This window comes from Chelonia mydas, chromosome 1 (genome assembly GCF_015237465.2).
Source record: "Chelonia mydas isolate rCheMyd1 chromosome 1, rCheMyd1.pri.v2, whole genome shotgun sequence".
Lineage (NCBI taxonomy): Eukaryota > Metazoa > Chordata > Testudines > Cheloniidae > Chelonia > Chelonia mydas.
Window position 1 is genome coordinate 280,209,879 of NC_057849.1, and position 72,089 is coordinate 280,281,967.

Consider the following 72,089-nt stretch of genomic DNA (forward strand, 5'->3'; position numbering starts at 1 on the left):
CCCAGTATGGCCATTCTTATGTTCTTATATATGGGCTTAGTGATCCATGAATGGGAACCCACTGCCTGGAGTCAGGCAGCTTAGGCACCTAAAATATTTTTTGTGGGAATACATTAGGTGCCGGTCTTGCTCCACACAAAATCGCTGGAGGAGGAGGTGGTACTGATGAGTGTGTTGCTTTTAGCCTAGTGGTTAGCCATATTGACTGGAATGTGGGAGACCTGAGTTCAATTTCCCCCTCTTTCTGATAAGGGAGAGGGGAAGGCTTTGAACAGAGTTCACTCACCTCTGAGAAGAGTTCTCTAACCACTGAGCTATGGAATATTCTAATCTGGGGCTCCCTCACTCTCTCCTGTTGAAGCTGGGGATCAATAATGAAAGATTTCAGAATAGCAGCCGTGTTAGTCTGTATTCGCAAAAAGAAAAGGAGTACTTGTGGCACCTTAGACTAACAAATTTATTTGAGCATAAGTTTTCGTGAGCTACAGCTCACTTCATCAGATGCATGCAGTGGAAAATACAGTGGGGAGATTTATATATACAGAGAAAAAACCAGTCAGAGAACACTTCAATCTCTTTGGTCACTCGATTACAGACCTGAAAGTGGCAATTCTTCAACAAAAAAACTTCAAAAACAGACTCCCAATGAGAGACTGCTGAATTGGAATTAATTTGCAAATTGGATACAATTAACTTAGGCTTGAATAAAGACTGGGAGTGGATGTGTCATTACACAAAGTAAAACTATTTCCCCATGTTTATTTCCCCCCCTACTGTTCCTCACATGTTCTTGTCAACTGCTGGAAATGGCCCACCTTGATTATCACTACAAAAGATTTTTTTCCCCCCTGCTCTCCTGCTGGTAATAGCTCACCTTACCTGATCACTCTTGTTACAATGTGTATGGTAATGCCCATTGTTTCATGTTCTCTGTGTATATAAATCTCCCCACTGTATTTTCCACTGAATGCATCCGATGAAGTGAGCTGTAGCTCATGAAAGCTTATGCTCAAATAAATTTGTTAGTCTCTAAGGTGCCACAAGTACTCCTTTTCTTTTTAATAATGAAAGAGTGATTGACCAGAATCTGAGAGAGGAAGCATAAGACTGAAGCTGTAGTCCAGTGGTTAGGGCACCCAGCTGAGAGGTAGGAGACACAGGGTCCAATCTCCCTGCTGTAATCACTGACATTATTAATCACAGTGCAACAGCTTCAACAGGAAAGACTGAGGGAGCACCACATCAGAATATTCCATAGCTCAGTGGTTAAAGAACTCTGCTGCGAGGTGGGAGATCCCTGTTGAAACTATCCCCTTCCCCCCCGCCCCCCCCCCCGGCCTCAGATGGAGGGAATTTACTTTCCCAGGAAAGTGCTCTAACCACTGGAATAAAGGCCAGCAGCACCACCTCCTCCAGCCAGATTTTGAATGGGACCTGATCAGTTAAACAGTCTCTGAGCCCACCTTCTGGATTGGGTCCCACACACAATTTGTGTGCATGAACACCTGTCTCTCCTCCCCTCCCCCCACCCGGTTCAGACATCACTCTACGACTTAGGCAGGAGACAGATGTTCAGATGCCTAGAATGAAGCAGCTGAGCATATGACCAGAAGCAGAAACAAAGGTGTCTAGGAAACCTTTACCCTGAAAACTTAGATGCTGAGAGAGTTTAAGCACCTCCTGGGTTTGGTGGCAGTTTCAAGGATCCCAGTGGAACTGAAACTGGGCCATAGGTGGCTAAATCTGAGATTTAGGCACCTAAGAACCTTTGTGGATCTTGGATTTGGTACTCAGATGCATGACAGGGGCATTACCCACTGTGTCATGGAGCCTTATTTTAGTTCCTGATTCTATTATTAATTGCTGGCCATTTGTTCTATTAGTGTCAAACTGTGCAATTTTTTTTTAAAAAAGCCCATCCCTAATTTCAAACTATAATTTCTTGCCTTTGAATTCATTACTCTGATGTGACTACACAAGCTAATGATATGCTTATTGTGAGCTCTCAGGGGTTTTCACTCTGCGTTCCAGCTTAATTAAACTTTATTATTGAAATCCATTCCAAACCCAGAACACACAAAGAAGGTAACCAATTTGGTCAATAACATCCAACCTGAATAAAGTGACTAGAACTGCATGCTTTGTTTTCAATGGCATGGATACAATAACTGTAGAAAAGTAGCAGGACCACAATGGTCAAAAAGCTACAATGTGAGAGTCTTTTCCCCTTGAACTGAATAGGAAATGCAAAAGTTTGCTCCCTTCCCCCACAGGCCCTGATATTTTGTCATCAAATGACACTGAGCAGTGTGAAAAATATCTTCATCTCATTTAAAGTACATGCTGCCAGTACTTTAGAGCTCATGACCTTATTTACTCTGTCTAAAATATTATACATGGCACTAGGGCAGTTTTCAAAAGCACTCAACCTTTGCTAATCTCCTCCTAGTAGGGTGTAAGGCATGACCAGTCATGTGTATTTTTGGGATTATGCTTCCTTGAAGGCCTTTTCTCCATTTGTCTTAAACCTCATGTATTGCAGTCCCATGAACTAGATTAGTCATACTCCAGTAACCCATGTTATAACTATTGTATTCTTAGTGATCTATTTTAAAAAAAAATGCTGAAGGCAATACTACTTCCATCAGACTTCTGGGATACAATTAATGTGGGTCTGGTGCTAAGTCAATGTTAACACTCCTAAAGGCCTTATCTGCTTCAGCAGAGTGATACAAGTATGTGAACAGCACCTGCAAGGATGAGATTTTGTATTACCTCTTTTACTTAATCATAGAATCATAGAATATCAGGGTTGGAAGGGACCTCAGGAGGTCATCTAGTCCAACCCCCTGCTCAAAGCAGGACCAATCCCCAACTAAATCATCCCAGCCAGGGCTTTGTCAAGCCTGACCTTAAAATATCTAAGGAAGGAGATTCCACCACCTCCCTAGGTAACCCATTCCAGTGTTTCACCACCCTCCTAGTGAAATTTTTTTTCCTAATATCCAACCTAAACCTCCCCCACTGCAACTTGAGACCATTACTCCTTGTTCTGTCATCCGCTACCATTGAGAACAGTCTAGATCTAATGTTTTCAGTGATCATTGTTCTACTATGTCAGTCCAAGAAGTTATTCATGAAACTACAATGAATACTGAAAACCAGAAAAAAATCAGTTTAGAGGAATGCCCCACAAGGGGAGAAGCATTATCAAGCATGAAATATGAGCTCACCACAAGAGGGGTTATCTCCTCCCCAGCAAAATAAGGTCTACAGACATCTTTGGCTCTGTGGTAAGACTGTTATAGTGCTTCAGGAGTTCACACTTGCTACTGGGTAAATGAAATCTAATTACAGAAAATACAACCAGTTTGTGGTTTTCACCCTGAGTCTTGACAGTCTGCCCTAAGGTTGGCACTCATGGTTGTGAACCACTCCAGACAGCATGTCAGGGCTACTCCTAACTCTGCCACTAACTATCTGTGTGGGCAAGTCATTTAAACCTCTGTCTGTGAGTTACCCCATGTATGAATGGGAATATAAATGCTGTCCGAACTTCATAAAGCAGCTTAAGATCTATGGAAAATAGAACTGATGTGCTATTTTTAATAACATATGATAATGCCCAGAAGCCCCATCAGTATTAAGCCCTGTTGTGTTAGGTGCAGTACAAACACAGAAGTAAAAATGGTTTCTGCTCATAAGAGCTTATGACTAAGGAAGCTACAGATCAGCTTCTCAGTTTATATATATTTACATAGTGATTTTGAATGGTCTTTAATGGAACTATGCTAATTTACACCAGTTGAGGATCTGCCCCCCACAATTAATTACACTATTAACATTAAAAGCACATAAAAATGGAGCTCTCGGCTTCAACGTTAGGAATACTTTTCTCCCTAGATAGTACAACGCAGGGCTGATATCTTACTTGACTGTTGCATAGAACAGATGCCAGGTTTAGCAAGGATATTCTTTACTGCACCCAGTCCCCAGCTGAGCACAAGCAGGGCATCAGGGATGTTGTGGGGAGAGGAAGGGGCATCCAGAGTGAGGTGGAGTGCACAGTGCTCCACCAGAACCCTGGTCACCATAGCTGCTGGCTGCAGGTGATATAACTTGGAGAAGCCCTGCAGCTGTTTTACGTTACTCTGACACCTCTTTCAGTCACCAGCTCACTGAGGATCAGGGACCTAAAAGGCAACATATGTAATAGCTGTTGTCAACTTGCTATTATAATGTAAGAAAAGATACTGGAGACGTTTTAAAGAACAGTAAACACTTATCTTGTTGCTGAGACCTGTACAGATAGGTGTTGCTGGCTTGCCTGTCTGCCTGAAAGGGCAGGAGCAATTTCAAAATGCCCCTGCTAGTAAGGCTCACTACACATTCCCTCCCTACCCCCTAACCATACAAAACTACTGATAACTTTGGTTCTGACTCCAAAGTTCCTACTATCTTTACTACATAGATCCATTTTCCCAAGCCGTGCTGAATGTAAATTGAGGATTGAATCCTACATGTAGATAACCAAGACCACCAAACCCATTAGTTTGGATGTGATGAGGTACACACTCAGTTCTATATTCAGCTCATGTGAAATTGCAATGCATTCGTTCTCATGTCCTTATTAAACTGGCCAGTGTATAATGTTGCTGATGGCAATTATACACAATACACAGGGGCCATACCGAAGCCAATAATGTGCATTTAGAAACCCCGTTCCATACATACATTTCCCACTGGCTAGCAGTACACATGCAATCCTGAATTAATTACAAGAAAGATTCTACTAAGGCAATAGGCCCCTAGTCTCTAACGTAGTATCCACAATGATAATTCTGTCACTGAGCTAAAGTAGCAGGTCATTTTGAAATTATTCTGTGTACATGAAAATCAGTGGTTACAGAAGTCACTGTTTTTCATAGTGTAATGCTGATGTAGAAGAAGTGTCTTAAGGTTGAGTCTTATGGTGGGGACAAAAACCAAAAGGAAAAAAAGTATTTTTCTGTTGCTTAACTGGCAAACAATTAGATTAGTATTACACACTGCTTAGAAATGCCCCAGAACTAGAGCAAGACAAAACCGTTTGTGTGGTCTAAACATTTTCCCAGAGAAAAATGGTTTCCCCCCAAATTGAAGATGTTGGTGGAAAATTTTCTTTCAGTTGGGATTTTCCAGTTTACCGCTGAAAAATGGAAATAGATACAATTGGGAAAAAGAAGGTGTCGGTGCAGAAAGTGGTGCTATCTCATTAATGAAGCTATTATCTATTATTTGTTTTAGCAGTTAGCTTCTCTTGGCTTGGTGAGATTAGGTGACTCAGATCATGTTCATTTATTGGAGATGTCTGTAATTGCTGTTTTTTAAATACATAAAATTGTAGAGAATTTAAAATTACAGTTTGTTAAATGAAAAGGAAGACTTGTAACACCTTAGAGACTAACACATTTATTTGAGCATAAGCTTTCATGAAAGGTTTGTTCACGAAAGCTTATGCTCAAATAAATTTGTTAGTCTCTAAGGTGCCACAAGTACTCCTTTTTCTTTTTGCGGATACAGACTAACACGGCTGCTACTCTGAAACCTGTCAGTTTGTTAAATGTTTCATACTCAAACATTTCATCTCTTATAGTTGTGGTACGAAAGCTAATGTCAGAATTTTTAGACAAACTTCAATCCAATTAAATTTCCAAGGGGCTCCCTGGGAATTAGAAACTATAGGAATGTTAATCCAGTTCACCTGCAAAGTAAGGCTCTAAGAATCTAACATCAGGAGAATTATGTCCTTGGGTTGTCCATCAGATAACTGACAGTTAACATAATCAAAATGGATTGAAGCAGATCACTGCTTATTCTCAAAGTTAAAATGTGGAATTGGAAGAATGCCCAAACTCTGGTTCTTGGCCTAACCTATGGAGTCCTTTCTGTATACAAAACTCTTACCTTAAGTCATAACATCTGCCATCTAGAAAATTGAAGAACTAGAAACTTGGGGGGGGGGGGGGGGGAGAGAAAGGTGTTGATATAAAACATGATGTTCCAGTGACTCCAACTGGAGTTTGCTGACTTTGTTGTTTAATTTCCCCCCAAATGGAAACTATTCTTGCTAAAGCCAAGAGTAAAAGGTCAACAGTTCCTGTTCATCTAGTGTGAAACAAGAACTGCAATGTTATAGAATCACTGTAGCATAAGCACTGCAGCCTTGTCAAATGATAGAAGCATGTTACTAGTATGCCTAAATACATTTTTTGCTGAAGTAATCAGATGCCATTAGAATGGCAAAGAACAATCAGACATTTTGATTTACTCTGGCAAGGATTTGAGTGTTTGTATAACTGAATTAGATTTATATTTACATTTTTATTAGAGAAGCCAACATTGGAAGCCTGACATTTTGCTTAACCCACAAGCACTCTTTAGAGTTATTTCCTCCTTAGAGCTATTGAATGCAACCCATCTAACATCAGAGAGTAGCTTGGCAGCACTTCTCACTCAATGTGGGTGAAAATCCTAAATAGCGTAGCATGTACATAAAGGTATTGGAAACCTTCTTTAAAAGTTAGAAAGGTTTGTTCCCCACATTCTCCATCTCTCTTTCCTGGATGGCCCCACAGGAAAGCTTTTGGTGAGGGTTGGATAGCAAACACTCAACATGCCATTTTCAGACTGAAAATATTAAGAAATAACAAAGGAAGGAAAGCAATGGCAATAGCAATACCATATATAGTTTTGACATCTGAGACCAGATTCAAAAAAGGAAAGAATAATTATCTTAGCTATTATAGCCTTGTTAGTCTAACTTCTGGCCTTCTACAATAACCCTATGACAGAAAAAAAAAATACCCGCTAAACACTGAAGACCCCATCCTGAAGGAGTGCTGAGCACATCTCAGCCAAAGACTAGAGCAGGTATGTGTATAAACGTGGCAGTCTCCAGCTTCCAGGGCTGATTTACACAAATCCAGCTCCCTGGTACAGTTTAGAACAGCTGGACACTAATTTACCCCAGCTGCCCACACCCAAAGGGCTGTCCCAGAAGCCGTGTTCCCTTTAATTCCAGGCACAACCCTGTGTAGAGTCCAGGAGGTGGCAACATAAGCAGCCACTTTGATGGTTCTGTGGCACCAAAGGACCCTTAAAGGGTGGATGAAACTGACTTTAGCCCTGCTTTGCACTGCCAGCAGAAAGAAAAGCAGCTGAAGCAGGTCTGAAGATCTGGCCCCTTGAGGACAACAGAGCCATACACAGCAGAGATTTATAAAAACAAATCGTGTAAACATATTTACTAGTTTTTTTAAAAACAAATAGTGGATGAAGGAAATGCAACATGTAAGCCTTCTGTCAGGTGCTGATGGCAAAAACAAGGGCTGGGTTCAAAATATCACAGAGCAGGGTTCTCTCTCCTTGGATTCCTTGCTGCAAAAAATCCTCTCACACATCAGTGGCAAGTTCAAAACCGAGTGCTTCATTTACAGTGCCATACACGTCCTTGTCCCCCACAGCATCAGGCTTTTACCTTTGCACTAAGCACAGGGCAAGAAATTGCACCTCCCTCAGATCCCAGTTTCTCTAGCCCTTCCTTTTAACCTTTCCTTTTTTAACTGCCCTCAGCTGATGAGCTGAATCACCTTGCTAATTGCTTAATCATGCAGTCCTTAGCCAATTATCTCCGCAGTTTCTCCCAAGCAGGGGACGCTGGCCAAGTACATAGAGTGGTGAGTCAGACTTGGCTACTCACACTCTGTCACAGGGTCCCTCCTCTTCCACAATAACTAAAACATTGGCTCATCCCTTCGCCCAGAGTCATACTCAATTTCAACCCATGGGTAAAAGACAAGAAATTTTCCATGGTCCCCCTTAGCAGGCAGTTCTTCCCCCAATCACAAGCAGTCTTGAGTATATTTGTGTAAATATTAAATATTTGTTCCCCTTGTAGGTACTTATAGACTGTGATCAAGTCACCCCTTAACCTTCTCTTTGTTAAGCTAAAGAGATGGAGCTCCTGGAGTCTATCACTATTAAGTGAGATTACAAATTCTTTAATCATTCTCCTGGCTCTTCTTTGAGCCCTCTCCAATTTAACAACATCGTTCTTGAATTGAATTGTCTGAACATCATTCAGAACTGGGAACACCAGTGCCAAATACAGAGTTAAAGTAACCTTTCTACTCTTGCTTGAGATTTCCCTGTTCATGCATCCAAGGATTGCATTACACCCAGTTTACCAAGCGATCCAGATTGCTCTGTACTAGTGATCTGTCCTCTTCCGTATTTATCACTCCCCCAATTTTTGTATCACCTGCAAACTTTATCCAGTTTTTAATCCATTTAATTTATGACATGTTAATTTTATATTCTATTTTTTTAAAACAAAAAGTCTTGCAGCATCAAGTAAAACCAGTTACAGAAGTCTAGAGTATATTATATCACTGCTATTACCTTTATCAACCAGACGTGTAAAAAAAGAGGATCTGTATAATTTGACAGGATCTATTTTCCATAAACCCATGATGATTTGCATTACTTATATTACCCTCCTTACTTATATTACTCTCCTTTAATTCTTTATTAATCAAGTCCTGCATGTGCTCTGCTATCTTGCCATCTGGGGTCAGGGAGAGCTGTACTGGCAGCTGTAGGGAGCCGTAGCAGACCCTTCACCTGTCCCTGGCCCGTGACCCTGCCCCCTGGGTCCATCACCCAGGGCAGATGTAGGATCCGCACCATGGTTCCTCACAGCTGCCTGCCCAGCTTTTAATGTCAGAGCCCTGCACAGATACAAAATTTGTATTCACAGCTGAGCGGCTAGCTGCAAAAATGGTCCCTGGATATAAAGCTGATAGCCGCAGATTTGCGAGCTCTACTTACAAGTGGATATAGCAGGGCAGATCCTCAGCTGTTGTGAATTGGTGTAACTCTACTGAAGCTGATTAACTTCAGCAGGAGATCTTGCATGTGCAGCACTTTTGAAAAGCAGGGCAGTGACTAAGTATGTATTTGGGAACCTAGCTTTATTATCCTATTTTTGAAAATACTGGCCCACCTATGCAGTGGAAGGTGCACTCTTGCATTCATTAGGATATAAACTGGAATGTCAAATACACACGATACCTCTAACCTCTGAATCTGTAAAATTAGGATAAACATAGGTGGGGAAACTAAGGCAGAGAGGTTGACTCTTTCTATGGCCTTGAGAAATTCATTCAATGTCAGAGCTGAGATTAGAAATCAGGGGTGAAATGTTGACCTCAATGAAGTTATTGAGAGTTTTGCCATTGACTTCAATAAGGCCAGGATTTCACCCCAGGAGTTCCTGCATCTAGTTCCTGGGCTTGGGACTACAATTATTATAACCTTGATTCAGTAAAGCATTTAAGTGCAATGCTTTACTGAATCAGTGCCCCTCTTATTACAGAATCTTATAATCTTGTTAGTCTGCATTTTGCTAATCAGTACATTTCATAATTTGTACCAAAAAGGGACCTTTTTCCCAGAAAAGCTTTACTTGCTGGTTGCTATCAAATAGCAATGAGGTCTCATATTAAGAATCTGTTAAATTCTACAATAAATACAATAAATTCTACAACAATTCTGTAATAAATTGTACTGTACATTTACTAGAACATTTTATAATTCCAATACAAATAACAAAAACTTAAGCACAATCATCAAAACAAATGATAAAAATACATTTTTGTGATGCATGATCCTTGCTTGTTTGTTCTGGCTATTTGTTAATGTATTGATTTGCAAAATCCACTAATTTGCAATGGCAGCTACTGTGTTATTTTTGAGGGCTCCAGGAAAGGGGAGGATGTGGAAGTTGGATAGAGGGGAAGTTGAAATAAAACAAAATTAAAGTCTGATTTTTCAAGTGGAAAGAATCTTGAGAAATAACTCACCTCCAAGCCATGATTAAATAATAAATGCAAAGAATGGTAGAAGCACTTAGAATAATATATTATTGATGAAGAATAATGAATTGAGTCATTTACTATTCACACATTTCAAGTGTAGTAATATATAGAGAGAGTTTTCATTAAAATTGTCTTTACGTGATTTAAACTTGAAAAAATATAATTATTTTGATATATTCCATGTTAATTTCCTTGTAGATGAAAGTAATATTAATGCTGTTCCCTGCAGCAGAGAGAATATAATCATGCCTGTACATCTCCGATTAACTAATAATCCTGCAGTATCTACTGGCTATTTATAGGGAGATATTCAGTTGGTGATAGAAAATCCACCTAGAAGAGGGTTGCAGATGTGTAAGGAGTCTCAAACTCAGTCAGTCACAGAATACATGGAGTCCTATTTGTGCTGGTTAATGAAATAGTCTTCAATACTGACCATTAAGAGCTTTTATAAAACACTCCTGGAACCCTTCATACTATACATGCTATGAATATGTAGAGAACCCGAACCTTTGCCCAAATATCAAACTAAATCTGTTTTTGGGGTTTGAAAAAGTTCAGTTAATTCTTTTCTTTCCCCTCCTTTATTTTCTGTACTCCCTGATTTTGTCCAGAACCAGGACTGGAAACTCTCATTTCAAAGTGCACTAGGGGCTTAGAGTGTGTGGCAGCAGGGTCCATACCAACATTTTGTGTGCTGGCTAGTGACGGGTAGACTTACATCCCAGCCTGTCAAAAACGAAGTGTTCATTTTTAGGCAAGCCCAAAGTAATGAAATATGGTAGGAAAAGCTTTTCTTGTGGCATTTCCAATCTGGGTGAAGGCAGCAAGTCATGGAAATTTCACAGCACCGTCTGTTCTTGTGAGATGCCCACTCTGAGATCTAGACCAAAGCTGTACAAAGAAGCTTTTGGACAAGTCCACAATGTACCTGAACTGAACTCTGGATTTTAGCATGTCACTGGTTATTATTCCAACCCATCTGTTCTAGAAAGAGTTGAAATTAGTGATGGATGGATTAAAGGTTCAGTTCCAACCTTATCTGAACTTCTTGGGTTCACAAAAATGAGCTCTAAATTTCACAAGTATAGCCCTTTGTGTGAGATGCTACATTTACTTCATCAGTCAGGCCAGAAACATCATGAGATCAACCTTTCTTATGGTACTTTGGCAAACTTGCTTCAGCTGCCGTGTGGACCTAGGAAGTTCAGACATGCATAAAATGAAGAATAATGGGAGATGTTAGAATAAAAAATATTTGAAATGTCATAAAAGTATCATATTTTTGTTCAGGTCAAGTTTGAGGCAAGGGTTTGGGTTTGTTTTTATTTTATCTGTACCTGTTTACTAAGCCCTAATTTTAAGTTGTTTCAGTTCAGACAACGGACAAAAGTTTATGATTGTTCGAATGTTTTTGACTGACATGGCTCACCCATCTCAGACTGTGTAATCACAATGATTTCTTCTGGCCTTCACATCTATGTATCCTAATATATTTATGATTGCTTTAAAAGTGTCAAAAAGTTTGAGTCTGAGTTTTAAGCCAAGGTTCATGATGTGTTGAAATTCTGTCTGTCTTCTGTCTGTCTCTCTCTCTCTCTGCAGTACTGAAGCCTAAACAGTTACTATGCATCCTGGTTTGTTATGTAGTATAAATGGGGCCCCATATAGTCTGTGCTTCCATGAATGTTGAATTTGCCAGATTCCTTGCATAGCTGCAACCTGATTTTAAAGGGTTCCCCCCGCCCCGCCCTTAGATAGGCACATATCCAATATAAATGGTGTCTGGCAAGAGATAACTAGGCTAGATTTTCATATATTTAGGATGGAATCTCAAACCAGGCTTCTTGTGTGGCTCCATTTTTAACTTATTTACTACAAAAGCTTTTTGTAAACTCTTGTGTTTCTCCTCAGGCCCTGAGCCTGCACATCTTATTCTTACTGTGAGATCATACTTCCCCTTTCCCTCCGATCCCAAATTTCTACACAGAAAAATGCCCCTGCTCAAAATCATATTAAGTAAGCTCCATTGTTGTGCTTATGTTAGTGCTGTGCCCTCTAGTGGTAAACGATAAATCAGCTCCACAGACAAAAGGGGACAAAGATTGGAAAACCTGGAGAGAAAAACAGACACTAAATTGAAGGGAATGACTGAAAAAGACAGCATAGATTTAACTTGTACTCGTATTGCTAGTATGCTGCTTTTACCCACTGTGCTATTTTTGATTATTCTGTGCTAGTACATGCAGCTGGAAGCCCTGATGTCGATCTCATTCTGACATGACTCCTTTGGCTTCAGTGGAGTGACTCCAGATTTACAAGGGGACTAGGATTAGGTGCAGAAATGAGAGTGCAGTAAAAAAGAGCTGCACTGCGTAATGGAAGCAGTAGTGTGGTAACAGAACAATGTGCACTGTTCCTTTGGCTTCCACAGCAGTACAGAAAAGTTCCAAATGCAGAGAGACACAGGCCCAATTGTGTCTACTTGTTTACAACACATGCACAAACACAGTCACTTTAGTGACGTGATTTCATTGTGTGTCACAGCCACCAAACTGACCGCAACTCAAGGTGAGAGGTTAAATTCTGAGATGTTTCTATGGGTTTAATTTGATCGAGTTGTGCCCACAACACTCCTTTTAACAAAAGCTGTGAGAGAGACCTGTAATTCACCTTCAATTGCACTGTCTTCATTTCTTTGTTTTCTGCTTGCAGATACAGCCCTGTTAAAAGTTATTGTCTTTATTTTATTCGGTGAGAAGAGGAAAACCAGCCCAGTCTGAACTACCTGGAGCTTACGCCTTAACACAGGAGAAGGAGGGGCCAGTGGTGAGAAATTCTGAGTGCTCTAGGTTCCTCTATATTTAGAAGAAAGAAAGAAGTGGCAAATGGCAGTAAACTGAAAATCAGGACCAGACAGAAAATGAGAGCCATGGATTCAGCATCACTAACATAAGTCTTAAACCTATCTCGCTTACCTCCTCCCCGATGTGATTAATACTTTTCCCTTTCCTTGTAAGCGCTGGGGGCCTCCTAAAAGGTGGCATAGAGCACTCACCATGGCAGAAAAGAGTGGGAGGTTATGGGATCTTTTCTGAAGTGTAGTGAAATTGAATTTGCTTTTGTTTTTGAGGAGACTGATAAATCAGCAGCAGAGTGTAAGATTTGTGAGCCTTGCTACAATGCAATGAAGAGCTTTGCACACCAGTTACCTGGAAATGAATTATAAATACCAGAGGCAAGGAGGTCTTCCAAGTCAAGAAGATTCAGCTGCCCCCTAAGAGATGGCAACAATGGCGTTAGTATATGGTTGTTGGCAGCACTTTGGATTACTCTAGACTTGGTTAGATGTAGAGGTGTACTAGGAATGAAATACCTGCTGCCCTTAGGTCAGGTTCAACACACCTGACATATCTGTAGACATAGCAAAATGGCCAAGGCTGCCACTGTGAGGAATTGGGGCTATATTTGTATAACTTATGATTAGGACCCAACCAAATTCACAGCCATGAAAAACGCATCACAGACCATGAAATCTGGGCTCCTTCCTTGAAATCCTGGTCTCTTGTGTGCTTTTACCCTATACTACACAGATTTCATGGGGGAGACCAGCGTTTCTCAAATTGGGGGTCCTGACACAAAAGGGAGTTGCAAGGGGGTTGGAAGGATTTTTTAAGGGGTGGGACACAGTATTGCCACATTAATTCCTGTGCTGCCTTCAGAGCTGAGCGGCAACTGTTGGCTGGGTGCCCAGCTCTGAAGGCAGTGCCCCACCAGCAGCAGTGCAGAAGTCAGGGTGGCAGTACCATACCATGCCATGCTTGCTTCTGCACTGCTGCTGCTGGTGGCTCTGCCTTCAGAGCTGGGATCCCAGCGGGTAGCCACAGCTCTCCAGATGCCCAGCTCTGAAGGCAGTGCAGCCGCCAGCAGCAGCGCAGAAGTAAGGGCAGCAGTACCACAACACCCCCTACGATAATCTTGCAACCCCCCCCCAACTCCTTTTTTGGGTCAGGACCCCTACAAATACAACACTGTGAAATTTCAGATTTAAATAGCTGAAATAATGAAATTTCTTATTTTTAAAATCTTATGACCATGAAATTGACCGTAAATTTAGTAGGGCCCTAAATTCTGATTGATCTTGTGAAGCTGTATTATGAAAAACTTCTGTGTAATGAGCACCTATATATAAGACAGGAAAAGGAAGTGAGGGGCAGGAGAGAGCAAAGTCACAGAAGTTGGGAAGAGGCTCCATGAAGGGGAGAGAGTGGCTAGCATGCAACAGCCTGAATGAGGAGGGGACACCTTGCCTGCCTATCTTCATGGACCTAGATAAAAAGAAAAGGAGTACTTGTGGCACCTTAGAGACTAACCAATTTATCTGAGCATAAACTTTCGTGAGCTACAGCTCAAATAAATTGGTTAGTCTCTAAGGTGCCACAAGTACTCCTTTTCTTTTTGCGAATTCAGACTAACACGGCTGTTACTCTGGACCTAGATAGTTCCCCAAGGATTCACAAGGGAAGGGTGAGATTGTCATTTCAGATTTTTATTGTTTTGTATGATCTGTATTTTGAAGAAGAACAGAGAGAATCCTTCTACACTGACATTTATATAAAATATTGTCATCCATTCCAAATACAGCTAAGATAATCCTTTTAGGAAACTTTAACACAAGAGTTGGCCAATGTTCTAATGTATGATGTAGCACCATTGGGAAGGAAGGAGTGGGCAAGACCAATTCCAGTGGCACCCTTCTACTCAGCAAATGTACAGAGCATGACCTTGTGATCACAAACACAATCTCCAGACAAAGCAACAAGTACAAAAAAACTTGGCAACACTCCCACTCAAAATAGTGGCACCTCCTAGACTGTCATTGTAAGAACACAGGATCTAAGATGTCCAGATCACCTATGTCATGAGAGGAGCTGATGTTTGCTCGACTGAACACGGCCCGGCAAGGTCAGTCATGTCCATCAGGATTTCACCAAAACATAGAAAGCAATCCAAATCATACAGACAACAATACAACATCCAAAGATTTAAATCCTCAGTGCGCCAAGAGAACTTCCAAACACTCCTCAGTGAAAAACTGGCCACATGCACACCTGGAAATAACAACACAGGTGTCGAAGACTGGGAAGCCCTAAAACAGACCATCCATGAGGTTTGCAAGGAATCCATCGGCCTTGCTACCTGCCGCCATCAGGACTGGTTTGATGACAACAACAACACTGAGATTACATCCCTTTCGGACCAGAAGAGAAAAGCTTTCTGCGACTGGCAAAACCAACCACCATCCCATCAGAAGCAGAGCTCTTTCCATCAGCTTAAAGCTGAAGTTCAAAGGAGGATCTGAGAAATCAAAAACAAATGATGGGAGGACAAAGCAAAAGAAATCCAAACATGCACTGACAGACATGATATGCGGAGCTTTTTTTGTGAGACAAAGACCCTGTACGGACCAAGCTCATGTGGCCTCACACCTGAGCCCTGAAGATGGTAGTACCCTTCATAAAGATAACGAATCCATCAAAGAGCACTGGAAGGAACACTACCAAAAGCTTCTAAATCGAGAACTGACTGTGACTGACGACACCATCGACTCCATCCCTCAGCACCCAATCTGGGAAACTCTTGACAACCCACCAACACCTGAGGAGGTCTGCAAAGCAATTAAACAAATGAAGAACAATAAAGCACCAGGTCCTGATGGCATACCTGCTGAAGTACTGAAAGTGGGGCGAGAAACACTCAATAACAAGCTTCATTTGCTGCTCCTCAAAATCTGGCACACCAAAGAAATCCCTTCTGACTTACGTAATGGTAACTTTTTCACTATTTTCACAAAGGGAGACAGAGCTGACTGTGTCAACTATCAAGGCATGGCCCTCCTGTCCATCACTGGGAAGATACTTGCTAGAATCTTACTGAATTGCCTGCTCCCTCTTGCAAAGGAAATACTTCCAGTGTGGTTTCAGACCATCGCAAGGCACCACCAACATGATTTTCACAGCCAGGCAGATCCAGGAAATATGTCAAGAACAATATCAGGAGCTGTGCATGGCCTTTATCTATCTGACCGAAGCCTTCGACTCTGTCAGCCATGAGGCTCAGTAGAAAATCATGTCAGAGTTTGGCTGCCTAAGTAAATTTATCACCATTGTAAGACTTATCCACAACCAGATGACTGCCTCCATCCTGGGCAGTGGCTCTACCTCTGAGCCCTTTGTCATCCGAACTGGGGTAAAGCAAGGCTGTGTAGTGGCACCCACCCTTTTCTCCATTTTCTTAGCAGCTATGAAAACATTAACCCAAGACTGTCTACCATAGGGCATTGGCATCCACTACTGGACTGACGGCAACCTCTTCAACCTTTCTTGTCTCTGTGCCAAAACTAAAATAATATCAGCAACAATAACCAAACTTCAGTATGCAGATGGTTGTGCTATAGTTGCACACTCAAAGGAGGATCTACAAACAGCTTCTCTGAAGCTTACAAAAGCCTAGGGCTAACTCTGAACATTGGGAAAAAAAAATTCTCCACCAGCCAGTCTCCAGTCAATCATCAGACCCAACAAGGAAGATCTACACTGTCGAAGAAAAACTGGAAAATATAGAATACTTTGCCTATGTTGGCAGCCATCTCCCACAGAGGGCAGACATAGATGTCAAGATTCAGCACAGAATCTGCTGCACCAGCCTTGCCTTTGGCAGACTCTTGCCAGGTGTTCAACAATCACAACATCAGAACACATACTAGTCTTAGTTTATAAAGCAGTGGTAATCCCAACTCTCCCCTCCAGCTGTGAAAAAATGAAAAACCTGGAGCACCAGCACTATCTTTGGAAGATCCTCAACATAAAGTGGGAGGATCGTCCTGCTAATGTCAGTGTCCTCACAGAAACCAACATAGAATCATAGAAACATCTTCAGTGTTGAGGCCCTGATTATCCAGCACCAGCTGATGTGGAGCGGGCACTGTGTGCGCATGCCTGATGTACGCTTACCAAAACAACTGCTGTACTCCCAACTCACCAAAGAAAGGAAATGGGGAGGCCAAAAGAAATGCTTTAGACACCCTCAAGATAAACATCAAGAGATGTGGCATTGACACCACACACTGGGAGACAGCAGCCCAGGATAGGGATAGCTGGCAAAGACTAGTCAGAAAGGCACGACCACTTTTGAGGAAAATCGCCTTGCCCTGGTCACAGAAAAACACCAGAAAAGAAAGTTAATACAACTGTCATGCAGCAATCATGGCCCAACTCTGTCTTCCAACCCCACCTGCAATGTGTGCCACCAAGCCTGTGGCTCAAGGAGCAGATTCCTCAGTCACCAAAGGACCCATGAAAAATAAAACCGGTGAAAGATCATCCTCAACCTTGAGGGATCGCCAACCATGATGATTCTCTTGTGCTTTACACTATTAAACATAAAAGAGCATAAAGGTCTTGGACTGTACAAAGTGTGTGTACGTGCTGACTGCTTCCTCACTGCTGTGTGCCCTTGAGAGAGCTAACTTCTACATCAGAAGCTTCACACCCGTTGGGATGCACTCAAGTACCAGGGAGTTGAAAGGGTAAGCACTGAGCCCGGGGGGGGGGGGGGAAGGGGCTTAGCGGCTCGAAAGAAGATTTCAGCACTCAGAGGGAAATGCCAGATAGAAGGCCTGTGCCCTAAGATCATGCCTAGGGATCCCAAGATTGGGGAGTGGCTAGATTCCAATCAGGCTCCAGGAGCTTGAAATACCCCAGGAATTCAGCACAGGCTTGAATTCCCTTCATACTAGTCCTAGTGGGTTGCCAGGAAGAGGCGCTCTCTAGGAACTGAGCAGCCATGAATCTATATTAGTCCTTAAGGTACTACCATGGAAGGTATTGATCTCTTTGAATGATGTCACAGAATATGCTGCTGTTGCTACTTTGAATAATGACGACATGATGTTTCCCCCACAAAATACAGCTTTTCAGAACAGACTGCTTACTGCTGACAAAAACAAGAGGAAAGCATTCAAGTTTGGGAAACAGATCCAATTCCTAAAATATCAAACTGTTCATAATGAGTCTCCAGGTGCACCCTGTGTTTACAGATACCTGCCCAGAGCCAAATGTGTTCTATCTATCTTCACTTGCATTAAAAGCCATCAAGAAAGTACTATTCTATAGGCAAGCCAGTCAATAGACATTCAGAATTCACATCCCTATGAATTTACATGAAGCTGTTCTGAGGGATTCTGCAATGTAACCTTCCAGTACAAATGAGAAAGCACCTAACCAATGTTCTGTGCTGTACCCAAACACGAGAGGCACAGGAAGGCCATTAAGAATGGATTCCTCAGTTTCTGCTCTAAGCAGCTTTTTTCCTCTTCTTGCAAAAAAAAAGGCATTCTACAAATATTTCCTCCAAATTTTTAAGACTTTGACACAAATAAAAGGCCAGTTTCTCATTTCCAGTCTGGCTATTTTTTGTAGTATTGGGGTCTGTGCTCTTAAGGGCAGAACTTCCCAGACAGAGATTCTGGGTTGAGTGCTGTGGAGCTCCTGTTGTTGGGCACAGCCAATTAGAACCATAGTGGACGTAGAATAAAGTAGAGGTCTTTTAAGCATCTAAGCACTGAGTGAATACCAAATACCACACCTTGCACCACTGAATGTAAAGCAGCTGGAATATGACTGTAACCGGCCATCTGAGAATTCCACCGACGGGCAGAGCTCTCAGCAGTGAAAAGCAGGCAGAGATGGTTCCTGTACCAATGGCATGTGGGGGCATGTGTTGAAGGAAGCAAGAGTGTATCCTGGGCATTCTGGAACACAGTAGTTATCCATTGTGAGGAAGAAGGGCCTTAGGAATGCTAACTAATCTTCTCTCAAATATCTAACCTCCTAATAAAGACATCTCCTGGTGGGCTTGGTGTTACCCTTTCAACAGTTCTTGAAAAGTGACTTACGCAGTTTCATAACTCGGTCTCCAACCTAACCAACACTTGTTGACATATACCAGACCCACTGTCACGATGCCAATATCTGAGATGAATGCAATGCAGACAGCTACCTTCTTCTGCCATTTGAAATGCTCACATCTCACTGATGCTGGCAGACGTTAACTAAGGACGGACAAAATCATAGCTGGAGACCAGAGCAGTTCACTTATGTGTTAGTGTTGCTCAAAAGAGATATAAGTCTTACAAGAATGTATTTAGTGTTTAGACTTTATGACATTCTTATACGTTGCTTGCATGCATTAATCTTAAGTTTTGCCTTCAAACTTTGAAAAGGTTTGTTCTAAAGTTGTGAACTCAGATGGGAAGAGTGTTCTCCCCCGCTCCCGCCACGCCCATCCAGAGGGACTACCAAAATCAGATGGGCCATCAAGGAACATCACAGTACAAAGGATTGGAAATGCTGTGTGCAAGGAAGCTTGTTCTATGGACTTGGAGGCTGAATGAAGGGAATAAAACAGACACATGAAACTTTTCTATCTCTTTGCTATTTGAACTCTCACAGGATCAGAGACACTCAGCTGAAGCCGGAGATCCCCAGGGTTTACCTCTGGGTCCACTCTGAAAGTTATTTTGAATGGACAGATCACTACAACTGTCACTCTTAGCATTTAGATGGTAACTCATTTGTGTGTATGTGTTTGCTTGCTTTAACTTGTAAATAACTCTCATTTCTTTTTCATTGTTAACAAACCTTTAGATAAAAAGAAAAGGAGTACTTGTGGCACCTTAGAGATTAACCAATTTATTTGAGCATAAGCTTTCGTGAGCTACAACTCACTTCATCGGATGCATACTGTGGAAAGTATAGAAGAAGATCTTTTTATATACACAAAACATGAAAAAATGGGTGTTTACCACTACAAAAGGTTTTCTCTCCCCCCACCCCACTCTCCTGCTGGTAATAGCTTATCTATTGATCTAGTGATCACTTTAGATAATCTATTACCAGCAGGAGAGTGGGGTGGGGAGAGAGAAAACTTTTGTAGTGGTAAACACCCATTTTTTCATGCTTTGTGTGTATAAAAAGATCTTCTTCTATACTTTCCACAGTATGCATCCGATGAAGTGAGCTGTAGCTCATGAAAGCTTATGCTCAAATAAATTGGTTAGTCTCTAAGGTGCCACAAGTACTCCTTTTCTTTTTGCGAATACAGACTAACACGGCTGTTACTCTGAAACCTTTAGATAGTTTACTACAGAATTGTCTACAGGCGTAGTCTTTGGTGTAAGATACAGGGTACCAATTGATCTGGGGTAAGCGACTGTCTCTTGGGACTGGGAGCAACCTGAATATTTTGTGATTTTTGGTGAATTGACCATTTATCACTAAGTCCAGCTTGCCTGGGTGGCAAGATAGGCTGGAGAGTCTAAGGGGACTGTCTGTAGTTCCATGATAGGACTGTTATAGTGGTCCAGGAGTTTGCATTTGTTACTGACTTGGTGACATATAATTATAGAACATATACATCCTGCCCTGAGGTAGGCACTAACAGTCATGAACCACTCCAGACAGCATGACACTTACTTCCCCGGTGAGTTCACGCAAGGTTGAGGGGGATGGAGAGAATGAGCCCAGTGGGTTTCCACAGAGGATCATCTCTCTTCATCCCACCGTTCCCTCCCCCTGAGGGCCAGTCTTATTCCTGCTGCTTTCCATTCCGAGCTCCCCATCCAGGGTGATGTTTATGATTCAGTTCCCCACAAACAGATGCAAATTTCCCGTTGGAAGAAAATGCAGCCTGAATCTCTGCAGGGACCCTTTGCTTCTCTTGCTGTCTTTGCCCCCTACTGGATTCAGAGGAAGCAACTCTCAGCAGGGATCATCTAGGAAAAGGAAGGGGCAGAACATTTAAAATATAAATTTAAAAACAAAGTCAGGGGGCCTGATTTTTCAGATGTGCTGAGCACCAGCAGCTCTTATTTACTCCACATGGAGTTGTAAGTGCCCAGAATCACTGAAAACCATGCCCCTACATCTTACTATCCCATCTGTACAGTTGAGGAGAGTATGCAGATGTTTTTAGTTCATCCAGTGTTATTCAATAGGAATGACCCCATGCAGCAGAACAATCCCTTGCTGGACACATGAAATTTTAAGACTTCAGGGGTGTGGACCAAAATTGGTCAGTTATGCACAACGTGATTCTAACTTTATAGAAAGTAAGTCTGTGCACACACAAAGATCTTTTTTAGCTACGCTTTAATATTTGACCATGTTACTTTCAATATATAAGCTTAATTTAGGATATTACCTCTCAGAGGCCATCTGCTTACAATTTAATCTTACACATTAAGCGTAAAAGTAAATTACACACAGCTGGTAAAGTAATTCTTGGTTAATTATTAAGCAGATATTGGAAGACAGAAATGAAGAATTTCCTTTCAGTGATTTTATCTTTCTTTTAAAATCAGGCTACATACCAGTATGTAACTTTTAAAACATTCCCTTTCTTAAAAATGTGTTCATAAAGAATTTTAATCATGTATCAATTCCACAGAGAAAAAAACTCTCTTATCTGAAGCTGAGACCTGTCAAAGCTAGCTTGAGTTAAATCTGAACTCAAATGCAACTGCTCATCACAATGGAATCACACTGTGCGGAAGGAAGCTGGGTTTCAAATCACCACGGGTTTCTACTTCTAACAGATGTTTGTATCTTTCTTCATTAAAAGACATAAAATTGACTTACTGGAAAATAATTAAGTTCAATGAGTTTTGGATTCTAGGGACTTTGGTCTGTCTTTTTCGTTAGCAGTTCCATTTTGAAAGGGAGAGTACCACACTGTAAACAGACTTGAGATCTCTTGTTCCCGTTAAAGGTGAAAGAATTAACTTTGGGGTATTCTGACTCATCTAATATAGGAGTATGGATGGAATTCTGTAACAGTGTGTGTCATTTCTCTCAACATGCCAGGCCCAAGTAGTGGGACACAATGTGTGTCTAACACCCACAATAGAGCATATAAAAATAATTCATGCAGGAAAATTAAAACACAGCTGGATTCCTTCTTGTAGTGTAAATGACTCTTTCAGATTCATAATTCTTTATTTCTAATGCAAAGAATTTTCAGCATTAAAAATGAGGGGATAACAATGTTCTGAGGAATGTTGGGAATAAAATGTCCCTCAAAATGAGTTATAACTGACAGGTGCTGGGGCAGAACTTAATTATTCTGGGTTGTATAAAATGGAACAACTAAATTGTAATACTTTCCCCTAGAGCTGTGATTTTAAATCAAATACCTTTTGGTGATCAACTGTTTGGTTCATATAATTATACACCCAATTTAGTTTTATTTTCTTCCTGTGCCTCTTTCAAAATAAAATTTGAGAAAGCAAGCAAGAGAGAAAGAAGTAGTTTAGCAAATCAGTTATCCCTGAACTAAACTCTTTGCTTTCTGCCATCCCAGAGGTGGTCTGTGTGATTTTAGCGGATGGGAGAGTAAGCAAATTTATGAAGGCACTAAGAAAAATTAATGAATTTGTATTTTTACTAGAGAAAGGAAATACTAAAGTTTTTATGACTTTTACAATGTTTTCCTGAAATCAAAACATACCTTTGATTTATTGCAAAGCTGTTTCAGTGGAATAATATAGCAGTAAAGCAGTGGGTGCATGGTGAATTTAATCTCTCTCAAAATGCTGGATATCCTGCAAAACAGATTCCAGAATGTTCACTCTTTTGAACATGCTCTATTTCAGGAGCAATTCAAAACTTGGGGTGTCCACGCTTCAGCATGAACTTTTATGTCTGACCTCTCACAATCCATAAAATGTACATCAGCGTAACAGTGATATACACCACACCATCTTCAGTATCGAAAGCTCTCCCAAAGGCACTACTGTGCTGTGAGAAGATCAGACAAGTCACAATAAACCAGAACAAGAAGTTGCCTTAAATTCTGCGGTAATTCATAATGCCATTGCATTTACAAATAATATCCACCAGGTGGCAGAAGGAAACAAATTACAGTATAATTTAGCAAAACACTTTCTGATCATAATGAATGGGGAGAAAGACATTAAACTCAGTGACAGGTTTCAGAGTGGTAGCCGTGTTAGTCTGTATCAGCAACCCCCCCCCCCCCAAAAACAAGGAGTACTTGTGGCACCTTAGAGACTAACAAATTTATTTTGGCATAAGCTTTCGTGGGCTAAAGCCCACTTCATTGGATGCATGCAGTGGAAAATACAGTAGGAAGATATATATATACACAGAGAACATGACAAAATGGGTGAAAAACTTTTTATGAAAAGTTTTTATGAAAAAACTTAGTATGCTCTCAACGTTCATATATACAGTGGGCATCTCTGTGTCAGCAGCTAAAACACCATGTCAGTATGAAAAGATCAATAAAGTGGCCATCTACAAGTTAGATGAGCCCTCGGGAGCAATGTAGAATGTTGTTTACTGTTGGAAGATATTGAAGTGGGCTCCTATAAGTATCAGTGGTTATTAATTATATTTTTAATGTTTTACATGTGCTGTATGCAATTATCATGTGTTTGTGAATCTACATGCACACACCTTTTAAAGAAGGCATATATTTCAGATTTGAAATCAGGAAAGCAATTAGACCAGGGGTGGCAAACTACGGCCCATGGGCCGTATTCATCCTGCGAGCTGTTTTAAGCTGGCCCACAAGATCCTGCTGGGGTGCCGGGTCGGGAGCTGCACCAGCCGCTCAGCCACACTCCGGCGCTCCAGCCGGGCCCCTGAGTTGGGGGCTGCACCACATGGCTCGGCCCCGATCCAGCCGGGGCACTGGGTTGAGTGCCGAACCATGCGGCTCAGCCCCACTACAGCACTCCAGCCAGGGCGCTGGATTGGGGGCCGCACCATGTGGCTCAGCCCCACTCTGGCCAGGGTGCAGGGTTGGGGCCCCGGGGGACGCACCATGCAGCTCCCAGAAGCTGCGGCATGGCCCTGCTTCGGCTCCTATGTGCTCCAGTGGCCTCCTCCAGTGCTCTAATGGGACCTGCAGAGGCGGTGCCTGCAGTTGGGGCAGTATGCAGAGATGCCTGGCTGTGCCTCCACGTAGGAGCCGGAGAAGGGACATGCTACTGCTTCCGGGAGCTGCTTGAGGTAAGCGCCGCTCAGAGCCTGCACCCCTGAGCCTCTCCCCATGCCCCAATCCCCTGCCCCAGCCCTGATCCCCTCCCGCTCTCCAAACCCCTCAATCCCAGCCCAGGGCACCCTCTTGCACCCGAAACCTCTCATCCCCAGCCCCACCCCAGAGCCCGCACCCCCAACCGGAGCCCTCATCCCCCCCCCACTCGAACCCCAATTTTGTGAGCATTCATGGCCCGCCATACAATTTCTATTCCCCAATGTGGTCCTTGGGTCAAAATGTTTGCCCACCCCGGAATTAGACCAACGTTTCAAACATGGGTTTTTAAAGTTAAGTCCTTAAATACACAATTTCTACAGGAGCTGTGAGTGCTCAACACCTCTGAATATCAGGCCACTTTTATTTAGATGCCTAAGCAGGGATTGTAGGGAGGAAATCTGTTCTTTCTCTGTGACCGTTCTGAAGTGCTGTCCCAAAGTGATACGTCAATAGAAGACGTATTTAGAACAAATTGATAAATTAAACAGTAATAAGTCACCAGCACCAGATGGTATTCACCCAAGGGTTCTGAAGGAAACTCTGATATGAAATGGCAGACCTACTAACTGTGGCTTGTAACCTAACACTGAAATCAGACTTTGAACCAGATGACTGTAAGGTTGCTAATGTAACGCTAATTTTTAAACAGGGCTTCAGACGTGACCTGGCAATGACAAGCAGGTGAACCTGACTCAGTACCAGCAATGTGGTAGAAACTATAGTAAAGAACAGAATTATCAGATACATAGATGTGATTTCTTGGGGAAGAGTCAATGTGGCTTTTGTAAAGAGAAGTCATGCCTGACCAATCTATCAGAATTCTTTGACAGAGTCAGCAAGCATCTGGACAAGGGTGATACATTTGATACAGTGTACTTGGGTTTTCAGAAATCCTTTGACAAGGTCCCTCACCAGAGGCTCTTAAGGAAACTAAGTAGCCGTATGGAAGGTCCTCTCATGGATCAGTAACCGATTAAAAGATAGGAAACAAAGGGTAAATGGTCAGTTTTCGCAATGAAGAGCGGTAAACAGCTTGGTCCCCTAAGGCCCTGTATAGAGACCAGGTTGTTCAACATATGCATTAATGAACTGGAAAAAAGGAGTAAACCCTGAAGTAGCAAAGTTTACAGATGATACAAAGTTATTCAAGATAGTTAAGTCCAAAGCAGCCTGCAGAGACCTACAGAGGGGTCTCAGAAAACTGGGTGAGTGGGCAAGAAAATGGCAGATAAAATTCAATGTTGATAAGTTCAAAGTACAATAGAATCTCAGAGTTCTGAACACCAGAGTTCCGAACTGACCAGTCAACCACACACCTCATTTGGAACCGGAAGTACTCAATCAGGGAGCAGCAGACACCAAAAAAAAAAAAAAATACTATACTGTGTTAACCGTGAATTACTAAAAAAAAATAAAGGGAAAGTTTAAAAAAAAAAGATTTGACAAAGTAAGGAAATTGTTTCATTAAATTAAGATGGTTAAAAACATTTTTCTTTTGCATAGTAAAGTTTCAAAGCTGTATTAAGTCAATATTCAGTTGTAAACTTTTGAAAGAAAACACCATAATGTTTTGTTCAGAGTTATGAACAACCTCCATTCCCTGGGTGTTTGTAACTCTGAGATTCTACTGTAATGCACATTAGAAAAAAAATCCCAATGATGCTGGGTTCTAAATCAGCTGTTACCACCCAAGAAAGAGATCTTGGCAAAACCATGGATCGTTCTCTGAAAAATTCAGCTCAATCCACAAAAATGGTCAAAAAGGCTAATAGTATATTAGAAGTGTTAGGGAAGTGATAGAAAATAAGACAAAATATAATGATGTCACTATGTAAATCCATGGTGCAGCCACCTGGAATACTATGTCCCGTTCTTGTCACCCCATCTCCAAAATGGTATACTGGAACTGGAAAATGTTCAGGGAAGCACAACAAAAATGATCAAGGGTACGGAACAGCTGCCATATGAGGAGAGACTAAAAAGATTAGGGCTGTTTCAGGTTAGACAAGAGGTGCCTAAGGGAGGATATGATTGATGTCTATAAAATCGTGAATTGTGTGGAAAAAGTGAATAAAGAAGTGTTATGTAGCCTTCACCACAATACAAAAACCAGTGGGTTACCTGATGAAATTAATAGGCAGCAGGTTTAATACAAACAAGAGGAAATACTTTTTCACACAGTGCAGAATTAACCCTGGAACTCATTGCCATGAGATGTTGTGATGGCCAAAAGTATAACTGGGTTCAAAAAAGAATTAGAATTCATGGAGGATAGGTCCATCAATGACTATTAGCCAAGATGGTCAGGTATGCAACCCAATTTTTGGGGCAACTCTAACTCTCTGACTACCAGAAGTTGGGAGTGGATCATCCCATAATAGCTCTGTTCTGTACACTCTCAGAGACAGGATACTGGGCAAGGTGGGCCATTATCTGATCCAGTGTGGCAGGTCTTATGTTCTTGTTATTAAGGCATGAAACTAGGATCCAGGAAACCTGAATTAAATTCCTGGCTACAACCTCCTGTGTTACCTTGGGCAAGTCACTTAATTGCTATGGGCTAGATTCACAAAGGAACTTAAGAGTGGTGATGCAGATGTTGCCATACCTAACTTATAGACTCCTAGAAAATTGCTGGGATTGAATTAAATGAGTATGGTGCTTAGGTTCCCTATTCAATGAATGGAGGAAGATAAGTGCCTAAAAATGGGATTCACAAAAACCAGCAAGCTAGGTGGCTCACCACCTAAGATAGTCAATGGGTGATGCCCAGGCAAAGGGTATGTCCTAAGCCTCTGCTTGGGATTCTCAGTTGCAAACCCTCTCTTGTGGTTAGATGCCTACACCATTTTTGCAAGAAGCTGGCGAGGAGGAGGTGGGAGCAAGCACTTCTTCATCAGTGAGCTCTGAGCCCACTTACCAGGTTGGTCCCTGCCAGTGAGTTAGGAGGAGGAACATCTACTTTCCCTGGTTCACGCATATGTAAGGGGACTGTTGTCTGCTTACTAAAACTCAGTGGGTGTGTTTTGGTTGGCTAACTCCCAGCACCAAAAGAAAGAGAAGGGTCAATGGGAAATCAGGCCCCTGAGATTGACAGTCCCCAGGAACAATGGAGAGAGGCCAATGCTCCTGGTCAGCCTGATTGACAGCGCGGGCTGGCTAATCAGGAAGTCAGGAGGCCAGGGTCAGACAGAGTGGGGCTGAACTAAGGAGAAAGCAGGGACCCAAGCTGAGCTGGGGAGCAGAGCCATGCCAGCCAGAGGGGCCAGAAAAGTAGCCCAGGAAGCAGGTCAGAGCTGGAAGCAGGGTCACAGAAGCAGCCCTCAGAGCAGACCTGTGCTGGGAGGAGAGCTGCAGCAACCTGAGCCAGAGGGGCCAGAGAAGCAGCCCAGGGAGCTGGAGGCAGAGCAGCAGCAGCAGCCGTGCTGAGACAGAGTGGTGGAGCTGCAGCTCAGGCAGAATGGAGCAGGAGCTGGTGCTGGGGATGGAGCAGACTGGAGCCGGATGGTGAGCAGCTGGGGAGAGTGAGGGGGGACCCTGGGCACCGGGCCCAGCGCAGGGAGACGCCCCCAGCCAAGATGCCCTGTCGGCCAGATTTGGAGGGGGATCAATAACCCTGATGGGGTGGGGGTGACGCTGGGAAGAAGGGTCCAGCCTGAGAGTGTGTGGCCACCACCAGAGCAAATGTCTGACCTGGAGCACCCCTGCAGCACAGCCAAGGCCTGATAAGGAGGCCGGGGACTTGTGAGAAACAATCTGAATTTTCCTTATATGCCAGAGACGCTGGTTGTGATGTCCCCGGGCCACAGAGCGGGATGATGTGTTTTCCTTTAACCTTTCCAGTCCCTGGAAAAATCATAGAGCAGGTCCTCAAGGAATCAATTCTGAAGCATTTAGAGGAGAGGAAAGTGATCAGGAACAGTCAGCATGGATTCACCAAGGGCAAGTCATGCCTGACTAATCTAATTGCCTTCTATGACGAGATAACTCGTTCTGTGGATGAAGGGAAAGCAGTGGACATATTGTTCCTTGACTTTAGCAAAGCTTTTGACACTGTCTCCCATAGTATTCTTGCCAGCAAGTTAAAGAAGTATGGGCTGGATGAATGGACTATAAGGTGGATAGAAAGCTGGCTAGATTGTCAGGCTCAATGGGTAGTGATCAATGGCTCCATGTCTAGTTGGCAGCCCATATCAAGTGGAGTGCCCCAAGGGTCGGTCCTGGGGCCAGTTTTGTTCAATATCTTCATAAATGATCTGGAGGATGGTGTGGGTTGCACCGTCAGCAAGTTTGCAGATGACACTAAACTGGGAGGAGAGGTAGATACGCTGGAGGGTAGGGATAGGATACAGAGGGACCTAGACAAATTGGAGGATTGGGCCAAAAGAAATCTGATGAGCTTCAACAAGGACAAGTGCAGAGTCCTGCACTGAGGACGGAAGAATCCAATGCACCACTACAGACTAGGGACCGAATGGCTAGGCAGCAATTCTGCAGAAAAGGACCTGGGGGTTACAGTGGACGAGAAGCTGGATATGAGTCAACAGTGTGCCCTTGTTGCCAAGAAGGCCAATGGCATTTTGGGATGTATAAGTAGGGGCATTGCCAGCAGATCGAGGAACGTGATCATTCCCCTCTATTCAACACTGGTGAGGCCTCATCTGGAGTACTGTGTCCAGTTTTGGGCCCCACACTACAAGAAGGATGTGGAAAAATTGGAAAGAGTCCAGCGGAGGGCAACAAAAATGATCAGGGGACTGGAACACATGAGTTATGAGGAGAGGCTGAGGGAACTGGGTATGTTTAGTCTACGGAAGAGAAGAATGAGGGGGGATTTGATAGCTGCTTTCAACTACCTGAAAGGGGGTTCCAAAGAGGATGGATCTAGACTGTTCTCAGTGGTAGCAGATGACAGAACGAGGAGTAATGATCTCAAGTTGCAGTGGGGGAGGTTTAGGTTGGATATTAGAAAAATCTTTTTCACAAGGAGGGTGGTGAAACACTGGAATGCGTTACCTAGGGAGGTGGTGGAATCTCCTTTCTTAGAAGTTTTTAAGGTCAGGCTTGACAAAGCTCTGGCTGGGATGATTTAGTTGGGGATTGGTCCTGCTTTGAGCAGGGGGTTGGACTAGATGACCTCCTGAGGTCCCTTCCAACCCTGATATTCTATGATTCTATGATTCCCATTTTTTGCTTATTTTTTTTAAATTGATTACTGTTTAATAAATTGTATTTGCTTTGAACTGTATGTAATGATCAGTGGGTCAGGGAAGCATCCAATGCAGAGAGAGCACCCTGGAGTGGGGAAACCCTAGCCCTTGCCCTAAGTGACCACAACAAGGTTGCAGGTTGAGCTCCCCAGGAATCCTGCACCCAGCCTTGTTGGGGTTACGAGGACTCTGCCACACAGTAGAGTGGAAGGGGAGCCCTCAAGTCAGGCAGGCCTCTGGGAAAGGAAGTGGGAGCGAGGACTCAGATCCTTTCGCTAGCCCACTTCACCGTGGTAGTGTATGAGCCAGGAAAGTTCCCCACAATAGTGGGATCATTCCCCCGCTTACACACAGCACTGGGAATTAAGCTTCCAGATGCCTAGATCAAGAAAGCAGTGCACATGCTCAGAGACAGAAACATAGGTGCCCAGGAAACTTTTACTGCAAAAATGTAAGTGCTGAGCAAATGTGGCCAACTAGAGGGTTCGGTGGCAGCTGAGCAGGGGCTGAGCAGGGGCTTTTTGCATCCCAGTGGGGCCGGATTCTGGGACTTAGGTGCCTTAAGTGGCAGTTAGGTGCCTCAGTCCTTTCATGAATCCAGCCCTCTGTGCCTTAGGCCTGGTCTACACTAGGGGGGGATTGATTTAAGTTACGCAACTTCAGCTATGTGAATAACGTAGCTGAAGTCAACATACTTAGATCTACTTACCGTGGTGTGTTCACTGCGGTAGAAGTCCATTTTGCATTCCTCTAGTGGAACAAAGTGGATTTAAAACTTTCTGGATGGCATTAAACCAGAGTATCAGTCTCTACACCATTCTCTCCTGTCTTCTCTCCTCTAGGGGCTGTATTGAGGATGGAGCAGGCCACGGCTGGAGTCTGTTGATCCTTAGGCTACCATAATATAGAGATGCCCTTAGGTTGCTCTTAATTATACGGGGAGTTGGACTGGTTCCCAGCTGTCCCTGGTATATGTGGGAGGTGGCATGGAAAGTCAATTAATGCCCCTTTCTTCCCTGAACCAGGTCCAAAGACTGCATTTGTGCAAATGGAGAGGCTTCCTAAATGTTTCTAACAGATTAAATTAATCAATAGAGAATAGTTTTAAATAAGACTACAAATCTGAGAAGCTGAATGAAATGATTTAGTGTTCATTTATTTCTATGTTCATACAGTTTTTGGCCTTTAGTGGGTGTCATGAAGACTGGAAGCATTTGGGGCTCAAGTAGAGATAGGAGAAATTTTAGTGGCCAAACCTCTCTCTCTCTCTCTCTCTCTTTTTTTTTTTTTTGGTACAACACACAGATTTGGTGACATCCAAACTTTTCATGAGTTTGTGTTGGTTTCACTGAATTGCTCATGTCAACCATTCCCTCCACCCCAATTTTTTGTTTTGAAAAAGTCAAAATGAAACATTTCAGTTTTGGGTTTAAAATGACTTTTTGATATTTCCTTCGACTTTATTGTCAAAACTAATAATAATAATAATAATAATTAATAATAAATGCTTGATATCAAAACACAAGTTTTAATTTTGGGTTGAACAACGTTTGTTCAATCCAAAAGAAAGTTTTTGTTTTTGTTTTTTGTTTTTGTTTTGTTTTTACTTTTCAATCTGCCAGTCATTTTTGGTTTGACTCAAAATTATTTTTCCCAATTTTTCAGAATTGCCAACAAACCAAAAAATCGGTTATTCACCCATGTCTAGGCTCAAGCCCTTTGTCGAGAACTCTATTCTAGTTGCATGAAAAGTCTTCAGGCAACTGACTACAGTCTGCAGGATGCACCATAAGATTAGCGCTTTGTGCATGATTTTAGTATGGCAGATGATATCATAGGAAATAACTGAGGAGATAAATATTTCAGGGGATTATTGCCTTTCACGATTGCATCTGATTGAAGAAATAAAGTGCCTTGAAGACCTCCTTACATATCACCGAAGTATTAAAAATGTAAAGTTTCCCCATAGCTTTTTTACATTTTGAAAATATTTCAGCTTAAAAATAAATGTTGTTCTGATCAGCAAGTAGTCTCAGCTCCAGCTCATAAACCTTATGGAGAAGTAAGCTTGTACTAAAATATTTTCAACCATTTTATAGAGTCAGGCCTTAGTCAGAGCTCTGTAATCCTGGAAACATTATCACTTATAATTAGACCTCTCACCCTTTGCATGAAATATTGAAACAAAGATTCTTCTTAAGTGTCTTTGAGTGGTTCTCCGTGTAGAGATGAAAGATTCCATAGCATTTTTCATTTTCTTCCCTTATACACCCAGACTGAGATTTTGAAAGGAGTCTAGGGTAGCAGTTCTCAGACTTTTCCATACTGAGACCACTTTTGCTATAATGTATTTCCATCCACCCAAATTCTCCTCTTTTCGATCCAGGCTCTATTTAGGGCCCTTCCGCCCATTGACCAATATGAGAAGAGCAAGTGGTCAATACCCCCTGATCCCTGTTTGTGATCCCCAGGTTAAATCTTCTAGACGGCTTTGAAAATCTCATCCTTACACCTTCTGTTAGTTTATTCCACACTCCCATCATTTATTCATCCATTTTCTAATGTACTCATGACTATCACCATGGTATATGGAAATTAATCTCACCCTCTGTTCCCTCAGCATGAAAATTATATTCATTTACACCACTACTTACAACACCTCAGAATTTGATCTGTGACATACAGGAAAACAGCCATGTTAGAAAAGGATTAATTATTTAAATCACCAAGTTAAACAAGACTTAATAAGGGCTATCTTTGTCACCCTTCACCATTTCTCAAAGCCCGGGTGTAGGTATATTTTACTAAGTGGGCCAAACTATCACAAATTAGTTTCCTGCTAAACATTGATCTTCTTAGAGAGATCCCATTTTTTTTTAAGGTTAGACTAGCATTTTCCTAGGTTTTTTGGTACCTATCTCTCCCCAGCTAGAGGAGCTGTTGCAGCAGCTGCTGGGGAACCTGTGTCTGAATTTATGAATACCAGGGGCAATTGCTTAAAAATAAAATTCACTTCCAGTGCCCAATAGCACAGGTGTGATGGGAACAGACACTTTTCAAATTACCGTTTGAGGTTTTCGTTAGGAAGTTGAGTGAAAGAAATAAACTAGAATGATACAAAAGCAGCATGAACTAAAAACTGGTTAAATTGTACGTCTAAAAATGTAAGTGTAAATGGAGAATCATCATTGCATGGGTGTGCCTCTAGCTGGGATCTAGCTCGCTCAAATAACAATAGCAGGGAAGCCACAGCAGCACAGGATAGCCGCTTGAGTACACACCCAGGGTCCCGGGCAGGTTTGTATCCCATGTTGCTGTGGATTCAGCCTTCCCACTCTCTTCCGCTATTTCCTTATACTCTTTGTGACCCAGTGTGCCTAGGGCAGCCCTCACTGGAAATGCCAAGCTTAGGGCAGGCTGCAAAAGGGAGAGCAGATGCTCCCAAGACTGGTGGTTAACACTGACGTAGATTCACCAGCCAGTCACCAACTGAGCTCCTGATCCCCACACTGGTTATCAAGAAGCAAAAAAAGAAATCAACAGCCCCCTTATTGCAGTGGTTCAGCATCAAAGGTCAAGATGACACACTGCATCTTTTAGAAATAAACATGAAAATCTAATGAATGCAGGCATGAATGGAATTAAGAGTGAAAAAAAAAAAACTTTCCAGACACTTTGATGAGTTTAGTACTTGAGAAACAGAGGATAAGTTCTATAAGAACTTAAGTGATCTGGTCATGGTCTTGCAAATCTTCACAAGCTTTTTTCTCCGTATTTTCCAAGTTCTTCATTTAGGGCCCAAGCCAAAACTCCATGCTGCTTAGCATCTGTGCAACGTGCCTCAGGTGGCATGTGACCAGGATTCATCACAAAATTTGGTCTACTTCCCATTGATTTCACTGAGCTTAAAATTAGGGCCCTAGTGGTGGGAGGATTTAGCCATGTGTGGTGTCTGACTGACAACTCTCAGAATTCTCCTTCTTACATCCCATATTTTGGGGATTGTTTATCCAATGGTGTTAGGGCAGCCACATCTGTTCATGCATTTAAATTAAAGTTAAAGACCTTTCTTTTTTGATCCATTTTTAGTGTTTTCCTAATTTATATGCATCACCCAGGTCTGGAATAGTTTATTTAATGCAGTTTGGCCTCTTTTATCTGTCACTGATATTTTTTATGTGTTTCGTTTGACAGCACTTTAAGATGTGATGTGCATGAAAACAGCTTTATAAATAAAGATTGATTACTCAGTAACATTTGCCCAATAAACTATGATCTTCACAAAAGGCTGTGGAAATATTGCATACTTTTTTTAAATGATAGCATTACGTACCTGGCAACTATGCTGATTTAGTGGATTCTGTAGCAGCTATTCTCTTCTGATACCGTGCATGTGGCTTTTGAATTTTGAAGTAACTGAAACTCTGGGCAGGGATGGTGTCTGTAGCCTCTATTTCCCAGAAGCTGGGAATAAGCGACAGGGAATGGATCACTTGATGATTACCTGTTTGGTTCATTCTCTCTGAGGCACCTGGCATAGGCCACTGTCAGAAGACAGGATACTGGGCTGGATGGACCTTTGGTCTGATCCAGTATGGCCATTCTTATGTTCTTCTGTTCTGCAGGCAAAAATTTTGCTTAAAAGCTTTTTGTTAGTTTGTTTTTTTTCCCCAGGGGCGGGGACAGAGCAGGGGAAAAAATCTTTTCTTTTCTTTTGTTTCTTTTTAAATTAATCATTCTGCTACTGCTGGTACTAATCAGCTTGTTTGATATCAAGCTAAACAGAACAGTAGGAGGGAGAACTTTCTCTCTGATTGAACGAATCATCTGAGGAGAGTCAGTGGGAACCAATGGGACTTATGTAGGAACAGTAGCAAGAGGATTTCAAAGCTGTTGTAACAGTGTGCAAAATGTTTTTGGCAGTTGGGGAAAGTAGTGCGGAGAAGGGGAGAAGGGGATGAGCTGTGAGGGGGGTAAAGAAAGAAAGAAAGGTATGTAGGAAATGAAGATGGGGTGGGTTTACTCCTGGCCTTGAAGTGTAAATAAAGTCCTCTATCTGCAACAAGTTCAACAGTGAAAGGTAGTACAATCTCGTCCCCACTGGGAGACCCACAGACTGAAAAGGGGGTGACATTGGCCAGAGACAGGGCAATGAGGCAATATATTTCTTCACTTCATCCCAACTATAAGCTCTTATGAAGCCTGCAGTTAGTGTGACCAAATAGCAAGTGTGAAAAATCGGGATATGGGGTGAGGGGCAACAGGCACCTATACAAGACAAAGCCCTGAATATCGAGACTGTCCCTATAAAAGTGGGCCATCAGGTCACCCCACTTGCAGCAAAAGAAAAACTTTCCACCTTGATGGAGAGTTGTGATGGAAATAACATGTGCATTCCCTAACGGGAAAACAACTTGACTCAACACATTCAGCCGGCAAATTAGACTGAAAATGAATAGCAATAAGACAGAAATCATGGCCTTTAATATTGCCTCACCATCACCAGTACGGATACAGGATTATGTTCTCACCAATGTAGAAACATTCACATACTTGGGCAGCACCATCAGCCAGGATGGTGGAACAAGCCAAGACATCTGGAACAGAATCAATAAAGCCAGGAACACCTTCAGGAGCTTAAATACAGTTTGGAAATTGTCAAAATGCAACACCAAAACCAAACTCAGGGTTTATCAGAGCTACGTACTTTCAACACTGAATGCTGGGGAATGAGAAAGTATGACATGTACAAACTGTCTTAATTCCATACCCATGCCTCAGAAAAATCCTTTGTATCTTTTGGTCCAGAACAATCTCAAACCAAGATCTATTGACACAGTGCAGCCAAGAGGATATGAGGACCATCATTGCCAGGAGGCGCTGGAGATGGATTGACCATGTGCTTCGGATGGAAACTGATTCCATCACCAGAGTAGCACTAAGATGGACACCTGAAGGCAAGCGAAAATGAGGCTGCCTGAAAACAACATGGTGAAGAGCTGTGGAAGCCAAGCTGAAAACCCTGGGGCACAGCTGAACCATTGAAAAACTTGCCAGAAACAGACAGGAGTGAAGGAGCTTCGTTGCTGCCCTAAATGCCAGAGGCATAATGGGAACACGATGATGATGGTCCCTAGCTGGTGAATCATGGTAACGCATAACAGGCCTGACTGGAGCAAGGGGTGAGTCTGGCACAACAAGGTGCCAGCAGATCTTGAGGAGGAAGAGAATAGGAAATAAAGGTGACATTTCATCTATCTCTTCCTAGTCCCATCAGTGGCTTTCCCCACTCCTCTGTCTCTGTACTGCTGGGTCAACCCTTCCCAAATGATAGTGTTTGTTGCACCAGCTCCATGTCAGGTGGATCCCCTCAAACACAGCATCCTCTGCACAGTGGAACCACATGAAAGTTTGGGCAAAAAGGAGTTTTGCTCCTGCAACCTGTTTGATTTGAATGCATAGTTGTGAGACTGCTAAAATTATGCAAACATAAATCTAGCCAGGGTATTATCATTTATTTTTATTCTAAATGAAACTGGTAGAACTGCCATTAGTTAAGGCTGTATGACGCTTCCCATAATAGGACTCTGCATTCTGTTTATATAACTTTAGACACTTTAACCATTTAGGTGAAAATTTTCCAGGGTGCTTGTCTGGCTCAGGCCCAATGTTTAATTTTATTAATGATTCATTATTATTATTATTTATTTATTCAGCAAAACAGATTCAGAAGTTTCTGAGAATGAGATTAAGGAAAATAAATTGTTTTACCCATATTAAAAAATTTTTATAACCACTTTATTAAGCACAGACTTGTCAGAGTTTGGCAACTAAATTTTCTGAAGATTCCATCCGCAATGAGCATGCTCCAGCCAGGGCTAAAAGGGCTGTGGGTCTCGGTAGTACTGGCTTCAGGAAATGAGAGCAGAGTGACTATATTTCTTGTGCTCTCTCTTTCTGGTGATCAGGCAGCATGGAGGAGGAAGCTGCCTGACATGAATTCAGATGCAATAAAACCTGCATTTGGTGGGAAGTAAGGAAGGAATGGTGGAGGGAGTAGATTGGAAGAAGTTTGGAGGAGGTGGGTGGAGAATGGGAGCTGGAGAAGGGAGACTGGCACTGGCTCGTCAAGGAGATGAAGAGGGGGCAGTGAGATGAGGAGTCTGGAGATGGAGACTGTGACAATGGTTATGGGAAAGATAGGGACTTGGGTGGGAAGGTTCAAAGGGGAGACTAGGTCTTAATGAGCAAAGAGACATTGTTTGGGATGAAAGCCCCAAGCACCCAGATTGGAACTCACTAGGTGAAGAGACTGGGATTGGGATAAGAAGTTAGAGAGATGGAGAGTGAGGAGAGACTCGGACAAGGGACCTGTGGTTTGAACAGAGTCAGAACTGGGACAAGGACAGCCTGGAGGGACAGAAGCATAAGGGGTCAGGAGGGTCGGTGTCCATTAGAGCACACTTCCCCTGAGAGCCTGGAATGGACACCAAGATCCCACAGGATTGTTGTAAAAAAATTAATGAATGTCTGTGAAGCACTCAGCAGCTGTAATGATGAGCACCACAGTAACTCCCATAAGGAAATGAATAATTCTGTATCCAGAGTAAGGTTTGAATATTGTGGAATAAACAAGGGCTGGGACCACACATTGAACAGGGAAGAGAACACAAAATATTGAATAACTGCTCATTAAGTGAGCCCCACCCATCCTGTGCACTGAATGAGGCAGGAGTGGAAAAAAATACCATGTGATCATATAATTAAAGACTGTATCATAATGCATCCGCACAGGCACCTGAGTTAAAGTTGCATCAGCAACCTAAACTCTGGCATTTCCTAGATTCTGAGTTTCAATTTTGTATCCTTAACCTTCTTTAATGTGTGTGTGTGTGTGTGTGTGTGTGTCTAGCACCAGGGGTAAGAATGGCACTTTACTAACAGTTCATACCTGAAAAAGTTTATAATCTATATAGACCACATTTAGATATAGGAAAGACAAGGGAAGGGGAAGATAAAACTTCACTCTGATTAAATGCTAAATAATAACAGTAATAATTAATTAATTAATAATGGCCTCTGTCTTTCTCCTTGTCTCCAGCTAGTTCCAGTTATGAAACAATGGCCCAGATTCTCTGCTGGTGGAAATGGGTGAATCTGCACTGAAATCAAAAGAGCTCCAGTCATTTACACCAGTGGAGGATGTGACACCATATGTCTTGTCTTTCCTCATTGTTCTGTTTTCAATTCGTCTCTTTCATATCTTGGCAGTAATATATCACCTAATGCTGTTGGTGGGACACTGTGTGATCCAACCCCTGGCGGCAACATAATATTGAATCATCTGATGCTTGGTCTTTTGTGTATAAGACATTTTTTTTATTTTGACACTAGACCTGCTTTAGTTTGGGCATAATTTAATTTGACAGAATCTGGAGTGGAAGAAGTTAATGTGACAGTTCTCGGGGCACCCAAGTCTATGCGTTACCCTGTTACACCTGCCTCCAGCAAGAGGGAGTCTGCCATGAGGTAACTGGATCAGCTCCCTGACACTCTCAGCCTTTCAGTCACTCAAGCTTTCTCCTCTGTGTCACAGTTACTAATTAGATATGTGAGAAAACAGCTTATCAGACAGAAGAAGATTACAGAGTTCAAAGACTGCAATAAAAGACTAGTGGACATGACAGACAATGCACATGAAAAGGACAAATCAAACTTTTCCAGCCAGGTTAATGTGCCCATTGAAGTGCTTGTCTTGCCGTTCATACATACACCCAGACAAAACAGGCCCGAACCAGATTATTTGAATCTGGGTCTGGACCTGAATTTTCACCAAATGTTGGGAGTGCTGGGATGTATGAGGGGTTTGACCTAACCAAATGTGTATCTTTTTTTTTCATTTGTCACTTGAAGTCATGAAAAACATGGAGAAAATAATGAAATATAAAAACTGGGCTCAAGAATAAAACACTTTATCAAATAAATAACATGTCAGACCTTACAGTCCACTGACTGTTTGTAGAGAATGTTAATAGCATCACCTAGGCTACCGTTACTCCCACCAGAAGTCAGATTTTTTTTACAAATACGATCTTTCAGCTATTGCATTAACCTTATACTCCCACACACCAAACTGGAGCTTAAAGGTCACCTTTAATGTGTCCTGTGTTTTCAAAATGGCTATAATTCCAACCTGAAGATTATTTTGTCCAGTAAACCCATTTACTAATCCTGAACTTTAATTCCTTCTTGTTATAATTTATCTTTATTAGAATATTTCTGTTATAATTTAAAGCATTGAGTTTTTATTACTAAATGTTACTATTTCTTATTATCTTTTCTATTGTCTTCCTGCTTCTTCAGTGCACAATGATAAAACCTCTTGATTGGGAAAGGAAGAGGTTTTCTAATGAGTCTAGCACATTCAATAATAGTAGCTGTGAGTAACCACTCTGTACTTTGTAATACTGTATCTTCATGTGTATAACATGAGGAGATGTCAGTGAAATGTAGAAAAAATGACTGTTATATGCCCCAGTACCATTCGTGGTTATACACAACAGCAGGGCATTGTGTACGCCTCGTTAGAGCTGCAAATTTTCTTGAAGGAAATGTTTTCCAGCGACAAATGAAGATTTAGCAACACCAAATGTTTTGTGACCTCATGTCAATTTCACTGAATAGTTAGTTTAAGGGGAAAAAAAAAACCCTGAAAATTCAAAAACACCCTAAATCTTTTGTTTTGACATTGTTAAAACAAACCTTTTTGACGTTTCTGTTTGAAATGACATTTTTTTTTCCAAAATTTGCTTTAATTTAATTATTTAAGAATCCAAAAACATTTAACAATGGTAGCAATTAAAATGAAAAGATTTTGGCTTTTGTTGAAACAAAACATTAAATTCAACTGGAAACATTTTTTTTTCAAATTTTCAACCAAAACTTTTCACTATCTGAATGTTCCTCATTTTCTGGGTGCTCAGCATGAGGCACCTGGGGTCAGATATTTGAAGTGCTGAGCGCTCACAGCTGCAAGTGAAGTCTATGAGAGCTGTGCTTTGAGCATATACAATGTTATAAAAATGCAAGGTACCCTAACAAATCAAGCCCAAATGTCTCAAGTTGGGTACCTTAATTACACAAGGAAATTTAATTCTAGCCTTTCCTAACTCTGAGTGCTTGATTTTGCAGCCTTAACTTACTTTTAACACAGAATTTTGTGTATAACATATATTATTAATATTTAAGCCATGTACTGCATAAATAGCTGTATTATTTGTTAATTGATGTTAGCATGCATCAGGGATATGCATACTCGTCATTACTGCTCCATTTCTTGTTTTGCTTGGTTTGCTCTAGAGCTAATCTAGCAAGTTTTGAAAAAGGAAAGCATATTCACGTATCTGTGTCTCTAGGCAGCTTGAATTCTCCAGTAAGTAGTTAATAAATTGTTCAGAATATTTGACTAATTTTGTTGGTTTAATTTTTGCTTCTCTTCCTTCAGGGACTCAAGATGTGTTGAACTGATACAGGAGTTTGACCCTTTTAAGCACTGATTCCTTTTCAAGGAGTTTCAGCTAAAAATCCAAGTCAATTTGAGAGTTAGCTATGCAAGTAATAACACTTTAATTTGTGGCTCTGATGAACCCGTAAGTAATCAGTAAGGGGATGATTTTGACTAAGTGAATAAGAGTTTAAAAAAAAATCCTTGAAGCCAATCCAGCTGTTGTCCATTTGGAGAGGGTACTACCCCAGAGCTATGCAACCTCCTACCTCAAAGACACCCATTTTAATAGAATGCTGCCATACAAGTCTTTGTGGTTTAATCTCTGGTTTAATTTAGTGATGAAGGGTCCGATCCACCTCCTGTTCACGTTGATGGACAGACTCCAAATGAGTTCAGTGGGAGTCAGAGCAGGCATTGGCTTGGGCTAAGCATAGTGTGGAAAGGCTTGCTTTTTCACACAGATCCTACAATGCATAGTAGCCCTGATCCACAGGGTTATTCCACTCAGACGTCTCTTGAACAAAGACAAACATGGCAATTTTGGGATTTGTATCATTAACTTGTACCCCAGCCCTTGCGCCAGACAGTGTCTCAAATGATCCCTTCGAGGGGAAACTCTTATATAAGCTTAAAGACAGGCATTGCTCATGGAAGTCTCTTTGTTGTTGTTTTTTAGTCTGGTAAATTAACAGGTGCCATGGTGCTGAGGTCTGTATTAGAATACATAGAACATACACCTCTGGCATTGTGGACACTGCCTCCCAAAAGCACAATTCCTACAAGGGATTCTCTTACATTGGGGAAAGATTAATTGACTGTATCCCTTTGTGAGGTGCAGAATACTCTGCTAGCACATGGATGAGTAGAGTCATGGCTCCAGTGATACCCTCTCTACTCCCTCCCCGCCAACTGCTCTTGTGGGGTTGATTGGCCCCCCAAGCATCCAGAGCTGCAGCATGGCCATATAAGGGAGGAAGCCATGCTCCCTTTATTCCCCTGAAAGGCTGTGTTAAGGCTAGGCATAGTGTAGATAAAATTGTGCACAACGTAGGGCAAGGATGAGAATACAAATCTATTTCCACATAAGCTCTAATCCATCCAGATCTGCACTGACTTCTAAGCAATTGTAAGCCAGGGCACCAACCCATGACACTAGCCTGCCTCCATTCGTAGGTACTATTCAGGCCTTGTCTAGAACAGGAAAAAAAGTGGGTCTTTAATGCTAGCTGCTAGTATGAAATGATGTGACTAACACAACAATTTTAAAGCATTTCAGCCGAACTGACTCTACAGCTGTATTTCTTTTGATGTCATTTTTATTGACTTCCTGCTTCTGTAGTTCTTATCCACTATTTTGCATTTCTACATAGTCCAGTCCCGGCACTGCACTTATGTGGCACTTCGCAGCAATTACGTTGCCTTTCTTTAATGACTGAATGTGTTCCTTCCGTGGTGCATGCAACACTAAAGCCTGTCTAGATTGGGAAAAGACATGTTCAAAAAACATACTTACAAATTTTAAACACCACTTGGCCCTAGTGTAGTTAAAATGTGCACGCTGGCTCAACCCAGGATATAAGGGAAAGCAATCTTTGGCCCCCTGCCTGCGTAATGATCACTTTGCAGATGTTCCTGTACAGACGTCATTTGAAGCTGGGTGTGCTTGTCACTGTTAGAAGACTAACAGTCGCCATCCAAGTTTGAAAAAATTGGCCCAAGTGTCCTGCCCAAAGTTAGTTTTCAAATATACTCAGCAGAATATATAGAGTGAAGTGTTGCAACCTTTGCCTTGTGAATTACATATTGGCTTTGTGTCTTTGCACACCAGAAAGGAATAAAGGTGGGGTCAGTGGATCCACCACTTTGCCGATCTACCAATCATTTCCCCCACCTTACTGAGGAGATGTAAAAGCTCCATCATTCCGACTGCAGTCCTGTGGTTGAAGTGTCAGTTACTAAGTGGTTCTTCTGCATGGGTTGCGCTTGCTGCCTCCCAGTCCCTTGGAAAACCCCAGTGTACAGACGTCCTGTTATTCAAAAAATATGCTGGACTAAGGAATTTCCCCAATATAAGAGAAGTGGGCATCATTTTAAACTCTAATGGACAATTCTGCTCTTACTGTGACGGTCGCACACCAACACACCAACTTTATCTGTAATGTACTTGCTTGGACTTATATACAGTCTAAGGCCAAATATTGTTGTTTGAGTGTACTCCTTTATTCATAGTGGGCCGGATCCTCTGCCGCTGAAGCCCATGGGAGTTTTGCCAATGGAAATGAGATCAGACTCGTAGACTATGAGTCAGATTCTCCTCCTCCCTACACTTCACGTAGTCATTTACACCAGGGCAAGTCATTTACATCAGTATGGTGATATGATTGACACCTGCTTTGCCCTCATGTTGCATTGCCGTGGCAATCTGTCTCTCTCTTTATGTTTATAATGAAAGTCCTGGAGCTAAAAAAGCCGCACTTATTTTATTCATAGCCTACACTTGAATACATAACCTTTTGTTTCCCTTTGTATGGACTTAATGATTGATCATTTTTCTTCTCAAACCCGAGCTTGCTGCTGTGGGTTTGTTATCAAATTGGTTGATACCCTTTTCTAGTACAAAGAGGCTCAGATGACAAACTGCCCTGCCTGACATCATTAATAAAAGTAACCAAGCTGAAGATTTCTTTTACCGGAAATCTGCCAAACACAGAAGCTAGAGAGGTGGAAATGATGGCTGGGGAGTTACTTTTAAAAGACCAAAGTACATTCCACATAATAATGCGTCATATTCCCAAGCCTTGTTATGACCCCTTTGCACCACTGACGTGTTTTAAAGGGGTCATCAGCCAGCCTGTGTAGGAGAATTCCCTGCTGGTTCCTCTCTGTTGCTGCCAGCACCTCTGCTCTCCACCCCCTAGCATAGGGAGACTCTAGGGCAGTGGTGGGCAACATGTGGCCCATCAGGGCAAGCCACTGGCGGGCTGCCAGACCATTTGTTTACATTTTCACAGCTGCCCACAGCTCCCAGTGGCTGGGAACGGCAAACCGCAGCCATTTGGAGCTGCGGGCGGCCTTACAAATGTAAACAAATGGTCTGGCGGCCCACCAGCAGCTTGCCCTGATGGGCTGCATGTGGCCCACGGGCTGCAGGTTGCCCACCACTGCTCTAGGGCCGGTGTCAGGGCATAGTGGAACACCACTCTTCTATTCCAGTCCTCTCCTGACCAGCAGCAGCTCTAAGTGGGATTGACGATGGTGAATCAGGGAACTGGAACTCTGGTGCGGAAGTGAATCTGCCTCAACGGCTCTGATTGAACTGACATACAAAATGTCCTACCCCTGTGTTAGTACTGGGCACAGTGCATCCTTTCAGAGGTGGGAAATGAAATTATCTCCTGCACTGCAGTCATGAAATAACTTTTAGCAGCCCCTGAAGAAAATAAAGTAATGCAGGAATGAGATGGAGCTTCAGTGACACCATATTTCAAATGCAAGTCAGCCTCCTGGTGGAAGTACGTACAAACATGCCAGGACAGAATTTTTATCAACCTTAAAACTACTGTACAGTGATTAACTGAGTAGGTGGTGAGCCACCAGCTTGGATGAGGTCATTAATCAATACAGCAGAGTATATGTCACACACATTACTTCAAAAAAAGAAAAGGAGGACTTGTGGCACCTTAGAGACTAACAAATTTATTTGAGCATAAGCTTTCATGAGCTACAGTTCAACCCAAACCCTTGGATTTTAAGAACAATGAAAAAAACCATTCAGTTCTTGAAAAGAAGAATTTTAATAGAAGTAACAATAAAAAGAATCACCTCTGTAAAATCAGGATGGTAAATACCTTACAGGGTAATTAGATTCAAAACATAGAGAATCCCTCTAGGCAAACCTTAAGTTACAAAAGACACACAGACAGGAATATCCATTCTATTCAGCACAGCTTATTTTCTCAGCCATTTAAAGAAATCACAATCTAACGCGTATCTAGCTAGATTACTTACTGAATTCTAAGACTCCATTCCTGTTCTGTCCCCAGCAAAAGCAAAAAAACCTCCAACTATTTCCAGTTGGAAACCTGCTTTCCAGCAGCCCAAAGGAAAAAAAATCCTTTTCAAATCTGTGCTCCTTGTTAAAAAAAAAAAGTCAAAATCCTACTTTCCACTTCCTTCTCTGATCTCAAGATGCAGGACTGCAGGAAGCAATTGACAAAATGCTGCCTTGGGACAATGGGGAAACAGCTGCTCACCATCACCAGGAAAGTTTATGTTATTGGAATCATAGGGCCTGAGTCTGCTCTCACATCAGCGTATATCAGATGTAATTCCAGTGATGTCATTGAAGCTGTGTGCATGACAAACTGATGTAAAGAAGAGGAGAATAAGGCCTGTAACATGTGAGGAGGAAGCATTAACACACACTTATATATATTCTTTAGAAATGTTACTTTCAGTCTAGAATGTATGTTAATAAAAGTATTTTTGTAATTTGTCCATAGGACATAGTGGCACATTGTTCAAAGTCTAACAGGGGTTAGCAGTCAGGACTCCTGGATCTTTCTAGCTATGCCACTAACTCAGTGTATTTCAATGGTGCTGGGCAACACTTCATCTATTTTTCCTCAGTTTCACCGTCTGTACAATGGATCTAGTAATGCTTTCCAAAGGACTTGCCTCATAGTCAGCCCTATCCTGTAGACTTTACTTGGGCACAATTCCTACTGAAGTCAATCGAACTTTCTGTAGATCATGGACTGCAGGATTGGGTGTAGGGTCTGTAAGGCTTAATTCATCTATGTCTGTAAAATGCTTTGAGATCCTCAAATAAAAGGGGATGTATTATATAAGCACTAAGCTTTATGATTGTAAAGTAATACAATAATTTCCCACACAGAGTTTCATCAAGTTAATTCAATTAAGTGTCAAATGCAGACCTGGTGTAAGTGAATGCAATGCCATTTCAGGCAATAGAAAAAATAAATTAAAAAAATTAAATTAAGATAAATACTCCCCCTTCCTCCTCCCACAGGTTTTGCAGCAGCCATCAAACAAGCAGCTATTTTTCATGTTGGTTGCATTGTATATATTATTTATGTCAATAATATTTTTTAACGTTGGATATGTCAAACTAATACCCAGTTAGCAGATATTAGACTAGAGAGAATTGGTCAGAACTGCAGAACAACAGAGGGGCTAGGCACAAGTTAAAAACATAGAATTAAAACTTACTTATCCCAAATGGAACGTGTGTGCCAGTCAGGCAGTTTGTTGGGTGGTTGGCCATTACTCACAGTCCTCTGTTTGTGACATAAAACTACAGATGAGCAAAGCTGCAAGATTTAGATCTGGATCTAAATTCAGATTCCAAACACACTCATCAACTTCCCCCAGATTTAAGGGGGGTGGGGTAATAACCAGATATTTGATCTGGGCTTTAATTCTAAAGAACTCCAGCTCTTCCAGAACTCCTCCAGTGCTCCAGTAGGTCTTAGAACATACCATTTTTTCCACTGCAAGTGTAGCAGCATTTTACAGAGTTGTTGACAGAAGCTATACAGAAAGTGGACATGCTTTAACTTCAATTCTTTTCTCAAAGTGCTTGTCATTCCCATTTTGAACCTGGTGAAACTGTCTTAAATTCAGGTGAATGAAAGTTTATCTGCATCCCGGGAATTTTATGAAATATTTCTGCTGAAAAAATAAAAATAAAGAAAAGATCAGTTGCAGATCTATTGGCTCTTGCCACCATTTGTTTTATATATTCAATTCACTGCATTTACAATTGCTTTTCGTAAAAACCTTGATCTCAGCAGAACAATGGAGTTTTGTCTGTTTCTGGTAGAGTTGGTGGAGGAGTTTAAAAAATGTGAATATTTTCATGAATAAAAAGGACAAATTGATTTATTATAATGCATGGGGTCATGTTACTCACTCATGAGATTTTGGACATTATCAGGTATTCACAGAAATGGTTGCAAATCTCAGTAGTTTCCCAAATAGCTAGAGACGTGACATCCACCATGTCGGCTGACACCAGTGATTCAACTGGGGACCTCCAGAGCTGAAAGCATAAACTGGAACTAAAAAAAACAAGCTCTGTTGGATCAGGCAGAGAGGGGAACAAGTAACACACATCAGAAATGCCATACTGGATCAGACCCAAGGTCCATCTAATCCAGTATCCCATATCTGGTAGCAGCCAGCACAAGAGGCTTCAGAGATAAGTGTAAAACCCTGCAGTAGTCAGAAGGGGGATAATCTACCTCCCTACATGAGATCTCATCGTGATCTCTGATAGTTAGAGTTTGGCTGAAACATGGAGTTTAATATTCCTCTGTGATGCTTTCTTGGGGTGCCCAGGACTATGAGTCACCTTGTTCCCCCCCACCCTATACCTCCAGTGAGAGGAAGATTTACTTGTGCTTCACTGGGAGTCAGCTCCCTGACACCACCAGCCTGCTAGTCATGTAATCTCCTCAGGGCTCTGCCAGCCCTTACTTTTTCCTACAGGTTAACAATCAGCGCCCTTCAATCACTGAGCCCGCTTGGAGTGTTCCCTTGCAGTGTCCAGCCCTTAACCACTAGGCACTCACAGAAATTACCAGTTAAGCTGTTCCCAAGGGAACAGCTTGTTTGAGTCAACTGAGGATCACCTACAATATAACGTCACAGCACTATTTATAGTGAAAATAATCTTACATTTATTATCAAAGGGTAACATTTAAGAGATAGTGAGGAGGGATAACAATGGAAACAGAAGTGGTTACATATAAAAAACTATAGCAGGCATCTTAGAATTTAAGCTTAACTTTAACAGGTTAAATCTTCATCTAAAGTAGTTTATCTCACCTAAAGCAACCTCCCGCCATCTCCAATCAACATGGCTGGGATCCCTCTTTAATGAATGCTAAAAGAACTCTCCTTTTTGTTGCCTCAGTGAAGGATGAAGAGGTGTCCTTTTGCCGTCTCCTTATAGCCTCAAAGTTCATTGCTTTATACCCAGAATGAGGATGACTCCTTGCATTTATTCCCTGGTGGATTGGCTTCATGTTACCTTTGCATCCTCATATTGACATCATATGCAAACAGGCTTCCATTGTGTTGGCTTGCAGTGCCTATTTTACCTGTGAACCCAGACAGACAGGTGAATATACATCCTTTGTCTGGTCAAAACTTGCTTGTCAACCCAGCTTTGTTTTAGTCTTTAAAACACATCTTCCAGTATATATACAGAACTCCTGAATTATCATCTGTAAGTACATCTCATAATGATTATGAGGATCCTTATGATATAAGCTTTGATTAGAGATGTCACTTGACCCTCTTTGGATAAATACAATGAAAGCAATGTATTGGATGTAGTGAGTTTGTCAGGCCTGTTAGACTTTACTGTTAAAGAATAGTGAATCCTTTGGGAGTTGGCAGTGAGGGATTCTTAGGGTCACTCCCTCCTACAATGTTTTGGTGTTAATTATGATAATTCTGGATATTCTTGATATCAACAAATATGTCCATACACACTTACCACTGGGTTTCCTATGTACTGGAGGTGAGTTATTCATTATTTGCTGGTTTATCATTTTGTCTTAGATGTTTCAGTAATCTAATCAGGGAGCAGAATAAATACTATGTGACTGAGGTAACCAGCCATACAGTATAAGCAACAAATAGTGAACAAGCAAAGCAAGCAGCTGGAGGACAACCCATTATCTGAAAAGTATTCATCCAAACTATTCAGCAAATGCTTACCGAAAAAGAATACATTTGAAGAGAATCAGAAAAGGCTTGCAAACAATACACCAATCAAAAAAGTCGCTATTACTTACTATGAAGAGTTTTAACCACTCTTTTTAATGGGTTAATATTGCTAAATTCCCATGGATCAGGAGCTGAGCCTGACAAGTCAAATTCCCTGGATCAGGACTCAAGGCCAGCAAAGATTCAGTGAAATGGCTTAATATTCTTTCTTTATCACTGCCGACTGTTCCAAATGTGTGTCCCTTCTGAGAATAAAAAGAAAAATCTGTTTCACAAAATTGGTAACTGTGTGGAAGCTTCCATTACCCACTAAATGTAACAAAACAGCACAACATGCCTAGACATTAAAGTGCCAGAAGCATCACATCACATTGATTTGCAGCCTAATGGGAACACAGAATACAGCAGATAATTGTAAGCAGCATTCGCCACATCACTACAATTCAAGATGTGTGATAGCTGCAAAACACATCAGTCCCCCCGCCCCACACACACACACACACACTCTCACTTTTACATTATTGCTAATATTCTCCTAGTATGTCTGAGTGGAAGATATTTCCTGTTACAGAGTATATACCATACTCCAAAGCTAAATTATGTGAATGTTGCTTAGGAAATGGTAACTCAGGCATGCTCTTAGTATCAGTTAAGTTTCTGCCACACAAGTGCCAAAGTCCCAGCTACTTAAACTGTTTTCCATATTAGAATAAAAATGTAATTATCTATCTTAATGTAAATAACGTGTGATTTTTTTTAGAAAGATCAATAACCACACCACTCAGAGGAAGTAACATTTTTTCCATTTATTTATTCATCCGTCATATGTTCAATACATTCAACTGCCAGCACAGGAAAGAAATTGCAGCAATGGTATAATCCATAACCCTTTATATAGGCTGATAGGCTATCCAGAGTTTATTACTTGGAGTAGTATCTCTTCCTGCACTGAGTAAGGCCATCCTGTTGAAGGTGCAGGAGAGTATTGTCTTTCTCCGTATTATTAGTGCTGAATGAAAGATATTTCATAAACAGTTTGGGGTAATTTTGAATAACGTTTAGATTTTGTTTGTTTCCTGCTTGTTTTTCTTTATTTTTCTGTCAATATTCATGTGAATGGGTATTTGTTTGCAGGGATGTTGTGGAAAAGCTGTTTTTCATTTTTGCAGGTGTCTGTATTCGTGGGATTCATCCCTGCTCTGTCTGGAGCACGGATCACAGGGACCTTCAGGCCTCTCATTTTCTCTCTTCCCTGCTCTGCTGTACACAGGCTTTCAAAACTTTCTGCAAGTATCTGAGGGCCAATTTCGCTCTTAAACTGGCTCCAAACCACCATATTTTTTGACTAGCTCTGCAAATAACTTGTGTTTTATTACAGCCAAATGCAAGGTCATGCATCTTGGAACAAAAAATGTACATCACACTGACAGGATGGAGGACTGTATCCTGGAGAAAGCAGTGATTCTGAAAAGGACTTAGAGGTTATAATGAACAAGCAACTGAACAAGAGCTATGGCTAAAAGGGCTAGTTCAATTTTTGGTATACAAACAGGAAATATCTAGTAGAAATGGGGGGCATTATTATCTCTGAATAGAGCACTGGAATAATGAAACCATTACTGGAATTCTGTGTCCATTTCTGGTGCCCATATTTCAAAAAAGCTGTTGAAAAATTGGAAAGGATTCAGAAAAAATCTACAAGAATGGTTTGAGGTCTGGAAAACATGCCTGATGGTGAGAAAATTAAGAAGCTCAACCTATTTAGTTTATCCAAGAGAAGGTTATTAAACAGCTTCTTCGTGGTCTATAAGTACCTCCAGAAGGAGGAGATTTCTGATAGTAGACATCTCTTTAATCTAGCAGAAAAAGGCATAACAAGATCCAGTATCTGGAAGTGGAAGCTAGACAAATTCAGGCTTGAAATAAAAGAAAAAGAAATTAACAATGAAGGGAATTACGCATTGGAACAACTTATCTAGGGACACAGCAGATTTTCTTCGTAACTGGAAGACGTTAAATCAAAATTAGGTGTTTCTTTCTAAATATATATCCTGTAGCTCAACCACAAGTTATGAGCTTGATGCAAGAATCCCTTGGTGGGGTTCTATGCAGGTCAGACTAAATGATCATAATGATGACTTCTGGCCTTAAAATCTGTGTTATCTCTATATCTTAATACACAGCAGGTCATCCCCAGAGAGCTGTAGAAAGGCTCAAACAGGTCAAACACCTGATGCACTTCTCAAAATGGCCACCCTCTTCCATTGTTCTCAACCGAAGTGAGAGGCCAGAGGTTTCCTTTAGAAAGATGATCACTATGTCTATTCACTGACTCCTCGTGGTACCTTTTGTGTCCTGACATCATAGGGGTCTACCATCTTCTCTGGGGGCCACTTGGCTTAACTACATCTTAGTTTAGTTTCTGTCTGTGCATAACAGTGTTAAGGACAGAATATGCAGTGCAATGAATGTAACAGATGAAGACAGGAATGATAAGTCAATATGCATAACAGTTAACATGCAATACAATACTCCAGAGCCAAATGATTCAAAATTATGGGCAGAACCACATTAAAAATCATCAGTAAAATGAAGTAAAACTCAGATTTTAAAGCAAGATATGCACTTTGGCAAAGTAGCTTAAAACTCTAATTACTCTCAATTAAAGAAACTGTCACGAAGCAATGATACCAGATCAAAAGATTTCACTTATATCAGTTTAATCCCATCACTAATGTAGGTTCAGGGCCTTATCCAAAGCTCAGTGAAGTTAATGGGAGTCTCTGGATTACTTCAATGGGCTCGAAGGAAGTGGGGGCACAATAGCCCATATGTTTGTGAGACTGTGTGATTTTTTTCCCTGGATACCACTGTGTCAGTGTCAGGGTGTAATGTGGAGACTTAACAAAACCCTTCTGTAAAGATGCATGAAGCTAAGCTGTGAAGAGCTATGAATTTTACCACACCAGGGCCACAGTCTGTAAAACTCAGTTTTTTATGCTATGTGTAAGCTGGCTGACTTTCAAAGCTAACAGCAGGCTATTTATTTCTTTTGCATGTGTCTAATTCACCAATTCTAGATCTGTAATATAAGTGGCATGTCGTGAGTTGGGCTGATTTTGCCATAAATAGTGTGTTTCTGAAGGTTTATCTACATGTATAAAGAGAATAAGTGACAAGCAATGCCACCTGTTTATCATAGGTAAGTGTTGCATAAATTCTTCAAAAAAAATCCTGATAACATTTTTTTACTTCTTTTAAGGTAAAAGTAAATATTACTTGTAGCACTGCCAAATGTATTGGTTTAAAAAATAGCTTTGGAATACTTTATGTGGGTTAAGAAGACAATTATGTGACATCCAAAAATGCCTAATAAATAATTATATAATATTTTAAAAGGCGACAAATAATTATTTTCTGAAACCTAGATTTGTTGACAAAAATCAAGAACTAAATTATGATTCAGTGGGTTGCGATGCGGCAGAGATGGTGGAGTTAGACCCTGCATTACCCAGAGTGGTGGGGGGAGGCATTGCGCTCATGCAGGACTAGAGCTTGTTGAAGTATGGGGGCAAGGGAGATTGTGATTTTTTTGCAAAGATTATTTTCATAACATTTTCTCCCTTTTTATCATTGAAATTCTTTGATATTTTGAAACATTTCAACCAGTTCTAAAGCTGTTCAAAATATAGAGGAGAACTGTGATTTCCCCCCATTTTTGTATCTTTTGCTGACATTTTGACCAAAATATGGCACTGAAATTTCAAGTTCTGATAAAATCCGCTTGACATAATACCTTCAGGGCCCTAGGGGGAGCATGTTACAATGCAGTACTTGCTGTACCAGAAGTAAAATGATTGTGTATGCCTCTCCCAATAATATCAGGTGAACATGGGGATGTTCCCTGCTCCAGTTCCAAGCTGCACAAACACACACTTTGGGGAGTGCAGTGCTGCCAGTGGTGTTAGGAGCATCTGTTGTGTGTCTGTAAAACAACTGCATCATGGCTGCCTTCTGTACCAGTCCTGTAGGATGAAAGAACCCACTTGTGTCCCCTCAGCCCACCTTTGAAAAGCCAACCATAATTTGGTCCCAACAGATGTTTACTTTTGCTACATAAGGGCCAGAATGTGCTGCCCTCATTCATGCTGAAATTAATAGTACCTTACACCCTGAGTAGTCCCACTGAAGTCAATGTGCCTATTTCATTGTAACAAAGGGTAGCACAATCTGGCCCTAATAAAGTAATGGGATGATTAGTAAATATTTAGAGGAACAGTAAATATTTTGACTTGAATCTAGATAAGCTAAATATTTGGCTTAAAACTAAAGAGGTCTGCTATTTATTAAAGTACTTTTTTTTTAAGAATAGGCTAGACTGCTCTATAAATATGTTGCTGCTAATTATTTGAATCTTATTGTTACTGGTATGACTGCACACCAGCTAAGGAATCTGTTACTCTCTGGGAAGCCCAATATCAAACAACCACAGTTAACCACCTGTGTAGCTACATGGAATGTTATCCACAGGAGAGGAATGCCATTTTTACAATGCATAGACATGCCCTAGTCCAATTAATAAACAGGTGGCCAAAGTCAAAGTTCCTTGAAATCTGGACAGAGCTGTGCTGTGTTACATTCAAGGCATTTATCAAACTGTCTCACAGAAGTACTGTTAATCTAAATGTGTCTGGTTTAAATCCCTGGCAATTTATTTGGCTATTTCATCATTTGTGAAGTTTCGAGCTTTCGTATTTAATCATCCTTAACTCATAATCATCCTCCTTTCCTGCATGATACCTCTCAAGTATTGCAGTTGTATCTTTGTAGTTCTTTCCACCCCCTCCCATCTTGTACGGTGATGAAGTGTTTTTAAGATACAGGGTACTGCATTCCGCCAGGCTATAACTTTGGGGGCAGTAAGAAGATCACTTTTACTTAGAAAGATGCAAAGTAAAGGGATTAGTAACACATCATTAACCGAGTAGGTTTCTATCCTCAGCTTTCCTTGCTTTTATCTTGTAGGTCTTCTTGGGTTGAGCCTGGGAGCAATGCCGTTGAAACACACACTGGAGGCACATCAAAGAATAAATCTGTGATTATTAAATATTTCAGGTTCTCTGGGCAGTACCTTTCTGTTGGTTCTTTGAAATGTTGGTGCAGGTTCAGTCAGTCAGCTTTGTGTCCTTTTTAAAGAGAGGTGTCTGCAGGGGACTGACTAATTGCTTCAGAAAAAAGTGTCAGTGTGCAGAAAGAAACATACAGAGTAATGGAAACTTAGAAGTTTTGCATTTAGAATCAGAGAATCATAGAATATCAGTGTTGGAAGGGACCTCAGGAGGTCATCTAGTCCAACCCCCTGCTCAAAGCAGGACCAATCCCCAACTAAAGCATCCCAGCCAGGGCTTTGTCAAGCCTGACCTTAAAAACTTCTAAGGAAGGAGATTCCACCACCTCCCTAGGTAACCCATTCCAGTGCTTCACCACCCTCCTACTGAAAAAGTTTTTCCTAATATCCAACCTAAACCTCCCCCACTGCAACTTGAGATCATTACTCCTCGTTCTGTCATCTGGTACCACTAAGAACAGCCTAGATCCATCCTCTTCGGAACCACCTTTCAGGTAGTTGAAAGCAGCTATCAAATCCCCCCTCGTTCTTCTCTTCCGCAGACTAAACAATCCCAGTTCCCTCAGCTTCTTCTAATAAGTCATGTGTTCCAGTCCCCTAATAATTTTTGTTGCCCTCCACTGGACGTTTTCCAATTTTCCCACATCCTTCTTGTAGTGTGGGGCCCAAAACTGGACACAGTACTCCAGATGACGCCTCACCAATGTTGAGTAGAGGGGAACGATCACGTCCCTTGATCTGCTGGCAATGCCCCTACTTATACAGTCCAAAATGCCATTGGCCTTCTTGGCAACAAGGGCACACTGTTGACTCATATCCAGCTTCTCGTCCACTGTAACCCCTACGTCCTTTTCCGCAGAACTGCTGCCTAGCCACTCGGTCCCTAGTCTGTAGCGGTGCATGGGATTCTTCCGTCCTAAGTGCAGGATTCTGCACTTGTCCTTGTTGAACCTCATCAGATTTCTTTTGGCCCAATCCTCCAATTTGTCTAGGTCCCTCTGTATCCTATCCCTACCCTCCAGCGTATCTACCTCTCCTCCCAGTTTAGTGTCATCTGCAAACTTGCTGAGGGTGCAACCCACACCATCCTCCAGATCATTGATGAAGATATTGAACAAAATCAGCCCAAGGACCGACCATTGGTATCCACTTGATATCCGCTTGATACGGGCTGCCAACTAGACATGGAACCATTGATCACTACCCATTGAAGCCGACAATCCACCTGATAGTCCATTCATCCAGCCCATACTTCTTTAACTTGCTGGAAAGAATACTGTGGGAGACCATGTCAAAAGCTTTGCTAAAGTCAAGGAACAACACGACCACTGCTTTCCCCTCGTCCACAGAGCCTGTTATCTCATCGTAGAAGGCAATTAGATTAGTCAGGCATGACTTGCCCTTGGTGAATCCATGCTGACTGCTCCTGATCACTTTTCTCTCCTCTAAGTGCTTCATAATTGATTCCTTGAGGACCTGCTCCATGATTTTTCCAGGGACTGAGGTGAGGCTGACTGGCCTGTAGTTCCCAGGATCCTCCTTCTTCCTTTTTTTAAAGATGGGCACTACATTTGCCTTTTTCCAGTCATCCGGAATCTCCCCCGATCCCCATGAGTTTTCAAAGATAATGGCCAATGGCTCTGCATTCACATCCACCAACTCCTTTAGCACTCTCGGATGCAGCTCATCCGGCCCCATGGACTTGTGCTCCTCCAGCTTTTCTAAGTAATCCTGAACCACTTCTTTCTCCACAGAGGGCGGGTCACCTCCTCCCCATGCTGTGCTGCCCAGTGCAGCAGTCTGGGAGTTGACCTTGTTCATGAAGACAGAGGCAAAAAAAGCATTGAGTACATTAGCTTCTTCCACATCCTCTGTCACTAGGTTGCCTTCCCCATTCAGTAAGGGGCCCACACGTTCCTTGACTTTCTTCTTGTTGCTAACATACCTGAAGAAACCCTTCTTGTTACTCTTAACATCTCTTGCTAGCTGCAACTCCAAGTGTGATTTAGCCTTCCTGATTTCACTCCTGCATGCCTGAGCAATATTTTTATACTCTTCCCTGGTCATTTGTCCAATCTTCTACTTCTTGTAAGCTTCTTTTTTGTATTTAAGATCAGCAAGGATTTCACTGTTAAGCCAAGCGGATCGCCTGCCATATTTACTATTCTTTCTACACATCGGGATGGTTTGTTCCTTCAACCTCAATAAGGATTCTTTAAAATACAGCCAGCTCTCCTGGACTCCTTTCCCCCTCATGTTATTCTCCCAGGGGATCCTGCCCATCAGTTCCCTGAGGTTGTCAAATCTGCTTTACTGAAGTCCAGGGTCCGTATTCTGCTGCTCTCCTTTCTTCCTTGTGTCAGGATCCTGAATTTGGCCATCTCATGGTCACTGCCTCCCAGGTTCCCATCCACTTTTGCTTCCCCTACTAATTCTTCCCAGTTTGTGAGCAGCAGGTCAAGAAGAGCTCTGCCCCTAGTTGGTTCCTCCAGCACTTGCACAAAGAAATTGTCCCCTACACTTTCCAAAAACTTCCTGGATTGTCTGTGCACCACTGTATTGCTCTCCCAGAAGATATCAGGGTGATTGAAGTCTCACATGAGAACCAGGGCCTGCGATCTAGTAACTTCTGTTAGTTGCCGGAAGAAAGCCTCGTCCACCTCATCCCCCTGGTCCTGTGGTCTATAGCAGACTCCCACCATGACATCACCCTTGTTGCTCACACTTCTAAACTTAATCCAGAGACTCTCAGCTTTTTCTGCAGTTTCATATCGGAGCTCTGAACAGTCATACTGCTCTTTTACATACACTGCAACTCCCCACCTTTTCTGCCCTGCGTGTCCTTCCTGAACAGTTTATATCCATCCATGACAGTACTCCAGTCATTTGTGTTATCCCACCAAGTCTCTGTTATTCCAATCACATCATAATTCCTTGACTGTGCCAGGACTTCCAGTTCTCCCTGCTTGTTTCCCAGGCTTCTTGCATTTGTGTATAGGCACTTGAGATAAATTGCTGTTTGTCCTGCTTTCTTAGTATGAGGCGGGAGCCCTCCCCTCTTGCGCTCTCCTGCTCCTGCTTCCTAGTTTAAAGCCCTCCTCACTGGGTTAGCCAGCCTGCTTGCGAAGATGCTCTTCCTTGTCTTCATTAGATGGAGCCCATCTCTGCCTAGCACTCCTCCTTCTTGGAACAACATCCAACGGTCAAAGAATCCAAAGCCTTCTCTCCGACACCACCTGCATAGCTATTCATTGACTTCCACAATTCGACGGTCTCTACCCAGGCCTTTTCCTTCCACAGGGAGGATGGACGAGAACACCACTTTATCCTTCTTCTCAGAGCCACGTAGTCCGCAGTGATCCACTCAAGATCATTCTTGGCAGTGTCATTGGTGCCCACGTGGAGAAGCAGGAAGGGGTAGCGAGCCAAGGGCTTGATGAGTCTCGGCAGTCTCTCTGTCACGTCGTGAATCCTAGCTCATGAATTTGGGAAATGGTGCTGTACTATTCCGAAATATTGGGCCTGTCAGTACTGAACGTTTGACTAGCCACAAAATGAAGACATAAGAAACTGTGGAAGGGGGAGCCAAAGCCACACATATGGGCATGGACTGGAGGAGAGCCAACTCAGCATCAGGCTCCATCTCTTCCAGGAACCCATAGAAACTTAGGGATGTGGAGAAGGCAGGCCAGGTGGAGAGGAGGGGACAGCTGCTCTCCATGACATCTCCAGTCACCCCACCAGCTGCTTTGGGCATCAGTTAACAAGTTCATACTGACCAGGTTAACATTATTTTACTTGCAATTCTGCTCTGTCTAGTGAAAATGCACACTGCAGGGGAAGGAGAGGTCAGGAGGAGCTTCCACAAAGGGAACCCATGGGAATATTGGCCTTGTCAGTTCTCTGTTGCAATGAGACCAGGGGAGTAGTGGAGGAAACAGTGTGAAGGCTCAGGGTCTTCACGGGATCAGCTGAGATCAGTAGTTTCCGTAGGAGTGAAAGGGCAGAGCTCATCAATGCCAACCCGCAGTGCAGTATTTTGAAGCAAATGTCACATATGGAAACTCATGGACAAGCCAAAGAGAAGATGATCTGGACCATAATTATTGGTGATTTATTCATGGTTTACATTGGTCTAAGGCAGTGGTTTTCAAACTGTGGGGAGGGCCTCCCAAGGGAGGCATGGCAATGTGTCAAGGGAGGTGTGAGCTGTGTGCTTCTTTTTTTTTTAAAGAGCTCTGGCTGTCTGCCCCAGATGGCGGGGGCTCATGCAGATGGCCTGTGCACACCTGGGAGGAGGGGTAAAGGGGACAGTCGGACTCCCACCACCCTGGGGCTGACAGCCAGAGCCCAGCCACGCGGGCTGAGACTCAAGCTCTCCTCTCTCCCCCGACCCTCAAATCCCTCACTAGGAGGCAGCCCGGGATTGGGGTCCCCTTCCCCTCCCCCTAGTTTGGGGCTCCGGCTGTCAGTCCTGGGGTGGCAGCAGCAGCGCAGAATTAAGGGTGGCAATGAGGTACTAAGTCTGCTGTGAAAAGTCATAATGACAAATATCACTGTTCACATTGCCTTCCTTACTTCTGTGCTGCTGCTAGCATGATGCTGACTTCAGAGATGACCTTCCAGCCGGCAGTCACTGCTCTCCACTCTGCCTTCAGAGCTGGGTGGTGGTATATGCACTTGGGGGCCGGGGGGAAAGATGCCATAAATGACCACAGACACAAAGAAAGGGAGGCCTGATCAAATAAGGTTCAGAACCACTGGTTTAAGGGACTATACATTGTTTTTTATTTGAATGAAATTTCCCTTTAACAAAGAGCGGGCCAGAGTCATTTATTCCTGGAACAGTAATAAAATCAGGATTTTCCAAAAATCTGCAGGCTTGATGAAAATAACTCCCTTGATTTAGTATTACATTTTTTCGCACCATTTTCAGGTTTGTAGTTAAAAGTCACACTTTGAAATATACACATATGTCCAGCAAACATTTATAGGCACATTATGAAAGGAGATTACAGAAATCAAATTCATTAAGTCAGCATTGTCAAGTGTTGGAGAAAGGGACTGGGAATAAGAATTCAAGGGTTATCTTCCTGACTCAGACACCTACTCACTTTTAATTCTTTGTACTTCAGCCTAGTCACCTGTATAGCTTCTATGGTATAGCACTACTCTCTTTATAGCAGGGGGGACGATTAATGTTTGCAAAGAGCATTTGCCATAGTGACAGTAATGCCCAGGACCACAACACGGAAATAAGAAGTTCTCACTTTTCGAGACTACACTATAGACAAGTCCCAGTTAATATTATTCCCCTTTCTGTGGTATAAGCAGAGGAGCTCAGAATGACCTCAACTTACACAATGCTCTTTCCCCCCCACTCCAGGCACATCTTCCTTCTTTTTCTTCTTTTTCTGTCTACCCATGGGGCCTAATAGGTTCACAATTTTCAGTTGCATCCACTCCTCCAACCACTTAGTTAATCCTTCCCTTTCTAGTTCCAAAACCCTGCCAACCTAACAGGGAAAATAGAGGATTTGATGCCCAAGGACCCGTTTCAGGCACTACTGCAATCCACAAATCCCCCATTCAGTGGCTACATTACCCTGTAAGCAATTAAGCTCTCCTGGCACCTAAATTTTTGCTCTAACTGTTCTCTAGATGCCTATGTTTCCTTAGATATTTTTAAGGTCAGGCTTGACAAAGCCCTGGCTGGGATGATATAGTTGGGGATTGGCCCTGCTTTGAGCAGGGGGTTGGACTAGATGACCTCCTGAGGTCCCTTCCAACCCTGATATTCTATGTTTCTGCCCCTGGACATGCACACTGCTGTCTCTGGTAGGAGCTCAGATACCTATCTCATGCCTAAGCCCCACGGCAATCCTTAAACCAGGCAGAGACAGATGAGGGAAAATCTACCTTGCCTGTGGCACCCAATCCAGCAGGCATGCTCTGAGCCAGAAGAGGATAAGACCTCAGGCTCCCTTGTAACCTTTAGCCCAGTGATTAAGGAACTCATATGATGTGTGGGAGAGCTCTGTTCAGATCCCTTCTCCTCAGTCAGAGGGTGAGCATGACCCAGGCTTATGCAGCGCCTCACCTAGAGTGCTAGTTTGGTGGGTTCCATTCTCAGGCACCACTTTTTCTTCATTCATGGTATCGGGAGCCTAGGCACGTTACCCAGGCTTTGTGGAGTCAAGTGATTTTCCAGCCACCTGTAAGTTAGGCATTGCAATGCCCAAATCGCTTTGGGGATCAAGGCCTTTGGCTCTCTATTTTACATGGTAAGCTCAGTCTAACTGCTTGTGCTTCCTTGGATCCAGAGAGGCAGTATAATTCTTGACAGGCAATAATATATGCAAAGCATTATTTATTTATTAGTTGAGTGTTAGATTGTCCATGTGTTTAGTATATTTGTATTCCAGAGTTAGAACATAAGAAATTGTTATAAGATGGGAATTTACCATTGTCTGGCTTGTCTATTTAGACTGTAAGCTCTCTGGGGAAGGGACTGTCTCTAACAACATATCTGTACGGGGCCTAACACAATGGTTCTCTGATCTCAGTTGTGGCCTCCCAAACCTACTGGAATCTGGAATCCTTCCTGCACCGTCAGACCTCGCTTAGGGCTCACCATCCCTGTCTGTCCAGGGCTGCTCTTTGCATGTCATCTATGTTGCTAAGGTCCATATGTTTTCTTGTCTAAGTACTGTGTGACTGCAGTGTAAATACTGTTTATACATTTTGGTTGGTAGGCCATGTGAGACCTGGATTAATATTGTTAAAAAAAATCCAAACTATTTCTGCACCTGCATGAAGTCAACAGGAGGAGAAGAGGGGACTGAGGTTGTGGATATTTCTCTGTGTGGAGTGAGAGAGAATGGTGTTAGAGTGGTACCTCCATTCCTGAATTGGTCTCCATAGAAAGCACCCATAAAAATGTAGCAAAATTCTGTTGGTGGATGAGTTTCCTTCTGAAGATTGCCATCTCTTCAGAAAGACACCATCCCAGGAAAGCCAATGACTACTGTCACCCTGTTGGGTTATTGAGTGTTGTGTCAGTACTATCTCCAAGAAAAGAGCACCGCTGAACTTACCAACCAGCCATGTGAACCATCCAGGTCCAATTCTGCTCAATTGTACAAAATAATACAAGTTCATCACCCAAGCTGGTATGGCTGAAGGATATCCTAAAGGCTAAATTGTGCCTTTTAAAGGACAGCTATGCATTGAGCTGTGCAAAGGGACTGCTTTACAGCAGGAGCCCCAGGAGAAATTCTGACTGGTTGGATGCCTTGGGCTTTTCAGAAGTGCTGGGCACGCACAACGTCAGCTGAAGTCAATAAGAAAGTCAACAGCTAGCTACTGTCAGTGGTGGATTAAAGATTTTGCCGTCCCTAGGCGCAGAAATAATTGCCGCCCCCCCACCCCAGCTCACCTCCACTCCACCTCCATCTCCTTCCCTGAGCATGCACCGGGTCCTGCTTCTCCCCACCCCCTGCCAGTGCTTGTGCACGAAACAGCTTCGCGAAGGAGGGGGGAAGGAGGGGAACGTGGTGCGCTCAGGAGAGAAGGCGGGGCTGGGGCGGGAATTTGGGGAAGGGGACCAATAGGGGCAGGGAGGGGGCAGGGAAGGGGTGGAGTTGGGGCAGGGCCGGGGGCAGAGGGCGCAAACCAGCACCGGGGAAGCAGCCTCTGGCTGCTATTATAAATTTGCCACCCTATGCCTAGGCCATGTCGGCCTAGGCATTAATACGCCACTGGCTATTGTAATAGCCTAGTAATCTGTAGCTCTGAAGAAGCAGAACAACAGCACGGCTCTTCTACAGCTGTCAACTTTTCTATTCAGGAATAGAAAAAACTGTCATTCAGAAACTCTAGTGACTATTCCACATGTGATCTGAACTGAAATGTACTGATTTCTATCACATTGGTCAGTGTGTCTCTAATAAATACTCTGACAGTCGCTGAAATTGTCTACAGGGTCGCTTCATGGACCACCACTTTTCTGTTTAATTAAATAGATAGATGCGGGTGGTCCCTGAGATGCTTCCCCTCTTGTTACAGACAGTTCCAAGGTTTTGCCTGGGGCAATTGTTGTATTTTTCACATTGCCAGCATTTTGTTAGGCTTCTTATAGTGCATCTGCCTGTGACCGGGGCATTAGAGGGACATTGTAATAGTGCTTTTTGGTAGCACAAACATATTTGAACTTAGCTGTTTTATTTGCTCCCTTTTATCTTAGAATTGTAATTATTTTTACTGTCCCTTTCATATTGTTTTCAACCCTCTAGTAGCTGATTTAAAAGATTTCTCTAAGCTCTTTCTTATCTTCCATATTTTTCCTCTACATTTTCGATCACATTAATTCTCCCAGACCCTTCACTGTGTCTGTCTTTTTAATTGATACCATGTCTTCTGAGATACCATCCACCATGATAATCAGTGGCTTAGGTTACTTAAAATTATGCTAGAATGGATCTGTACTCAAACTTGAGAGTGTTTCATAAACCTCTGAGATCATCTGTTTCTTTAGGGGGAAAAAAACCTAGAGTCTGCTGCTGGGAAATACAGGCTCATCTTATTTTGGCGTCTCTTCCATTAAGTTTCAGATGGAAGTAGGAGGGTACTGCTCTGTCTCATCTGCTGCTAGTTACTGGGTACAGTTTACATTAAGTCTAAACTCTGCTTAGTGTGAAATCCAAAGGGATGGCAAAGGTGGTTTGCACCACTCTTGCACCTCTGCTATTCTGGGAGCAGCTGAGGCCAATTTTGGCCCTTGTTCAGGTTAGAGAAATCTAGTGAGAGGAGTGAATTTTAAGGTGGGATATGAAGGAGGAGATGATGGTTGGCTCATGGTAAATGAGAGACTGTTACAAGTATAGGGATGGCATGAAAGAAGGTACAATGTTGAAATTTGGGAGGACATGAAAAGAGCATTTAGGAACATAAGACCATAAGAACGGCCATACTGGATCAGACCAAAGATCCATCCAGCCCAGTATCCTGTCTTCTGACAGTGGCCAATGACAGGTGCCCCAGAGGGAATGAACAGAACAGATAATCATCAAGTGAGCCATCCCGTCACCCATTCCCAGCTTCTGGCAAACAGAGGCTCGGGACATTATCCCAGTCCATTCTGGCTCATAGCCATAGAGGAGCTTAAGAAGTGACGAAAAGAGTAGAAGGCTATGAAAGCAGATATTTTTTCAGGGACAGAGCTGTGCTGAGCCTTAACGGATGAGAGCAAACAATGTGAGTTCAATGGAAAGAAAGAGAGGAAGCCAGTGATGGGATTTGAGAAGAGGGGTTGATATTGCTGGAGTGCTGTGACAGGAAGCGCATTTTAACAGCTATGATGTGGGGGATATACTGGAAGCAGGAAAGGTCAGAGGTGAGAAGGCCAGACAGAGGCTATGGGGCTTAGAGTGGTTGAAGTGAGAATCTGCTAAGAAACAGACATTGGTTTTAGCAGTGGAAATATATAGGAAAGGACAGAATTTAAGGAAGTTGTAGGTGAATGGAGAACAGGACTTTATGAGTACCTGGATAGGGGAGAAGTAGAGATGGTAATGGAAAATGTCATCGAGGTTGCAGGTCTGGCAAATAGGGAATAATTCAAACGGGATTTTCTTATTGCTTAGCAAACTTTTGGATGTTTTCCCTAAATTTTATCTCTATCACTCTCCTGGCTAGTAGGAAGCACTGTGTTAGCCACTAGTAAAAACATAACCTAAAACTCCACATCTTCCCCCCATCAACCCCCATCACTGGTTTCTAGAGGAATATATTAGTAATGAATTCATTAGTTTGGTTATACAGCATAGTTAACTGTTTACATCCACATAAAATATTAAGTTGTGAGCCATAATTTAAAATGGAAAGTAACTTAAAAGTTCAATAAGCCCAGAAACAAGAATCCCTCTTTTTTTTTTATTCTTTACCTACAGAAGAGTACACTGTAATGACTCCTGAATTCCATAAGGTGGCATAATCCACCAGAGTGAAAAAGGAAACTGCTTGTCCGCTATTTCAGGTAATCAGATAGACCCTTTGCTTTTATTCACAGCAAGTATAATGTTAATCATAGAAGGCTTTCCTGGAAATGAAAATGGTCTTTCAGGGTTTTAATGACTGTTGACTAGTAATGGACAAACATCAAAAGGCTTGGCCGCTTGCCTACAAAGTCGGACTGGACACTTTGGGAACAAATAAACAAATCTTGTCCATGCTAGGGATTCCCCGGTGCTCCAGAGCAGAGCCAGCTCCCAGTGGGCAGTCGTGAGCCCAGCACTGCCACCTGCTGTGCTTTGAGGGAAGAACGTAGGCTCTCTACCAAGCACGGCTTTGAGCCTCCCAGGAAGGGGACGCCTACGTGGCAGCTGGAGGTGCAATTGCCAGCTCAGGTAGACATACACAAGTGAGCGTTGATGGAGCTAGCATGCTAAAAATAGCAATGTAGCATGGTAGAGCAGGCAATGGCCCGGACTCACTGCCTGAGTACTTAGGATCTCAGCCAGGATGGCACTCACGTGGCTAGCCTGTGTTGCAGCCCAGAGTAATGCATTCTACAGCCACAATCTTACAGACCCTTATGCACCATGCTTAGCTTTAAGCACGTGGGTCATCCCATTGAAGCCAATTTTGTGTGTAAAGTTAAGCATGCTCTAAGTATTTGTGTGGGGGGTGGGGGAAGGAGGAGTTTACGGTATCTACAGCAAAGCTATAGTCAGAAAGAGGCCTTTGCAGGCTGTACAAAGAGTTTGTAAAGGCAAATAAATGCTTCTAACAACACCATCAATTTGAAATCTAATCAGTTTTCTAAATGAGTAGGAAATAAAACCCATTATGATGCCTTTACAATATTTTTTTTCTCTTTTTAAAATCCCTTTCTCCCATCTGCCACAGTGTGAAAGACCCCCCACAAATAACTGGCTGTTTCCCTTTTTGTAACTTAAGTGTTTAGAACTCCTGCATACTAATAATAAGTAGCTTTGTTATGAATGTTCACTGTGTATCAAAGATAAAACTGAACCAAGGGCTACAGCACATGTTAGAAAACAAACAGCTACCAGTATAAAATTATTAGCCTGTTTTCTTCTGCTTGGACAAGATTCAGACAAGGCCTCTAGTTTAAAAAAAATGTCATTTTGGTCACTAAAAATCTGCAGCACCACAAGGTGGCAGTAAAAATGCTTTTCACAACAATTAGGGACTTCCTCAATTATGTGAAAAGTTAATGCACCTACAGTTCTATTGTTGAGCTAATGGGGACACTAAACATTTCTCTTATGCCATCAGAATAACAAAAACAGTCAAAATACCACCACTAGGGTCAAAAAAATTAGGAAAATTAGTCAATTAGATAATCTTAGATCAAGAATCTAGTCAATGCACTTATTTAAATATACAATATAGGCAAACAATACAGAATTCCTTAAATATTTAGAATGAAACCTTTCCTTTCAAATTAGCAGCAAAAAAGATTGAATACAATAGAAGATTGGAAACATCAGCCACATTTAACTTGTCTTGTATAAAATAAAATAAGGATTAAGATGTAAATGCATTTGGTATAAATGAACCGATCCACCCAATGTATCTATTAGTTTATGCTGTGGAACTGCTTGCATGGTAGGGTTCTGCTCGATGTGAGTAAGAGTGGCAGACTCTATCCCCAAGAGTTAACGGCCCAAATCCTTCTCCCACTAGAGACAAATGGACAGTTTGTCCATTGGATTGGGCTCTAAACTGCTGTTGGCTTTTAAGTGACTGCCCAACCAGGAAGGTGTGGAAACAATGCTGTGGCAAGAGTCCCCAGGAAGAATTCTGACTGACAGTGAGAATATCTCCTTCAGGCTTCTGGCTGAGTGCACACTGCAGTGTCAGCTCACCCATCTTTTCAATGTGTGCAGCCGACTCTGCTGGCCAGGTATAGAGTACGTGTATATGGGTGAGGGGCAGAGGGAGATGACTCTTCCCAGACTCTGCCCATGACTGCCACCTGAGTAGCTAGCACCTGATAGGGTTATAGCAGGGGACCCTGCTCATGCTCACAACCTGAATTATGCCTGGCCACCATGCATCAGGAGGGAGGTACTTGTCGGTAGAGTATCGATATACCATAAGCCCAGTTTTCTCGTCAGTCTTAATAAAGTAACTTCAACTAGTTGAGTGTCAGTGTGACACCAACAGACGCTGCTCATCAGCAGGCGGGGTTGAACCTGGAACCTCTGGAGCTTAGTGCATGAGCCTCTACCGCATGAGATAACTCATTTAAACTAAGCTAACTCATGTAGAACATACTCATTTAACTCTCTCTAAGGCTATGTCTACACTACCAAGGTAAGTCGACCTACACCACGCAACTCCAGCTATGTGAATAATGTAGCTGGAGTCGACGTACCTTAGGTCAAGATACCGTGGAGTCTACACCGCAGGGGCTCGACGGGAGAAACTCTCCCATTGACTTACTTTACTCTTCTCATCGGGGATAGAGTACAGGGGTTGACTGGAGAGCGATCAGCAGTCGATTTGGCGAGTCTTTACTAGACCCATTAAATCGACCGCTGGTGGATCGATCTCAGAGCATCGATCCCCACTGTAATGTAGTCCTGCCCTAACTTGTCTCGGTGCCACTAGATGGGACAGAACATCACACCCAGAAGGTGTGTGGGTTACATCAGCACCATCTTTCTTCTTGTTCTGTAGAAATTCTACATCTTACAATCGTATACCTAACTAACGGTATGTTTCCTTTGAGAATACTACACCCTACACAGAGTTTGCTTAAGGGTTCAGATGATGCACACTCAATTCTATGTTTATCAGACAAAATGTCACACATTTAAATTAATAGGAACTTGCAGAAATCAGAACACACACAGCAGCATTAAACCCTATATTCTGCTGGAATCACCTTCTATTGTAAATCTTATTATTTACAGACAGGCATAAACAAAATTGCTCTTCACACGACCTGTTAAAAGACAGAACAAAGGGCCTAATCCAAAGTCCACTGAACTCAATGGAAAGATTTCTACTGACTTTAGTAGGTTGTGGATCAAGCCCTAGAAATACAGACAATTTTCAGTGGTGCTGGATAGCAATTCTTCGAGTTCTACTGGTCTACAAGTGACAGGCTATAAAATTAGATTCAGCCAGTTGGCTGCCATCCCCATAGCATTGTCACTAATGAGCTGCTGTCTCTGTGGCTCCTATACAGCAGCTCCATCAAAAGTTTCAATACAGTTTATCCAAATGTTTCAACCGTGTTAAGACTTTTGATGGAGCAGTCCCTGTGGGCTGTAGAAGAGCCTAGTACAGCATGTACAGTGGGGAATAGAGCAGGCTGGCAGACTTGAAGGCCGTAGGAACAGCAATTTCAATCCTTCTAGCAATAGACCTCAAGTACAAATCACAAAAGGAGAGGATATACCAGCATTTCCAAGGAAAGCCTCTGCTTTGATCTAGAGGAATAAGAGTTATTTTCACAAATTAGGGGTGACAGAATAGCCCATGGCAGAGGAAAACAAAATAAATAAACCTGAACACAAGAAAAGCTGTTTGAAAAGGTATATAATTCTATAATGCATTTGGCCTTCCTAGGTGAAAGTAGTGTAGCGAAAAACTGGGAGGGGGCAGTTTTAAATTTGTGAGGGGGGGAGCTGACAGTGGGAGGATGAATATGCTCCGAGGAACTGTGTTAGAAAAATTTTCAAAGAGAATTCCAGAAATGACGGGTTTAAACAGATGTGTTTTTCCCTAGGTTTGAATCATAGGCAGCTAGAGACTTAAATTTGCATGTCCTGAACGTTTCTCTGCTTTCCTGATCCTTTGTGGTACAAAATGGAAAACAAAAGTAATTTATTTCCTAAAAATTCCACACTGTGCCTGGATTGCCCACCTGACCTTCACACACGGAGGGGATCCTCTGATCATGAATCTTCAAAGGGTGAGAGGAGTTCAGCCATCTCCAAAGCACTGTCACCCACCCACCTCTTCTCTGGGCCCTGCACAGAGCTTCTGCAGAGCTGGCTTCTGTGCAAGAAGAAGGGCAGAGACTAGAAGGGCTCCAGAAGGAGTGAATGGGGTGAGGGAAATGCACACAATTCCTCTCTGGCCCCATGGAGTTTACCTGGACTACTCTGGGGTCTTGTGGGCTCTGAAGGGTGAGAAGGCTGTCAAAGTCATGGAACTTCCACACAAAGAACCCTTGTCTCCTTTGGATAGCTTGGTGTCTACACATTTGAGAACAGGCTCTGACAAGATGATGCGGGAAATACCTGCAAAGAGGACCCTCAAAGAGATTACCTATCTCAGAGCCTGCTTCAGAGATTACCTTCCTCAGAGCCCATTTCAGTGGGTTTTAGTGTTGGGGTAGGGATCTGAACCTCCCTGGCTCTTCACTTCTCCATCCTCTTCCTTGGTCCATTCTCATAGATTGGTGTCTTTCATTGACTGTCAACATCCAGAACAGTCATCTTTGACACTGTGGAATCATAGAATCATAGAATATCAGGGTTGGAAGGGACCTCAGGAGGTCATCTAGTCCAACCCCCTGCTCAAAGCAGGACCAATCCACTCTCATGTGAAATCCAGCCTACAGGTGTACATCACTACAGAGTGTATTTTGGGAAATCCACTACTGCACTTTTGCATGCTAGTATAGCAGTCGATTTTACAAAACGCTTCCTGATGCAATCCCATGCATTCCAGATTACTACTGAGTCCTTTGATTCAGGTGGACACCAGCTGAAACAAATAAACAGGAGTTTGATTCTATTATAAAACTGGCATCTCTCCCTTTCTGTAGGGCATGCTGAAATAAGTAGCTTTTCATTTTAGGTGGTAGGAGTTCTTCTGTATAATCTTCATGTGAGGATGTATTGGAGGCCACACCGTACTCCCAAGTGAGAGATGGTTGCTGTCAAAAATAAATAATGATGTGTGTTAAGTCACCAAGTATTTGAGAAAATAGCGTATGTTGTAGCACTGAGTAAGATGTGGTTTAACCCCCAGTAGCTGGTAATTTTTTCCTAGTGGTTAATAAATTGGGAAAGGGGGAGATTTTGAGAGGAACTGTCTCAAGGAAAAAGGAAAGGTGTTGGGAAATCACTTTTAACTGTTCTGTGACACGAAATCTACTCTTTGGGGGAACAATTTTTATAGTGTGTATTTTTTGGAGGTGAAAGTTTACATTATTATAATGTTTGACTATTTCTAGTTGTCTCACCATTATTGCAGTTCTACTGCGTGCTTATTAAGTACTTCCAAATGGGAAGTTTCTTACTTCCATTGGGACCAAATTATTATTAGTTGTTTTCCAATAACCTGGAGAGTACATCTCCACTGGAATTAAAAACCTGCAGCATTGAATCTCAGAGCCCAGGTCAATTGACTCAGGCTTGTGGGGCTCGGACTGTGGGACTAAAAATAGCAGTGCAGATGTGCAGGCTTGGGCTGGAGCCTGAGTTCTGAGACCCACCCCTTTAGTGGGGTGTCAGAGCCTGGCCTCCAGCCTGTGCCCAAAAGTCTACATTGCAACTTTTAGCCCCACAGCCTGAGCCCCACGAGCCCAAGTCAGCTGACCCAGACCAGCCATGGCCATATCATGGGTCCTTTATTGCAGTGGGGATATATCATTTGTAGCAACAGTGAAGATCAGGCCGTGTTGTGCTAGGCAGTATTGAAATCAGTGGGTGTAAGGCACCTAACTCATGCAACTGCTTTCAAAAATCCCACTAGGTGCCTATCTGCATCTTTAGGTGCCTAAATGTCTTTGAAAATCTGTCCTGAAGTTTCTTCGCCAAAGACACACAAAAGGCCAATGACTGAGTCAGGAGCAGACTTCAGGTCTCCTGAATCCTAGTCTAGTGCCCTATGTACAGAATCACACTGTCCTCGACAAACCCTGTGGCTTACAGAAGGGCCATTGAGGAAATCTTAAAGAGCCAAAAGACTCTCATTGACTTCAGTGGGCTTTGGGTGGTGACTAAAGGCAACAGAACTGGTGTGGTTCTGCTATATAGTGGGCCATACTGTGACAGGCCATGCCAGGGTATCAGGCAGTGCTTTATGGTAGCTTTTGCCATGCTACCATTGAGAGACGGGGATGGGAAATGGAAGATGCAGGATCGGAAGAACCTTCACTATGTGGGTTCGCTACCAGTTCCCCTTACAGAGTGTACAGGCTGTGGTCACGACTGTAGGAGTAAGGCTGCAGTAGAAGGCTGTGGAGTGAAAGTACTGGATGTGTATATAACCGGTGGCTTTCTTCCAAAATTGTCTCTGAGAATCAGTTCAGACAGCCTGGTTACTTGCTTTTTTTTTTTGTACAGGGATCTGAATTCCTCCCTTAGGAAGTTGTAACCTTACAATCATTAACAAATGAAGATGCTGAGGTATTCTACTTCTTACCTAATGTAGCATGTGATTAATTCTGTGGTATAATTTATTTGTAGTTATACATTTTTATCAGGTAAATTAAGGAATTAGCATTCCAGAAGACTGTAAATTGGGGATTCCAGAGGGAGATCAGTGTAGGATATTAATTTACTGCTGCACTTCAGAATAAATCTGTTTATGTTTTGAGAGACTCAGTTGCAAATCCCTAAAGGCAGCAAACCAAGTTTACCTACTTCATTTCTAAAAGATATGCTCGCGGGGGCTGGTGGGGGCTGGTAGGGGCGGGGGGAAGCTGCGGGATTCTATAGCCTTTGTTATACAGGAGGTCAAACTAGATTATCACTGACCCCTTCCAGCCTTGGAATCTATGAATGTATGCACTTTGTGGCAGGGACTATGACTTTGTACAGTATGTAGTACAATGCTCTGCACCTCTGGGCACTAGCACAGTGCAAATAATGATGTCATGAGTTGGGTTAAACATTGCTGTTATGAGTCAGACATAACCACCACTCTACATTCAGCATAAATGTAAAGAAGCCATTGTAAAGAAAGGGCTGAAACAATAGCAGTGACACCCCCAAACACAGGAACGTGGAAAAGCTTGTGTAGAAGTTGAACCGTGTGGCCAAAGGGGTTTCAAATTCAGGGCCAGGGTTTGGATTGATGGAACTGTTTTTGTGTGGGAGAGAGAGAAAGACACAGCACAAAATGAGAGAGGCACACAGAGAGACAGAAGCAGAAATAAAGCCAAGCAGACAATAACAAAAGTGTGGGTAATGTGGGTCTGAGAGGAAGTGTTTTGGGCACAGAGTGCTACCTGGAAAGTCAGGCTTGGAACAGTGAGCAAAGAAATTGTCTCCTGCTGTTGATTCCTACTGTGTTCAGGGAAACAGGACTTTATGTATAATCTCAGTAAATAAGATAAATTGAATCAGAGAAATACCTGATTATCATCAATTTCTCTTCCTAACTAGAACACCCCACAACACGCTGAAATTTTCACTAGGTGTTCATGCCAAAAAGAGTTACAATAATAAATAATAACAATATAATAATAAATAATGAGGTAGTCATAGTTTTAGGATTAAGGAATGTTAGCTGATATAAATTGGTGGATATTGACTTGAGTGACATTATTAAAATTGACACCAGTTGTCAAATTTGGAGGAATTTGGCATAGAGTCTTTAAACATGAAATTGTTGACAGTGATACAGATGCTGTGCTTAAAAATAAATTGTACATAAGATAAATAATTAAGGAAATCTCATTGCCTGCAGTATGCCCAAATATTTCCATAGGTTCAATACAGGAAACACCTTGAATGTTGCAAATACTGATATTACCTAACTGAAAATATCTAGTTAGGCCCTCATGCAACCCTGCTAAAATCAATAGGAAGATTCCCAATTCATGCAGTTCAGTTCCATGAGACCTTATTGGCATGACAAGCAGTGTCAATAAAGAGATGGAGCCCTCAGGAATATGACAAAGGTAGGATAGGGCCACACTGTGTTTGGGGTTGTATGCCTTGAGTACATTTGTCATTATTGTCCATTCCTGGTCCATTGGCAGGTTGCTATGTAGCATGACGTCATCACTTCAGTGAAGGTGAATTGAGCCCTTTGCTATTATCTAAGGCAGGGGTTCTCAAACTCCATTCCACCACAACTCCCTTCTGACAAAAAATCTGACAATACATGACCTCAGAAGTGGGGGCTGGAGCCTAAGCCCCACTGCCCCAGGTGTGGGGGAGAGAAGGCCAGAGCCTTAGCCCTGCCGCCCTGGGTGTGGAGGAGAGGGGCCAGAGCCCTAGACCCACTGTCCCGGGAGTCAGGGAGAGCTCGGCCTTCAGTTTCAGGCCTGGCTCCCAGCAAGTCTAATGCTGGCCCTGGCGACCCCATTTTAATGAGGTTGTGACCCGCTTTGGGGTCCCAACCCACAGTTTGAGAACAGTTGATCTAAGGCAATGGGCATATGATTAAGGGCTTCAACTGTACTTCACAATTGTGACGAACAGTAGCGCTCCATTCCACTCATAAAGTGGAGTGCAGTTTAGCAGTGAGCAAACGAAACTATACAGTTTATCCAGTTAATCCCTTAGACACAATGAAATGCAAATAAAATATTCATTGCACGTAGCAGTTTCAAACAGGTGAAAAACAAATGACTTTTTGATGATTAAAAATTTGAACATTCCCAAAATTAGATACAGCATGCAATTAGCTAATTAGCTGCTGGCTAAAATAGAAATACCCTAAAATAAATCAAATGAAAAAAATGAGCCAGTATGCTGCTGGAAGGATACAAATCATCCCTAGCAAAAGAGAACATAGAATAATTCACAGGAAAAGGTAAGCTCATGGAATAAGGAGAGGTAATGTGCAATGAGACTCTAAGCTTCTGTATGTGCCATAAGCATACGCTGTGCTGCATGTTTAAGAACCAAGATTTGCTCCTGCTTTGAGCAGAGGGTTGGACTAGATGACCTCCTGTGGTCTCTTCCAATCCTAATCTTCTGTGATTCTATGAAATGATACAATCGTAATTAGCAAATATGTCTGTGCTTTCGGTGGACACTCTGCTCTACTCCTTTTGTGCCACTCAGGCAGGGCAAAGGGAACAGAGACAGAACTTAAAGCACTAGATAGGGAGACCCTTGACATGAGAGATCCCATAGGAAGAGAAGACCCAGTGTAGCCACCTTCTATGCCACAACCTTTGATGCAGGAGGCATGTCTGGGGGAGGGTGAGTGCTGGGGGAACAGCTAGTGCACTTCATGCTCTAGCACAGTGGTTCTCAAACTTTTGTACTGGTGACCCCTTTCACATTGCAAGCCTCTGAGTACCCTTATGAATTAAAAACATGTTTGTATGTATTTAACACCATTATAAATGCTGGAGGCACAGCAGGGCTTGGGGTGGAGGCTGGCAGCTTGCAAGCCCCCATGTAATAACTTTCCGAACCCCTGAGGGGTCCTGACCCCCAGTTTGAGAACCCCTTCTCTAGCAATCCCCAGTTAGAGTAGCCTTC

The 72,089-nt window shown here is 42.4% G+C and overlaps 1 long non-coding RNA gene across 1 annotated transcript; it reads left to right on the forward strand.

Moving 5' to 3' along the window:
* Positions 1-23,846: 23,846 nt before the first annotated feature.
* On the forward strand, positions 23,847-46,513 carry LOC122466083. The gene is made up of 3 exons (XR_006291319.1): positions 23,847-24,016; positions 31,680-31,684; positions 46,501-46,513. It is a non-coding gene; the product is annotated as an uncharacterized LOC122466083 (long non-coding RNA).
* The last annotated feature ends 25,576 nt before the right edge of the window (positions 46,514-72,089 follow it).